The sequence below is a fragment of the Schistocerca americana genome, chromosome 7 (genome assembly GCF_021461395.2).
Source record: "Schistocerca americana isolate TAMUIC-IGC-003095 chromosome 7, iqSchAmer2.1, whole genome shotgun sequence".
Taxonomy (NCBI): domain Eukaryota; kingdom Metazoa; phylum Arthropoda; class Insecta; order Orthoptera; family Acrididae; genus Schistocerca; species Schistocerca americana.
This window is the reverse complement of record NC_060125.1, coordinates 627,688,046-627,760,134: the sequence shown is the minus strand read 5'-3', so window position 1 is coordinate 627,760,134 and position 72,089 is coordinate 627,688,046. Positions and strand designations below refer to the sequence as shown.

The following is a 72,089-nucleotide window of genomic DNA, read 5'->3' as shown; positions in this document are numbered from 1 at the left end:
GATTACTCAGCAATTCACATTTAAGTGCTTGGCAGATGGTTCATTGAACCACAATCATACTATCTCTCTACCATTCCACTCCCGAACAGCGCGTGGCATAAACGAATACCTAAACCTTTCTGTTCGAGCTCTGATTTCTCTTATTTTATTTTGATGATCATCCCTACCTATGTAGGTTGGGCTCAACAAAATAATTTCGCATTTGGAAGGGAAAGTTGGTGACTGAAATTTCGTAAATAGATCTCGCCCCGTCGAAAAAGTCTTTGCCTTAATGACTTCCATCCCAACTCGCGTATCATATCTGCCACACTCTCTCCCCTATTACGTGATAATACAAAACGAGCTGCCCTTTTTTGCAACTTTTCGATGTCCTCCGTCAATCCCACCTGGTAAGGATCCCAAACCGCGCAGCAATATTCCAACAGAGGACGAACGAGTGTAGTGTAAGCTGTCTCTTTAGTGGACTTGTTGCATCTTCTAAGTGTCCTGCCAATTAAACGCAATCTTTGGCTCGCCTTCCCCACAATATTATCTGTGTGGCCCTTCCAACTGAAGTTGTTCGTAATTTTTACACCCAGGTGCTCAGTTGAATTGACAGCCTTGAGGATTGTACTATTTATCGAGTAATCGAATTCCAACGGATTTCTTTTTGGAACTCATGTGGATCACCTCACACTTTTCGTTATTTAGCGTCAACTGCCACCTGCCACACCATACAGCAATCTTTTCTAAATCGCTTTGCAACTGATACTGGTTTCGGATGACCTTACTAGACGGTAAATTACAGCATCAGCTGCGAACAACCAAAGAGAACTGCTCAGATTGTCACCCAGGTCATTTACATAGATCAGGAACAGCAGAGGTCCCAGGAGGCTTCCCTGGGCAACACCTAATATCAGTTCAGTTTTAATCGATGATTTGCCGTCTGTTACTACGAACTGCGACCTTCCTGACAGGAATCACGAATCCAGTCGCACAACTGAGACGATACCCCATAGGCCCGCAGCTTGATTAGAAGTCGCTTGTGAGGAACGGCGTCAAAAGCCTTCCGGAAATCTAGAAACACGGAATCAACCTGAGATCCCCTGTCGATAGCGGCCGTTACTTCGTGCGAATAAAGAGCTAGCTGCGTTGCACAAGAGCGATGTTTTCTGAAACCATACTGATTATGTATCAATAGATCGTTCCCTTCGAGGTGCTTCATAATGTTTGAATACAGTATATGCTCCAAAATCCTACTGCAAACCGACGTCAATGATATAGATCTGTAGTTCGATGGATTACTCCTACTACCCTTCTTAAACACTGGTGCGACCTGCGCAATTTTCCAATCTGTACGTACAGATCTATCGGTGAGCGAGCGGTTGTATATGATTGCTAAGTAGGGAGCTATTGTATCAGCGTAATCTGAAAGGAACCTAATCGGTATACAATCTAAACCTGAAGACTTGCCCGTATCAAGTTGCTTCGCAACCCCTAAGGTATCTACTTCTAAGAAACTCATGCTAGCAGCTGTTCGAGTTTCAAATTGTGGAATATTCCATTCGTCTTCTCTGGTGAAGGAATTTTGGAAAACTGCGTTCAATAACTCCGCTTTAGCGGCACAGCCGTCAGTAACAGTATCATCGGCACTGCGCAGCGAAGGTATTGACTGCGTCTTGCCACTTGTGTACTTTACATACGACCAGAATTTCTTCGAATTTTCTACCAAATTTCGAGACAATGTTTCGTTGTGGAACCTATTAAAGACATCTCGCATTGAAGTCCGTCTGTGATGCAGCGTCAAGGGTAACCGCAGCCACGGTCTCCGAGCTGACAGTCCATGCTGCTGCAAACGTCGTCGAACTGTTCCTGCAGATGATTGTTGTCTTGCAGACGTCCCGATCTGTTGACTACAGGAATCGAGACGTGGGTGCACGATCCGTTACAGCCATGGGGATAAGATGCCTGTCGTCTCCACTGCTAGCAATACGAGGCCGTTGGGATCCAGCAAGGCGTTCCGTATTACCCTCCTGAACACCCCGATTCCATATTCTGCTAACAGTCATTGGATATCGACCAACGCGAGCAGAAATGTCGCGATACGATAAACCGCAATCGCAGATAGGCTAGAATCCGACCTTTATCAAAGTCGGAAACATGATGGTACGCATTTCTCCTCCTTACACGAGGCATCACAACAACGTTTCACCCGGGAACGCCAGTCAACTGCTGTTTGTGTATGAGAAATGGGTTGGAAACTTTCCTCATGTCAGCACGTTGTAGGTGTCGCCACCGACGCCAACCTTGTGGGAATGCTCTGAAAAGCTAATCATTTGCATATCACAGCATCTTCTTCCTCTCGGTTAAACTTTGCGTCTGTAGAACGTCATCTTCGTGGTGTAGCAATTTTAATGTCCAGTAGTGTACTTTCACCCGGGCCAGCTGAATCAAGGTTTTTTGACGAGATGTTACGCCTCCCCCTCCTTCTTTTTCAACCGGGCTTGGCACCGGCTTTGGCGGAGATACACACGCATTATATATATATATATATATATATATATATATATATATATATATATATATATATATATACAGGGTGAGTCACCTAACGTTACCGCTGGATATATTTGGTAAACCACATCAAATACTGACGAACCGATTCCACAGACCGAACGTGAGGAGAGGGGCTAGTGTAATTGCTTAATACAAACACTTCCAAAAATGCACGGAAGTATGTTTTTTAACACAAACCTACGTTTTTTTAAATGGAACCACGTTAGTTTTGTTAGCACATCTGAACATATAAACAAATACGTAATCAGTGCCGTTTGTTTCATTGTAAAATCTTAATTACATCCAGAGATATTGTAACCTAAAGTTGACGTTTGAAACCTCCGACGTTCAGTTGCGTGTTGTAACGAACACGGGCCACGGTCGGCGAGCAGCATCTGCAGGGACATGTTTACGATGACGACCGTGTTTACGAGTGTGGCTGTAGTGCAGTGTTGTGGTTTGGTCTAGTTGTCGCAGTGTCCGCATGTAGACCAACTGTAGTACACCGTGTTACCAGACGTCTGTGATAGTGTAGTGTTGTAGGAACTGTGGCCATGGTGTATTCGAACTCTGAAAAGGCGGAGATGATACTCATCTATGGCGAGTGTCGACGAAATGCAGCTGAAGCCTGCAGGGTGTATGCAGAACGGTACCCGGACAGAGAGCATCCAACGTGCCGCACATTGCAAAACATCTACCGCCAACTGTATGCAACAGGTATGGTCGTAGCACGCAAACGGGTCCGTAACAGGCCCGTCACAGGAGAAGCGGGTGCAGTTGGTGTGTTAGCTGCTGTTGCCATAAACCCACACATGAGTACACGGGACATTGCGAGAGCCGGTGGACTGAGTCAAAGTAGTGTCATGCGCATACTGCATCGTCACCGCTTTCACCCGTTTCATGTGTCGCTACATCAGCAATTACGTGGTGATGACTTTAATCACCGAGTGCAATTCTGTCAATGGGCATTAACAGAGAATTCGTAGCAGTTCTACCTGTTTACCGATGAAGCGGGTTTCACAAACCACGGGGCAGTGAATCTACGGAACATGCATTACTGGTCCGTGGACAATTCTCGCTGGCTCAGACAGGTAGAGCGACAGCGACCGTGGACTGTAAATGTATGGTGCGGAATCATTGGCGACCACCTCATTGGTCCTCACTATATTGCAGGGGCCCAAACAGCTGCAACATACATCGCGTTTCTACAGAATGATCCGCCAACGTTGCTCGAAAATGTCCCACTGGATACGCGTCGACCAATGTGGTATGAGCATGATGGTGCACCTGCACATTCCGCAATTAACACTAGGCTGACCCTTGACAGGATGTTCGACGGGCGTTTCATAGGACGTGGAGGACGCATAAATTGGCCAGCTCGTTCTCCTGATCGTACACCTCTGGACTTCTTCCTGTGGGGTACGTTACAGGAGAATGTGTACCGTGATGTGCCTACAACCCCAGAGGATATGAAACAACGTATTGTGGCAGCCTGCGGCGACATTACACCAGATGTACTGCGGCGTGTACGACATTCATTACGCCAGAGATTGCAATTGTGTGCAGCAAATGATGGCCACCACATTGAACATCTATTGGCCTGACATGTCGGGACACACTCTATTCCACTCCATAATTGAAAACGGAAACCACGTGTGTACGTGTACCTCACCCCTCATGGTAATGTACGTGTGCGTCAGTGAAAAGGACCAATAAAAAGGTGTTAGCATGTGGACGTAATGTGCTGTTCCAGTCTCTTCTGTACCTAAGGTACATCACCGTTCCCTTTAGATCCTTACGTAATTCGGTGCTCTCCGATACAGACGATCGAACAGCGGAGGAGTGGTACTCAAGGGTCAACTTTAGGTTACAATATCTCCGGATGTAATTTAGATTTTACAATGCAACAAACGCCACTGATTACGTATTTGTTTTTATGTTCAGATGTGCTAACAAAACTAACGAGGTTCCATTTAAAAAATCGTTGGTTTGTATTAGCCAGTTACACTAGCCCCTCTCCTCACGTTCGGTCTGTGGAATCGATTCGTCAGTATTTGACGTGGTTTATGAAATACATCCAGCGGTAATGCTAGGTGACTCACCCTGTATATATAGGGCTATCCACAAAGTACATTACTTTTTGGTATTAAAAATATATAAAGTATCGGAAATTTTTTTATTATATACAGATGAAAGCCACAATTAAATACTACTTTTCCACATAGTTGCCATTTAAATTAAGGCACTTATCGTAGCGATGGACGAGCTTGGAAATTCCTTCGTCGTAAAATTCGGCCGCCTGCGCCTTCAACCACGTGGTTACCTCTTTTGGGACAGAAAAGGTGTGATTGTTGTGGATTTCCTGGAAAGAGGCACTACAATAAACCCTCAAAGGTACTGCCAAACTCTGCACAACCTCAGAAGAGCAATACAAAACAAGCGCCGGGGAAAGTTGGGCTCAAAGATCTTGCTGATTCACGAAAACGCCCGGGCCCACACGGCAAATGCCACCCGTGAAGTTCTCGAATCTGTTAAGTGGGAGTTGTTTCCTCATCCGCCGTACGGTCCCGACCTGGCACCGAGCGACTTCCACTTATTCCCAGCAATGAAGAAGTGGTTGGCTGTGCAGCGTTTTGATGACGACGCACAGCTTCAAGAAGAGGTAACCAGGTGGTTGAAGGCGCAGGCGGCCGAATTTTACGGCGAAGGAATATCGAAGCTCGTTCATCGTTACGATAAGTGCCCTAATTTAAATGGCAACTATGTAGAAAAGTAGTATTTAAGTGTGGCTTTCATTTGTATATAATAAAAAAAAATTCCAATACTTTATTTATTTTTAATTCCAAAACGTAATGTACTTTGTGGATATATATATATATATATATATATATATATATATATATATATATATGTTTCGTTACATAAACAGTTGTCAATTCTGCATTACATAGAGGTGTCCGGATATTTTTTTGTCAGGTAGAGTATCTATGACTTGTCGGGAAATAGTGTTTTCGCTTATGCTTGTGTAGTAAGCTATAAGGACAGTCCACGGTGGTTACCCTGTAACGACAGAAAACGAACGTTACCAGGACATCAGGTAGAGAATGAGTCGGCCTTTGTTCCAACAACACACTTACTTACGGAACGCCAGTGGAGAGAGTAACGGTGTTTGGCAGATCGCCGTATTAGTGGCCAGCCACATGCCGACGACGAAGTGTGTGCCATTGTCCGCCGGCATGGCAACCATTGTCACCGAAACGCGATCTCGCCTGTGGGCGGCGCCAGCGGCCGTTTGGCTCGGGTTGCGCTGCGTCACCTCACACTACTGTAGTGGCGTGAGAAGAGCGTCAAAAGCCCTCCGAGGACACACTGTTACTCTCGCGTTACTTTCGTCGACTGTTTCGTCGATCTCTTTCATGAAAAATAGTTAAGTACAACATCATCGACCGAAAATTGGAAATGATATATTATGACACAAGGTCTCTTGAACGGACTGCATACAATTCGTTCATTTATTTATTCACACAATCAGTTACTTCCCTCAGTGGCGTCAGGTTTAGAACCAAAGCAAGTCGAAATTCAAAATAAAGTATTTCGACACTAAAGTTGTGTTCGTCATTGTCTGAACTAGTGTTTGAAACATCTCTTACTGCTACCAAAAGGACTAAATTCGTGTACTGGACAGTGTGCTTCGAAGTGAGTCATCAGACTTCACAAGAGTATATCATCTAAGTGAATGTAGAGAGAAACTTGCTCTAAATTTTGAGTTGCACAACGAAACTAGAAGTTTAACTGGGCGCCACTTGTAATATATTTGTTCGTCTAGGAGCCGATAGGGATCTTCTTGCCGCAGGTACCTCTGTAGCTCGGTCGTAAGCCAATACGTGTGTCGAGTTGAGGGGGCGGTAACACAGCAACAGAAGATGTTTGGAGTTCCCCTCTTGTTTCTGAGTCCTGAAATCAACGGGTGAACGAGAAAGAGTGATCTCTATTATCTGTTAAAAATTATCAATTTTGATCACAACAATTTACAATACGCTGATTACCGGTTTCGTTGACAAACAAGCGCTTCCGGAGCTATGAAAATAAACAGAAAAATTCGTTTTAGTTAATGTAAACTTAATTTTTTAAAAAAGGGTATCATTTAAAAATATTAAACCAAGAAATAGTTAGGAAAATTTACCATGCTGTGTGAAGAATCAGTATGTTTTTATATGTATTATGTTGGCCAGAACGCCATCAGTACTTGCTGAATAGACGAAAATGATCGACAGGAGAGCAATGACACAAGTGCTTTTTCTTGAATCGTTGGTTACTAAGGTAACAAAGGCTAATTTTGTGAAACATTTTAAATTTGTATTTTTCGTATTGTTGGAATTTTAAGGGGTAAGATATATAGGTACACCGAGAAATAAATTTGAATAGAGAACATTTCCGAAATGTGATTCCTTTAGCATTTGAAATCGGCACTAATACCTGCATAGTGTTAAGATCGACTTAGAAATTTATTTGGTGAACTACCCTCTCCTGAGTTAACAGTCTACATCTGGCACAAAAAATTCAAGAGAGATCAGTTTTTATCTTACTGATGAATTTGGAGAACGTCGTCCAAGAGCTGCTGTTAGTAATTAAACTAGTGGGACTCTGTGAGCAGTGCTTGAAGAAAATCGACGGTCGTATGAATTATACCACAGTCTGACTGTTTGCACTTGTCCTGCGTTTGCGAACCGCTGCTTTCTTCTATATCTGAGGTATTAGACCCTCTTCTTTTATTATTTTTGTAGCTTTTATTGTGACTCAATAGTCACTTCATCTATTTATCCACATTTAATTTACATTTTCAGTGCCATTTGTTCAAAAATGGTTCATATGGTTCTGAGCACTATGGGACTTAACATCTGTGGTCATCAGTCCCCTAGAACTTAGAACTACTTAAACCTAACTAACCTAAGGACATCACACACATCCATGCCCGAGGCAGGATTCGAACCTGCGACCGTAGCAGCCGCGCTGTTCCGGACTGCGCGCCTAGAACCATTAGACCACCGCGGCCGGCGCCATTTGTTGCTTCCGGTTTTATTTAACACATATTTCTGTTACTTTCCTCCTTTCTGCGCACACATGTTACAAAAAAATCGACTCTATATACTAACATCTTTACATCCTAAGACTCAAGCCCTTCGTATATTTACATATTTCATATTTCCACTATTGTGCTCCATCTACCACACAAGTCACACGAAAATCTTATTTCAGTTTTTACTAATGTATCTGCTGTCATTTCACCGACGTTCTAAAGCGTTCTCACATTGTGTGTGGAACAGATGATAATTACACTCTACCACATGTATTTGTGTTTACACTGCTGGAAGCTGTGTTCCAGTATGTCACAGCTTTACATTATTAAGAGGATTACAATTAGATATCTTTCTAATTTTTCACTTTTGAACGCTTGTCAATTTTATAGTATTTGAAAATGTCCATGAGTCGAAATTTCAATCGCAACAGACTATATTTTAACAGATTAAAGTGGAATGATTTAATTTTAAAAAATCCAGTCTTTTATGTCAACAGTTAGTTGTGAGCACACTTAGATGTCGACGAATTACACATAAACTCGCTCCTGATCAAAAGCAAACAACACATTTAGCGGCGTAAAAAGATAGAGGAAAGGCTCCAGTTTGGTTTACAGTGACGTTACTTGTTATAGGTCGTGGATTTATTCTTGTGCTCCTTAAAAGAAAAGTCAATTGGCTCAATGGATGTTTCGAACCTTACAAAAGCCGCCGTCCGATGTAGCCGAGCGGTTCTAGGCGCTTCAGTCCGGAACCGCGCTGCTGGTACGGTCGCAGGTTCGAATCCTGCCTCGGGCATGGATGTGTGTGATGTCCTTAGGTTGGTTAGGTTTAAGTAGTTCTAAGTCTAGGGGACTGATGACCTAAGATGTTAAGTCCCATAGTGCTTAGAGCCATTTGAGCCATTTTTTACAAAAGCCACGAAGGTCGTACGAATTTCCAATGCATTGCAATTTCTGTGGTTCTACACCTCAATCGGTAAAAAAAAGTACGGTTAGGGTGTATTTATGCTGCCTCCTCGCTTGTTGCTGCTTACCAGCATGGCCGGGCGATGAAGAATCAAGCCCATTCAGTCTCACCAGCCCATTTAACCTTCACTGTCGCTGCTCGCTGCAATTCTCACCTGCTGATGATCTCAGGCTGGTTTTTGTTTCAAGCTGTGACCAACGCTATGTGCCCCGAAACTTGAGCCATGATTGTCTGCTTCAAGGTCACCCCAGCAGTTCCTTGTTTGAGGCTGCTGGCATTCTGCTCGATATGTGAACAGCTGCAGGCTTAAAAAAAGTGGAAATGAGCGTATGGCCGGGAGGCCCCATCGGGGAATTTCGGCCGCCAGGTGCAAGACGTATTTTATTCGACGGCACATTCGGCGACGGGGATGAAGATAACACAATGCCAAGTCCAAGAGCGGAGAAAATCTCCAACGCGGCCGGGAATCGAATCTGGGCCCGCTTGCATGAGAGGGAAGCACGGTACCACCCAGCTAAGCAGGCGGACACAGCTGCAGGATAATTACACCCGGCGAGCAGCGATCAGAGAGACTGTAGCGTAAATGCATCAAGGCACGCGATGAGCAGCGAAGTGCGATGCGCTAGCAGCGAGGAGCCAGCAATTGGGGTGCAGCATAAACGTGCCCTTACGGGATCACTTTTCTGTCCATCTCTTAATACCCCCTTTTCTCAAGAACTGGGGTTAGGTATCACGTTGAAACTTACGGCGAGTACCAAGGTCTGTGTCCCGTGGCAGTTTAAAAATTTATGCTTCTGAGTCAGTATAATCAAAAGATACGGGCATTTATGTCACATCTGCTGATTCTCGAAAATTCACCTTTTTAGAATGGACCGTACTGCTACTATCTACTACGGTATTAGGTGATAGATGCAGCATTACTGTCCAAATGAAAAATCTTTTTACATCACTATAAGGCATCATTTCTTAGAGCAAAACTAACAACCCAGTATGTGGATGTTCTTTAGAGCAGCACCGTGGACTGTCTACTTTACAGTTACCACGCACATTCTGATTTGTACTTGTTTCGAGAAATTACACATCAAATTGGTGGAATAACTTTTTCCTTATCAGTTAAAGGAGCGGAATACTGCGTATGGTCGGGTCACATAAATGTGACCACCTGTCAAAAACCTGAATAACTATCTTTTGCAGAATGGACCTGCAGGAAATGCATCGCTGAGGTTCTGGGAGACACTGACAGAGATGTGGAACAATGCCAACTCCTGTGCTGTGGTTAGCTGCGCAAGGTTTCTTGGACGAGGTTCCATGGCACAAACATCATGTTAGTGGTGGTTGCACAGCTTCTGGCCAAGATTTAAATCCAGGGATTTGGTTGCCAGGGGAAAAGAAGAATAGGCTCATTCTAATGCTGTTAGAACCACGTACGTACACTGAGAGCTGTGTGGCACATAGCATTATACTGCTGGTAGAAGCCGTTATGCTGGGGAAAAAGAAAGGACATTTGGTGGTGGACGTAGTCCCTGAGAATAGATGTATACTTGTGTTGATCGATTTTCCTTTCCTTGATGACCAGATTCCGCAGGGAATGCGACGAAAACGTTCTCCAGATCACAGCCCTCCTTCCTCCAGCCTGGATATTTCATACCTTGTCGCAGGGCGATAGACACAGTGGCCACCTGTCTGATGGAAGATGAAGCGTGATACATTCAAAATGGTCACCTGTCGCCACTCTGTGGGTGCACAGTTGCGGTACTGTGCCTTCGTCGTCGATAAGCAAGTCAGCATGGGAGCATCAACCAGACGTGTGCTATGGAGACCCATACACACCAATGATGGCAGAACAGTTGTTGAGGAAACACTGTTGGTAGCTCCTTCGTTGATTTGGATGATGAGTTTCTCAGCAGTTGCATGTCCGCAGCTCGTGGTCTCACCGTCGCGTTCTCGCTTCCCGAGCACGGGGTCCCGGGTTCGATTCATGGTTGGGTCAGGGATTTTCACTTGCCTCGAGATGACTGGACGTTTGTGTTGTCCTCATCATTTGACCATCATTTATGAAAGTGGCGAGATTGGACTGAGCAAAGGTTGGATATTTGTACAGGCACTGATAACTGGGCAGTTGAGCGCCCCAAAAACCAAACATCATCATCATCATCAGTACTTGCACATCTCTGCAGCTGACATTCATGCCTGTCATCTTTATCCCATGGTGCACCACAATTGTCTCAGGACTGGGTATTGATAGCGCCATTTTGCCATGCATGCTATACTGTAAACAAAGCGGCATGCAATCAGTTTACGAACTTAGTCATGTAGGAAGTGCTTCCATCTTTGGACTGGAAATCAGTGATCAGGTCCATTCGGGCGTCAGATAAATCACTTTGTTTCCATGATACAACAATTGCACTGCTTAATGCATTCCCACAACACACTTTATGTACTCTCCACAGCGAGTGGCGCCATCCGCCGTCCTTGAGCGTTTATGCAACTTCCTGGCAGATTAAAACTGTGTGCCGGACTGAGACTCGAACTCGGGACCTTTGCCTTTCGAGGGCAAGTGCTCTACGATCTGACATACCCAAGCACTACTCACGCCCCGTCCTCACAGCTTTACTTCTGCCAGTACCTCGTCTCCTACCTTCCAAACTTTACAGAAGCTCTCCTGCAGACCTCGCAGAACTAGCACTCCTGAAAGAAAGGATATTGCGGAGACATGGCTTATCCACAGCCTGGGGGATGTTTCCGCAATATCCTTTCTTTGGAAAGTAGGAAAAAAAAACACAACGTTGGTAAACACCGAAACCACCTCAGATAATGGTCCTTCGTCCTTCGAATGAATTATCGACGCAGGAGAAATACATACCGCCCACAATGGCAGAAATGGTCGAGATTGTATGGCTTTCTTCGAGATTTGTGATGCGACACCGCGTGCTGCAGGGATTGTGATGCAGATGATAACTTCATTTTCACTCCCGCCAGTGACTAGGATTGTCATTTACTTTATTCATGTTTAAAAGAAAAATAACAATAAGAGGGCGGCCTTTACGTTGATTTTATTGTTTCCAAATTGTTTTTGCTGTCTCGATGCTTTTCTTCTCCATTGGACAGCACAATTGTACGAATAAAGATTTTTTGTTTACCCTGCCTTCCTGTTCCACAAAAAAAGAAAAAAAATAGTGGTCGTGTTGATGGACCATAAAGCGGAGGAACAGCTTTTTTATTTTTCTTTTATTTAAAAAAAGAGGTTTATTTATTTAAATATTTAAAAAACAAAAAAGTTGGTAGAGCACTGGTCCACGAAGGCAAAGTTAAAAAAAAAAAAAAGGATGGTAAAGCAGTTGCCCGTGAAAGGCAAAGGTCCCGAGTTCGAATCTCGGTCCGGCACACAGTTTTAATCTGCCAGGAAGTTTCATATCAGCGCACACTCCGGTGCAGAGTGAAACTCTCATACCTTTTAATGCTGCTGGAATCGAACATAGGTGGTGGTCACATGTATATAATTGGACCATTTGAAAGTTGGTTCCTTAAGATCTTCAGGAAGAGTGGCATCATTGCTTTAAGGACTGGTTTCGTATAATGCAAAAAATGAACTGTTGTTAAAGAGTAATATTTTCAAGACCCTTCAAATCATTTAAATTTTTAAAAACTTGTCCATGTTTGACTTTCTACAAACTTTGACTGTCGCCCTCGTACATTACCACTTGCTATATAGCTCACCGAAGGCTGTACTAATAATTTCTTGACAGACTAATTGTCCACAGCAGTACCAGTTTGTTGGTGCATGTTATGTCCGCACTATAACACAACAAATATTCCGTGATAGCCAAATTTATTTGACCTTCTGCCCCTCAACACTTCGCTGGCTGTAGCGCCAAGGAGTAATCAGAGTCACTCAGCCAGGGAGGCCACAGTACGGTTCGGTCGTCGTGAATCCAGCAGCCGGGTAGTAACATAGTCATCGGCGAAGGTTGAACTGGTTAAACGGTTTTTTTTTTTTTTTCATTTATTGAATTTCAATTCCCCCCCGAAGGGGGCGGGCTGGCAGCAGCTTAGTACGCCGCTCTTCAGCCGACAGATTTTGTGACAAAGATCAAGAGAACAAATAATAAAAAACAGGCGATAAAATCGGAGACTTAGAAAGTAACAAGGCGAAAAGAAATCGTGGAACTTAAAACAACAACACAGGGATGATGACGCTAATAAAAATACATACGAAGTAGACAGGGAAAACAATAGACAATTAAAAAAAAAAAAAAAGAAACATGGCGACAGTCTGGATTCTGTTCGCGAAGGAAATAAAATTCACACCGAGCGACAGCATGGTTTCTGTTCGCAACACGAGAAAGACAAACAACACTGAATAGTCACTGGAACACTGCACTAAAAAGTTGGCAAATGTGACACCACAGTCGAGAGCAGGTGGGGGGAAACTGGACAGAAGATGGGAAAACAAAAAAGGGGGGGAAGGAGAGTAAAAGCGAAGGGGGGAGCCGGGAAAGGGGCTGAAGGAGGATGAGGACCCATAAGAGGGGTGGGGAACAGACGCGACAGGGAGTGGGGTAGGCAGAGGAGGGGAATACAAAAGGACTGGGGGGGAGAAGGGAGGTAGGGAGAGGTTTAGTGGGGAGAAAAACAGGACAGAAGGGGGCGGAGAGGGAGCCCAGGGAAAGGACAGAGGAAAGGAGGGGGATTGAGGATCAGAGTTGATAGGAAGGATAAATGGAGGGAGAGAGGGCATCATCCGGGAGGGGGAGGTGACGGAAGCCACCTTGGGAAAGGAGATGAAGGGTGTAGAGATGGAGGGTAGGGGGGACACAACGGTGAAGACGTGGCAGGGGGCGGGGACGGGAGAGGAGAGGAGCAACCAGGGGGTGAGGGGGTTCAAGATGGCGGGAGGTGTAGAGGATGCGGATATGTTCGAGGAATAGGAGCAGATGGGGGAAAGGAATGAGATCATAGAGGATCCGCGTGGGGGACGGGAGGCGGATACGGAAGGCGAGGCGGAGTGCATGATGCTCAAGGATCTGGAGGGACTGATAGAATTTGGGGGGGGCAGATATCCAGGCAGGACTGGCATAACAGAGGATGGGACGGATGAAGGATTTGTAGGTGTGGAGGATGGTAGAGGGGTGTAACCCCCATGTCCGGCCGTTAAACGGGTTCAGGGAGCTCGCTTAAATCCGCAGGTCCGGCCAATCAGAGTGTTGGTAGGTGGCGCCCTTATACGGTTGCTCACTCTGGTGGCGAGGGCAGCGCCGCCAGGGTAATCTTTATCGATAGTGGTGTGTACGCTACCGCTAAACCCGCGACGACGCATTCACTGGCGCCAGTTGTTGACATCGTGTGCGGCGCCAGTGGTACTCGCTGTGTGCCGCGGGTGTTGTACCACGCCGCGCCGAGTTGACGGCTGCTGTGCGGCGGCCGATACGACAGTGCACACATGAGAAACGGTGGTAGACGACGGACGGCCGTGTGTTTCAGAGTCGTCGTGCGCGACGACGACGCCGCCGGCGGTGGAGGCGGCGCCGCGCTCGGCGTCGTGCTGCACGCTGCCCCGCGCGGCCGCCGTGGGGGCGGCGGCGTCGCCGCTGCGGCGGCCGCTCAGCCAGGCGCCGCTGCACACGTCACAGGCGGGCGGCGGCGTCGGCGGCGGCGCCGGCAGCGCCAACGGCAGCGCGACGCGGATGCGCCTGCGCCGCAGCGACGCTTCGTGCATAGAGCGGGCCAGGGCGCGCACGCTGCGCATGACCATCACCATAGTGGCCGCCTTCATCTGGTGCTGGACGCCCTACGTCGTCATGACGCTCTGGTACATGTTCGACCGGGAGTCGGCGAAGAAGGTAAGCGACCACTCAGCGTACCGTCTGTGTGTGTGTGTACACGTCTGGCTGCATGTACGTTGCTGATGACAGGTGTTTGTGCCGGCGAGCTTGGCACCAACTGTACACTCCTGGAAATGGAAAAAAGAACACATTGACACCGGTGTGTCAGACCCACCATACTTGCTCCGGACACTGCGAGAGTGCTGTACTAGCAATGATCACACGCACGGCACAGCGGACACACCAGGAACCGCGGTGTTGGCCGTCGAATGGCGCTAGCTGCGCAGCATTTGTGCACCGCCGCCGTCAGTGTCAGCCAGTTTGCCGTGGCATACGGAGCTCCATCGCAGTCTTTAACACTGGTAGCATGCCGCGACAGCGTGGACGTGAACCGTATGTGCAGTTGACGGACTTTGAGCGAGGGCGTATAGTGGGCACGAGGGAGGCCGGGTGGACGTACCGCCGAATTGCTCAACACGTGGGGCGTGAGGTCTCCACAGTACATCGATGTTGTCGCCAGTGATCGGCGGAAGGTGCACGTGCCCGTCGACCTGGGACCGGACCGCAGCGACGCACGGATGCACGCCAAGACCGTAGGATCCTACGCAGTGCCGTAGGGGACCGCACCGCCACTTCCCAGCAAATTAGGGACACTGTTGCTCCTGGGGTATCGGCGAGGACCATTCGCAACGGTCTCCATGAAGCTGGGCTACGGTCCCGCACACCGTTAGGCCGTCTTCCGCTCACGCCCCAACATCGTGCAGCCCGTCTCCAGTGGAGTCGCGACAGGCGTGAATGGAGGGACGAATGGAGACGTGTCGTCTTCAGCGATGAGAGTCGCTTCTGCCTTGGCGCCAATGGTGGTCGTATGCGTGTTTGGCGCCGTGCAGGTGAGCGCCACAATCAGGACTGCATACGACCGAGGCACACAGGGCCAACACCCAGCATCATGGTGTGGGGAGCGATCTCCTACACTGGCCGTACACCACTGGTGATCGTCGAGGGGACACTGAATAATGCACGGTACATCCAAACCGTCATCGAACCCATCTTTCTACCATTGCTAGACCGGCAAGGGAACTTGCTGTTCCAACAGGACAATGCACGTCCGCATGTATCCCGTGCCACCCAACGTGCTCTAGAAGGTGTAAGTCAACTACCTTGGCCAGCAAGATCTCCGGATCTGTCCCCCATTGAGCATGTTTGGGATTGGATGAAGCGTCGTCTCACGCGGTCTGCACGTCCAGCACGAACGCTGGTCCAACTGAGGCGCCAGATGGAAATGGCATGGCAAGCCGTTCCACAGGACTACATCCAGCATCTCTACGATCGTCTCCATGGGAGAATAGCAGCCTGCATTGCTGCGAAAGGTGGATATACACTGTACTAGTGCCGACATTGTGCATGCTCTGTTGCCTGTGTCTATGTGCCTGTGGTTCTGTCAGTGTGATCATGTGATGTATCTGACCCCAGGAATGTGTCAATAAAGTTTCCCCTTCCTGGGACAATGAATTCACGGTGTTCTTATTTCAATTTCCCGGAGTGTATTTAAGTAAAGTGGCAGTGTAGCCCTTCACGTCCTGACTGCAGAATAACTCCCTAATACAGGATGAAGCGGCAGAAGTGCTGATATTTCTGTTGGTTTTTGGTGATAGTGTTTCGGACAATATTACACCAGTACTTACGTCATTTGGAGACTAATAAAAAATGTGTTCAAATGTGTGCGAAATCCTATGGGACTTAACTGCTAAGGTCATCAGCCCCTAAGCTTACACACTACTCAACCTAAATTATCCTAAGGACAAACACACATACACCCATGCCCGAGGGAGGACTCGAACCTCCGGTGGGACCAGGGAGACTAATAGTTGTAGCTATCGCAAGTCGTATGTTTTTAAGTTGGTTAGTACCTCCAAGTACACGTGACAAGAGCGAGCCTTTAATTTTATTTATTTATTTATTTATTACTTTTTTTTTACTTAGCTTCACGTTCAGAGACCGTGAATACTTACAATTGAATGAAAAACAGCCTTCGGTCACTATTTTTAACCAATTAACCAGGTTTCGACACTTCTATGAGTATCTTCCTCAGAATTTAAATCAAAGAATTGTCTATATTCTATAGCCTGGTCACAGAATTATGAATAAGAACGTATGATAGAGTATTTCACGATAATTCCGTACTTATACTCTATCATACGTTTTTAGTCATAATTCTGTGACCATGTTATAGAATATAGACCATTCTTTGATTTAAATTCTGAGGAATACATTCATAGAAGTGTCGAAACCTGGTTAATTGGTTAAAAATAGTGACCGACGGCTGTTTTTCTTTCAGTTGTCAAGCCTTTAATGCTTACTTTCGCCTGGGCAGCTGGTGAGGTGATGAAGTCTGGACAAATGGAAGTAGAGCGGTTAGTCTATACTGACCGGCGTAATCCACTCAGTTGTGCAGTACGGCTGGGCAGAAAACATCAGGTCGTAAAGTTTCTGATGCGTTTGTGTGAAGACTGTTTCACACAGAGAAAATGCAACATACACACTGATGTGTTTAGATATTGATGTACCAAATATAAAAATTTCTTCACTTACACCCTTCTCATTCTGTATGAAGGTGAATTTTTGAAATGACATCTGGCGCCAAGGACTGTGGCGAATCTGTAAGTAGGCTGTTTATGTTTTCTCTATGTAAGTAGGCTGTTTATGTTTTCTCTATGTAAGTAGGCTGTTTATGTTTTCTTATTGGCAACGTTACGTAGCGCTCAATATGAAAATCACTGGCTGTGCTGTGTGCAGTCTGTGGCTGCTTTGCATTGTTGTAATACTCGCCATTGTAGTGTTAGGCAGCTGGCTGTGAACAGCGCGTAACGTTGCGCAGTTGGAGGTGAGCCGCCAGCAGTGGTGGATGTGGGGAGAGAGATGGCGGAGTTTTGAAATTTGTCATGAATTGCTATATTTATATATGATGATATCAAGGTAAATACATTGTTTGTTCTCTATTAATATCTTTCATTTGCTAACTATCCCTATCAGTAGTTAGTGCCTTTAGTAGTTTGAATCTTTTATTTAGCTGGCAGTAGTGGCGCTCGCTGTACTGCAGTAGCTTGAGCAGCGAAGATTTTTGTGAGGTAAGTGATTTGTGAAAGGTATAGTTTAATGTTTGTCAGGGCCATTCTTTAGTAGGGAATTTTGAAAGTCAGATTGCGTTGCGCTAAAAATATTGTGTGTCAGGTTAAGCACAGTCATGTAGAATTGTTCAAAGGGGACGTTTCATATGATTCCTTTGTTATTGTAATTATGAAAAATTTTTTTCAAATCTGTATTGGCCACTGCCCAATCCAATTTGTAAAAATTTTTGTGGGGAGCATGGGGGCTATGTAAGTAGGCTGTTTATGTTTTCTCTATGTAAGTAGGCTGTTTATGTTTTCTCTATGTAAGTAGGCTGTTTATGTTTTCTTATTGGCAACGTTACGTAGCGCTCAATATGAAAATCACTGGCTGTGCTGTGTGCAGCCTGTGGCTGCTTTGCATTGTTGTAATACTCGCCATTGTAGTGTTAGGCAGCTGGCTGTGAACAGCGCGTAACGTTGCGCAGTTGGAGGTGAGCCGCCAGCAGTGGTGGATGTGGGGAGAGAGATGGCGGAGTTTTGAAATTTGTCATGAATTGCTATATTTATATATGATGATATCAAGGTAAATACATTGTTTGTTCTCTATTAATATCTTTCATTTGCTAACTATCCCTATCAGTAGTTAGTGCCTTTAGTAGTTTGAATCTTTTATTTAGCTGGCAGTAGTGGCGCTCGCTGTACTGCAGTAGCTTGAGCAGCGAAGATTTTTGTGAGGTAAGTGATTAGTGAAAGGTATAGTTTAATGTTTGTCAGGGCCATTCTTTAGTAGGGAATTTTGAAAGTCAGATTGCGTTGCGCTAAAAATATTGTGTGTCAGGTTAAGCACAGTCATGTAGAATTGTTCAAAGGGGACGTTTCAAATCTTCTGGTTAACAGGTTTTGAATGTGTTGTATGTTTCCCTTCCAACTGTCCAAAACTCCTGTTCTTGAGAGCTTCATAGCTAACAGACAGTACTGAAAAAAAAGAAGCAACACACTGAAGGACAAGGTTTTTCTATTGATAAGTTATGTGACAAATAGTACATCAGTGTACCAGTATAGCAATAGACAGTGTATCCGTGTCCAGAGGCTACGCAGGCATCTAGTCTAACATGCAAACGATCACAAAGTTCACGAATGGCGTCCTGTGATAGACTATTCCAAGCATCTACATCCATTTGTTATCATGCGATGCGGTAACCATTATGTTCTGAGGACCCAAATGTTATACGCCCTCGCTGCTAGTGATAAATGGATGGAAGGTGCCCAAAGAACCTTTTGCCGTAGGAACCTGAACAGCCAGGCAAACGATTGTTTGACACAAGTAAACTGTTGATAATATTGTTGTACTCAACTTTTGGGGGAAGAACGCTACACTGTTGACAACATGTGGATAGCCAGAAGCTGGGGCCCAACGCGGTCTTCTGTCTCAGTACACGCAATGTTTGCCTGTAGAGGTAACTATCGGCAACTCAGTGTAACTTCCGGCACCAACTAGCAACTGGAAGTAATTTTGAGCTAGCGGACAGGTGACTATCTACCCTCGACTTATAACATCTTCCTGATGGTCTTCATTGTTCGGCGGCCTGGACGTTCTTCATTGCTGGCGATGTTCAAAGGGCCAGTTGCGGCGCCCGCAGGAATTGTCGAGGCGCAGCCTCCGGGCAGTATCGATATGCTACGATGCACACCAGCTAGGGGAGAACGAGTAAGTTTCCGCCCCATCATTTCCCGTACATGTTAAATGGTTCCAGTAGTAGCTGGCCAGTTGCTGCACACCACAAAGTAGACGTTGCGTTAGAGCAGCCGTATAACGAGGTGGGTTGTCTTGCTGTGGAAGCTCATCACTTTGCTGTTAAAGAGATGCCAGTACGGAAGGGACAACATCCTTTTTTTTAAATTTTTCACTGCACCTGTGAAGGAGACCGTGGGCTATAGGAGAGCATAACCATTTTCAACAGAGAGTTAAAGTTTGTGTTCTTGTGGCATTTGGGTGCTTATTTAGTTTTGTAGAATTTTTGATTGCATGTAGGTGGGTAGTTGAGAGGAAGGTGTTGCTCATTAAATTTCCCTCGTTCCAAATCCCGTTATTTGCCTTACGGCCGAGGTAGAAACCTCTCGGTCGAAGAAAACCCCAGCCGGGATTGGTTGTCTGTTGTTCGGGTCATGTATCTTCATGTTATCTCAGTGGTCCGATCTAGGAATTTTGTTGATGTAGAAACTTTCCGTTGAATCCCGTGGCAGATGAAAAAACGTCACTCTTCAGTCGATGTAGAGAATATTGTCTTGTTCTGTAGCAGTTTACAACATCCTCAGTGGCATTGTAGCGAGAAGAAATTACTTCTCTGAACGGTATCACTAACCTGGTGTCTCGGTAAGTCCCTCGTAGCACAGTAGTAGCGCTTAGTCTCCTGATTCCATGTAGCTGGTGAACCTGCTGAAGTGGAGTGTTTAGGGATTCCAGTTGTTAATTGTCAACAACGTTTGTACTATACTTGTTTAAATACAGAAATTGCTTTGTCACACACGTCACAGAATCAGAATTTGCAATATGGCGGCTCTGGGCTACGCCGTTATATTCGACCCTTTACAACACATTAACACAGTTTTCCGACTTGACATAATGATAGATCCTGCCCACGACACGTGGCGTTCTGATAACTAATAACGTCACTTTATATCTTGTATCACGGCTGAAATGTGTTCTCGCGACCATTCTTTTGGCGCCGCCCCGGTTACTCGACCGTGTGGTTTGAGTGGCGACTCCCTACTAACTTGCCCTGTCTTCCCGAAGGAGAAGAGAGACCGTTTCTCCCTCAGCCAATAAGGACACTTCTCTCGTCTTCTACGCACACACACACACACACACACACACACACACAGCCAATGGGCGTTCAGATCGCAGTTGCTTGGCGGATCTGACGTCACGTTAGCGGGCATTGCGACGGAAGTTTGTCTCGGGACACTGTCTCAGATTGTAAGATCCTACTCCCGAATAGTCGGATCTTGTCCCTGCTAAGGTTGCACAACATTGCCTCCTATGATTCAGTCGTGTTTTCCTGCGAATTTAAGAATTCGATTAGAGGGATTGCAAGATACTTGACGTTTGGTTGGGGGGGCAATTTTTTGTCGCCGAAGTCGAATGCTGAATTCTTGGGTGCCTTTTGGTGGCGATTAGTAAGATTTCTACACTGAAGAGCCAAAGCAACTGCTACATGTGCCTAATATCGTGTAGGGCCCCCGCGAGCACACAGAGGTGCCGCAACATGACTTGGCATGGGCTCGACTCATGTCTGAAGTAGTGCTGAGGGGAATTGACACCATGAATCCTCCAGGGCTGTCCTTAAATCCGTAAGAGTACGAAGAGGTGCAGATCACTTCTGAACAACACGTTGCAAGGCATCGCAGATATGCTCAATAATGTTAATGTCTGGGGAATTTGGCGGCCAGCGGAAGTGTTTATACTCAGAAGAGTGACATGCAGGGTCCATGGACTCATGAGGTTGTCTCCATACCCCTACACGTCCACCCAGTCGATACAACTCGAAACGAGACTCGTACGACCAGGCCACATGCTTTGAGCCATCGAAGGTCCACTGTCGGTGCTGACGTGGCCAGGCAAGCTTTAAGCTTTGTGTCGTGCAGTCATCAAGGGTACACGTGCGGGCCTTCGCCTCTGAAAGCCCACATCGATGACATTTCGTTGAATGGTTAGCACGCTGACATTTGTTGATGGACCAGCACTGAAATCTGCAGCAGGTTGCGGAAGGGATGCACTTCTGTCACGTTGAACGACTATCTTCAGTCGTCGTTGGCCCCATTCTTGCCGGATCTTTTTCCGGCCGCAGCGAAGTTGGAGATTTGATGTTTTACTGGATTCCTGATATTCACGGTACACTCGTGAAACGGTCGTACGGGAAAATTCCCACTTCATCGCTACCTCGAAGATGCATCGCTCGTGCGCCGTCTATAACACCACGTTCAAACTCACTTAAATCTTGATAACTTGCCATTGTAGCAGCAGTAACCGATCTAACAACATCGCCAGTCACTTGTTATATAGGCGTTGCCGACCGCAGCGCCGTATTCTGCATGTTTACATATCGCTGTATTTGAATACGCATGCCTAGACTAGTTTCTTTGGCACTTCAGTATATATTGAAAAACAAATTCACACAATAAGCTTCGTAATCCCTACCTATCATTTAATAAACTGACAAGGGGCCCATTAGATATGTTAATGATGAATTCTGGTAAGTCTTAGGTGTGAAAGCCTCTGGTGTCCGAGCAAATCGAGGCTGAAGTTTTATGCGTGTCTCCTCTACCCGTAAGGTTAATCACGATTCGACCAAGTGAGCGAAGTGCAGTGGGTAAAGTACCCAGTTACCCCGCCGGCGGTACGTGTTCCAATCCTGCCTACGTACTTTTTCTTTTGTTTTTCAATTTTATCGTACAGAGTATCGTTAAATATTACATGGCATGAAAAATTACTCAAAAAGAGACGTTTCCCCGTGGTAATTTCATTCATTTATCAATCGTTACAGCTCACTCTTGAAATTGCAGAATCGTCTTGCTTGTTATCGCTTCCGGATGGTATTTTTCGTAGAAGCAACCGAAATACAAATTTGTAGAGCACCAAGCACATTTAATGAAAGCTTGTGTGTTGCTAGCACACGTATTTTTGAGAAGCGAGAACTACATTCGTTTAATTTGTGAATGTCCATCTCATTGCATGGGCGAGGGAATTCAGCTGGTGATACATACGACATACAGTACCATCACAGCAATATCTTGAGAATGTTATTACCTATCACATTTCTAGTTTCGGCGGCATATTATCGCCATCTTCAAGTCCCGCATCTGTAAAAAGAGTATTGGGTTTCCTTGGCTCATTTACAGTGGCATTTTTGTTATTAGCACATGTCCACTAGCTTTCATCAGGGGTCTATACTCGACACCATGTTGTTGCAATGCAGTGAGTATAGACTCCCGACGAAAACTAGCCCACGTGTGCTAGTAACAAGGATCCCATAGTACGAGTAAATGCGCCAGGGATATCAAATACTCTTTTGGTATTGGTTGGGCGTGAGGACGGGCGCAATGTCCTGCCGAAATTAGGTGTGTGACAGAATAAAGACGTTCTCAAGATACAGCGTGTTGGTTCTTTTTCACACATATATATATATATATATATATATATATATATATATATATATATATATATATATATTCGTTTAATTTCGAAAAAATTTTTGTTTCTTCAATTGACGTAGTGGGAACCACATGTATTTGATCATTCCAGTGAAAGCAGGTGAACAAAACTGATGCAGAATTAAGCAATGAATTTTGTGGGATCTTGCCATGAAGCTATTTCTCCATTAATCTTGGGAATTATGAATATTTTTCGTGAAAATTTTAGTGAGTCTGTAAAAATAAAAATCACAGAAATGGCTAAGTGCAGTGAATTTTGGTGGGATAATTTTCATGCTGCAGCTGCTTGCATTTCTTTGCGAGCTAACATCCCAAACATGTTCTGGCTCACATGCGTTTCCCCTTCATCGAAATGTCTTGACTCAGACCCGTCTAAATTAGACACTTGTGACCCTTGGTTAAATTGTCTGTGTGATGGCAAGTTTGCGAAATTCAAAGTTAATACAACATATAATAACAGTAATAATAATATCGGGAACTAAATTAACGATCCATAAATGACTTAGGCCACTCAGTTGCGATTTGGCTAGAATAATGTTTATTAAGAAAGAAAACTAATAGCGAAAGTGGTCGTATTTAGAGTTACTGTTACACTCGAGCGCATATCCATTTGACACAGTTAGATCATTCACAATCTCGTCGCGAATTAGAAGTCCAATATTCCGCCTCGTTAACTACGGGAAAAGTTAGAGTTCACACCAGGCGCACGGCTGCTCACCGCTCAGAAACTTAGTCCCGCGATACCACACAACGCGAAACTTTCTATGTCGTTTCACTTGCTGGCTGCCTAAAGACCGACTGTCCACTTTCGCGTCTCAGTCCAAACTGTTCATCTCTGGCCGTTCCCGGCCATGCTCTCCCGCGCGCCGAACATCTTCGCTCAACTGACTGGGGCTGTTGCCTTCCTTGAGTTCGTCCATCCGATTGGCTACAGCTTATTCTACATTATTTTACATTTTAACATATTTCAATAATCAAAGCTTGACCACTTTCACGTTCTAAATAAAACAACAATAATATCCATTACATAATAAACGTTAAATTCTTTTACATAAAACCAATACAATTTCCTTCTTAACTTTGAATGTCACGGTCAGTAGCCTTGCACCAATGTGCTTTCTGATAAATAAATAAAGGACAAAAGTGACTATTCTGCATTAAACTTTACAAGAAATATCATATTACCTAATGATTCAATAAGGTGTCATGCTGTCATCGTTCAATGTGTTTTGTGTGGAGGAAATGAAGATCTAATGTTTAACTGAAAATACTGATAATTTTTTAAACAACTACAGTTACAGATAGAGATGGGTCGAACTCGTTGATTCCCGTGAACTACTTCATTCATTTCACTCTTTGCCGTGAAGCGTTCAAATGAAGTAGTTCATTCACGAAGTACGGAAGCCTGGCAAAGTTGCCCAGTTCGCCGCTCAGCCGCGGCTACGCTCGCTTCGCCTCGCTTGTACAATAAAGGTTCCTAATACTTCATAATTTTACCAACAGATGGCCAAGTGTGCAGTAACGTGCACGCAACGTTTTACGCTCTTACAGCGTCTGAGTTAACATAAATAGAGCATGGTCGAAGGGGACAAAGGAAACATAAACAGAGAATCCTGTCACATATAAAAAAGGTATTACATTTAATCTTGCTCGACATTTTCTCATGAAACGCCCAAAAAAGTCTTTATCAGCCAAGTGAAACATTATTTGTTGTATTCATGGACTAAAAAACTAGGGCTACCAACAAAATGCAGTCCAATTTCATGTTCCTTTTAAAATTTAATTCAAAATAGAGTGAGTATGTTTACCACTGTCACAAAGTCTATATATCTACGTTAAGTAATTATTCAGAAGTTTTCCTGTAGATTTTATTTTGTTGAGAACAATATAACCCTCCAAATTCAAAACGTAAACTGTCACCTGTAGTAATTGATATGATTTCAGGTAAAATCCCTCTTTCAGTGTTATTAACAAAACTTTTATTTTCATGTTGGCTGTGCGTGCTTACACAGCCAGCCTCTTCGTTTGTATCTGTAACATTAATTTGTCCGAAAGCGCTGCCAACGGTGGGGTACCGGTAGACGCGAAGTATAACTGAACTGCACAAATAGTCACGGGTAATGATGTCAGCACTGCAGGAAGCAGCTGACGCTGCCTTCCCATCGCCCCTCACCTCCCCAACCCATCGCAAACCTATAGTTTCCCACAAACGCCGCTCGATTCGTCGACAGGCAGTAAGGGGGGACTGAAGTGAAGGGAGAATGAGTGATGTAACGCCGATGTAATGGGATGAGGGAGAGGGGAAGAGAGTGAGTGAACTTGAAGGAAGTGTGGAGTGTGTTATCTGTGAAGAGTTTGAAGTACCAGTTCATAGAAATTGAGTGGTTAGTTCACACTTCACTGGAGTGAAGCGTTCATTTGAACGACTCATTCACGAGCTCCCCATCACTAGTTACAGAGTTGTTATTTACAACATTTGTCATTTTAATGATGCTCTTCTATATGAAGTACCGATCGTTAAGGTCGATCAAAGGGTTCAGATTTTAGCATTAACGTCTTTGTTACAAAACTTGTTAATTTCACTTTAACAGAAAATCCTAAGCTATCATAGATATGAACAATATTGAAGTTTTATTGGGATTACCATGAAATTTTATGGAGGATGGTAGATTAAAATTACTGTGGCTTCATTCCCTCAACTGCTACAGAATAAAGTGGTTTCCATAAATGTTTCCTATTATGGCCGATCTTAGGTCTGCCATATTTAACACTGCTACGTCTCCGTGGCCACAAACGCCTTCTACTGGGTTTCCCTATGACGTAGTTTCTCGTCTGTCTCACTCGCACACTACAGCGCTTAGGCCTCAATAGACAACAGATGCCTGTAAGTTTCTCCATCTAATGGAGAATCTGCGCCCTTTGTGGCACGCGGTCCTGGACGACAAGGTTTGTTTCACAATTCCTGTAGGCTGAATCTTTCGGCCATATATTTAAATGAGAGTACAATGTTCGTTAACTCACATCTTGCATCTGCAAAGGTTTCATCGCCGAGTGTCTTATCAGTCTCCCTCCGCTTGTGTATAAAATGAAAAGTAATTTCCCTTGTCCTGCGTAAGGAAGAATGACAGATTTAAAGACTCTTCGTACGGCATTTTTGTCAACTTCCCTGATTTCGTGCAGGCCACAATTTCATTTCCTTAATTTATGAATCACCTCATCAACTCTTTTTTGATGAATCCAACCAAATTTCCAGTGTGGTCCTTGTATACATCAGAGAACGTAAGGGAACATCTTTCCCCTGGCAGTTGTGCTTTGAAGGGATGACCAATCTTCATCAAATCTCTACTTTAGATAGGGGCGATTTTCGCTCCTCGTTCTGCAGGGCATCTATGGTACATCTATTTATTTTGGTAGGCTTCTCGTCGTTATTAATTGCATAATTTAGATCAAAATTACGGATGAGTACTTTAGACCGTCGTCTTGCAGGTGAACTGCTCCTAGGCACCTGTACTGCGGGACGGAGGCAAGATGGCGGGGGCTCCATTATGCTCCGGGAAACATTCACGTGAGCATTCATGGGTCCAGTGTGTCTCGTGCAAGGCACGATGACCACCAAGGGGTATCGTACACTGGTTGCAGACCACGTACACCGCGTAACAACGATCTTGTTTCTCAACGACAGTGGCATTTTTCTAGAACGCAATGCATCGCGTCACAACGGCAGAAGTGTGATGGAATGGTTCGAGGAACACAGTGGCTAGTTTTGATTGACGTGCTGGTCCCCCAGTTTGCCAGATCTGAACCGCTTCGAACACATCTGAGGTGTCATTGAACGTAGCGTCAGATGTAATCGCAGTCTCCCCGGAATTTACGGGAAACAGTTCACTTGTATGTGCAGATGTGGTGCATCCTAGCAACGCCTTATTGCTTCCATGCGACGACGCATCGCCGCTGTTATCCGTGCCAAAGGTGGACATACCAGCTGTTAGGTAGGTGGTCATAATTTTCTGGCTGATCCGTGTATGTTGAAAGAGGACTGGGATTCCTGAGAAGACGGCAACACAATATTCCAGTAAAATATTTAATTAAATGCCGCCTAAATTATAAAGCTAGAGCTAATTAGTAGTTACATTCGCACTGTATTAAACAGAGGACCAAGTGAAACGCTCTCCAGACAACTAATTTTTTCGTCTCGGGCTCATTTCTGTGTAATATTATATTACTCCAGTTTCATAATTAAATTCCGAAAGTCTCCGCTGTTCTAAACCAGATTAGATTCAGATCCCTGCAAATCGCTGGACAGCCTAATTAGTTTTAATGGCATCTAATGTACAGAAGAGAAAAAGTTCTTAGCGCTGAGTCGCTCGCTGTTTGAATCGTGAGCAGAAGACGAAACGGACTGGAATTTCAGATATGGATTTGAAGATCTTATATCAATTAGACGCCATTGGAAGCTCTTGTTCCGAAGTGACAATGATAATTGAAGAAGCGGACTGTTCTAAATTGTCCGTTATCGAAATACACTGACAGAAAAAAAAAATAGCGACAGCAAGAAGAAGTTTCGCAACGTATACGAAATTTATTAGTCATATTTTACATATAAAAGACTATTTCTGTTCAAATTTCGCTCCAGTCCCATAAGACTGGCGCTAGTATCCCGTAATGAAGATGCAAATCAGGTTTGCTGTAAGCACACGCTGTAACGGTCCTGAGCGTTTTTCTACTTTGACTTTGGACGTTCTGAGTTGATGTTAGTGAAGAATGCCTTTAAGACGACAAAGACTGAATTATCAACACCTCACTGAGTTTGACCAAGGTGGTGCTATGGGGCAACGAGAAGCTGGATGTTTCTTCTGAGATTTTGGCGAAATACTTGACAGGAATGTAGCCTCTGTAGATGACTGCTGTTAGCGGTGGTCATGGGAATGTACTGACAGAAGATGACTGGGCTTCAGACAGCCTAGTGGTACTTATTTATTTATTTAGCGTATGGCTAATACAGACATATCATGAAATTGCATATACATATGTACATATTGACACACAAGAAACTTAAGTTTGTCTTTACAACTTAATATCCAGTCCTTCAATCCAGCGCACTGCATCTGGAGTTGCTAGCAGGAAGTCCTCTTTGGCGCCGTGATAGGCTCGAATCCTGCATTCACTGACAATGTGGTGAACAGTCTGGTATGGAGCCCCGCAGTCACAAGCTGGATCAGGCAGCTTCTTCCACTTAAAGACAGCATCCCTGCATCGTCCATGGCTGGCACGGATTCTGTTGAGAGTAGTCCAGGTCTTGCGTGGTATGTCGAATCTACTTGGAAGTTTAGCACCTGAGAAGAAGTTATGCAGGTGCACATCTGTCACTGCTTCCCACCGACCTTTCCATTCTTCAAGAGATTTGAAATTCTTAGCAACCATGTCAGCAGCATCGCACAGAGTTGGATGGCGTGATTTCAGTCTCTTGCGATTTAAAAGTGGTAGGTCGCTATGCACGGGTAGGTTAGAATTCCTGGAGGTCTTGTAGAATTCTCTCAGAAGGGCAGTACATCTGCGTAGATCAGGAGGCATTATACCGGTTAACAGTGGAAGCCAATAAACTGGAGTAGATCTGATTGTGCCAGATATTATGCGCATTGTCGTATTCAGCTGGGTATCAACAAGCCTTATATGATGACTATTCATCCAAACAGGTGCACAATACTCAGCACTTGAGTATACCAAGCCCAGAGCTGAAGTTTGCAGGGTGGTTGCTGAAGATCCCCAGGTAGTTCCGCATAGCTTATGGAGGATGTTGTTTCGAGTCCGAAGCATAGTGTACGATCCATGATGACACCAAGATATTTTGGGTTCCAGTTGTGACGAAGAATTCTGTCTCTGAAACTTACCTCCAGTTTTACGTTCGCCAACTGGTTATTTAGATGGAAGCAACACACTTCTGTTTTACTCACACTGGTTGGAGTCTCCAGATTTTGAAGTAATTGTCTAATGCAGACAGGTCATTGGCTAAAATCTCTTCTGTTGTCTTCATTTCCTGGTGTTTGACGGCTAGAGCCAGGTCATCGGCATAGCAGTATTTTCTGGACGAAGTGTCAGGTAGATCAGATAGATATAGGTTGAACAGTAAGGGTGAGAGAACTGATCCTTGAGGCAATCCGTTGTTCAGCTTCCTCTCCTTACTTATGTTGCTTCCAGTGATTACCTGGAACTTCCGATCACTTAATCAGTCGAGCCATTGTTCTGCGGGGTACGATGCGGAGAAATTTGTAGATAAGGCCTTCCCTCCACACAGTGTCGAAGGCGGCAGATAGATCAACAAATGCCACAGATGTTTTCTGCTTCATTTGGTATCCTGACTCTATGAAGGATGTGAGAGACAATTCTTGGTCGCAGCAGCTACGCCCTGGTATGAAGCCTGCCTGATCAACTGGAACGTTCTCTAAGATAGCGCTACTTATTCTGTTATATATTAGCCTTTCAAAAAGCTTGTAGCAGCAGCTGAGTAGGGAAATGGGGCTATAGTTTTCTACCCTGTTGCTGGGTTTGCCAGGTTTCAGAACAGATATTATCTTCCCCCTTTTTAAACTCAGATGGAAGTTGACCAATCAGCAGGATGTCAGTGAAGAATTCCGCCAGCCATTTCTTAGCTTTTCCTCCCATATGGATCAGGAATTCTGGGTTGATACTATCGAATCCAGGTGCCTTAAGATGTTTGAGGCCCTTCAGTCCAGAGTCAATGTCTGAAACTGTGAAGGGATGGGTATAGTCAGATGAGGGAGACGCCTTCTTTCTCAGGTCACGAAGCTGTCGTCTGATATGTCTTGTATGTTTCTTGTCAGGAGGTACTCTTGAGGTGGTAATGATGTGGGAAGCAATTTGGTCTGGTGTTACATCGGAATTTTTTCTGCATGCTGGTGCACTTCCTCCCAGTTTTCTCAGAAGACTCCATGCTTTCCTGCTCGAGTGGGTAAAGTCCATAGTTTTGACTGTTTCTGCCCATTTCTGCCTCCGAGACATGTCCAAGCTGGACAATAGTTCCGTAGCTATCTCTGGGTCACCACTTTGCTGGAAGTATTGGTACAGTGTTTCACTTTCCTCATTCCATCCTGGAACATATTCTTTTCGGTATCCTCTTGGCATACACTTTTTAGCTGTTGCTGTTACTGTACCAATGAAGCGTTGATAGTTATTATGTGATGGAGGTATCCATCGAATGGTCTTATCTAGTTCCGTTGAAAACTTCATCCAGTCGGCTTTCTGGAAATTCCATCGAGCATGCGGAGGTGATCGTATGACAGGAACAGTGCAGCCAATTTGTATTATTACAGGTCTGTGTTGGCTGTGAGGAAAGGCATCTATCACTTTCCTTGTGGTGTTGATGGGAAAGCCAGTTTCGTTGCAGCTAACAAAGCATAAGTCAGGATCTGAATCCTTGTCCCAAGCAGCTGACCTGAAAGTGCCTTGATCTTTGGCATCAAACACTAGATGAAGACTATTCTCTTCGATCCATTCTGCAAGGATGCTCCCATTTCCATCATTTTGAGAGTACTTCCAAAGTTCATGGTGACTATTGAAGTCTCCTATGTAAATTGCAGGATGTTCTGCTGTGTGTAGGACAAAATCGGGCCATGTTGTTTTGGGTGGTTTGTAAACATTTGTAATAGTAATGCCGTGCAATTGTATGACAACTGTATGTATATCTGCCTCCACACTAACAGAAATCAGCGAAGCTTCGTTTATGTTGTTACGGACATACGTAGCAGTTCCATACACCTCGTGGTAAGTTACACCAAGTGCAGAATATCCAGGAATTCGACCTCGGCTTCGGAATATTTCTTAGCTGGAAACACGAGTTTCTTGAATGGCGACGACATCGATATCGTTGTCCAGCAAAAATTTTGACAGGTAGTCACACTTTGCCCTGCTAATGCTTTCGATATTCAGTTGAAGGAGTCTGATAGTTGGTCCAATGTTTCTTGTTAATGAGTTCTAAAAAGAACTATTTCTGCTATTTAGTTGATATGTCATTGCCAGGAGATCCTATGGATAGTCTGGCTGCCTGTAATCATTGTTGTTCAATTAGCACCACCCAGGAGGCACGTGTAGGGTATTTTAAGGTTAAACCTACGGACGTGAGCAACGCTACCTCCCCCAGTGGCACTACCGAGAGGGAACACAATCGTGTTCGGCCTATGGCTCTGTCGTATCGTACTGCACTTGCGGCGGCAGTTTGAGCAGGTATTGGCGCAACAGTGACACAACGAACTGTTATAATCGGTTACTTCAAGGACAGCCATGAACCAAGTGTCCTGTAACGTGCATTCCACTGACCCCACACCACGGCCATTTGCGTCTTCAGTGGTGTCAAAATAGGTCTCATTGCACGGTAGGGTGGAGGTCTGTTGTGTTTTCTAATCAAAGCTGGTTCTACCTCGGTGTCCGTGATGGCCGTGTATTGGTTAGAAGTCGGCTAGTTGAGCGCCTCGAAGCAGCTTGTCTGCCTACTGGACTCAGCCGACCTTCGACTGAAGTTGTGGTCTGGGGTGGGATTTCGTGAGACAGCAGGAACACTCTTGTGGTTCTCCTATGTACCTTGACTCCAAATTTTCGACGGCAGTCTGGTGATTCGACTTGTTGTGCTGCCATTCATGAACAGCATTCCAGGAGATTTTTTCCAACAGGATAACGCTCGTCCACGCACACTGTTGTAACCCAACATGCTCTACAGAGAGTTGTCATGACGCTTTGACCTGCTCGATGACTAGATCTGCAGCTAAGGAATATCATCGGACAAGTCCAGCGTTATCTACGACCAGCATTATCCGTCCCTTAATTGACCTACCAAGTGCATCAGTCACGGTTCTCCATCCCCCAAACTGACATCCAGCATTTGTAAAATACAATCGGTGCGCGTTTTCATGCATGCATCCAACATTTTGGCAATTACACCGGTTATTGATGTACCAGCATTTCACATTTGCAGTGGCGTATCTCACGCTTATACACTCCTGGAAATGGAAAAAAGAACACATTGACACCGGTGTGTCAGACCCACCATACTTGCTCCGGACACTGCGAGAGGGCTGTACAAGCAATGATCACACGCACGGCACAGCGGACACACCAGGAACCGTGGTGTTGGCCGTCGAATGGCGCTAGCTGCGCAGCATTTGTGCACCGCCGCCGTCAGTGTCAGCCAGTTTGCCGTGGCATATGGAGCTCCATCGCAGTCTTTAACACTGGTAGCATGCCGCGACAGCGTGGACGTGAACCGTATGTGCAATTGACGGACTTTGGGCGAGGGCGTATAGTGGGCATGCGGGAGGCCGGGTGGACGTACCGCCGAATTGCTCAACACGTGGGGCGTGAGGTCTCCACAGTACATCGATGTTGTCGCCAGTGGTCGGCGGAAGGTGCACGTGCCCGTCGACCTGGGACCGGACCGCAGCGACGCACGGATGCACGCCAAGACCGTAGGATCCTACGCAGTGCCGTAGGGGACCGCACCGCCACTTCCCAGCAAATTAGGGACACTGTTGCTCCTGGGGTATCAGCGAGGACCATTCGCAACCGTCTCCATGAAGCTGGGCTACGGTCCCGCACACCGTTAGGCCGTCTTCTGCTCACGCCCCAACATCGTGCAGCCCGCCTCCAGTGGTGTCGCGACAGGCGTGAATGGAGGGACGAATGGAGACGTGTCGTCTTCAGCGATGAGAGTCGCTTCTGCCTTGGTGCCAATGATGGTCGTATGCGTGTTTGGCGCCGTGCAGGTGAGCGCCACAATCAGGACTGCATACGACCGAGGCACACAGGGCCAACACCCGGCATCATGGTGTGGGGAGCGATCTCCTACACTGGCCGTACACCACTGGTGATCGTCGAGGGGACACTGAATAGTGCACGGTACATCCAAACCGTCATCGAACCCATCGTTCTACCATTGCTAGACTGGCAAGGGAACTTGCTGTTCCAACAGGACAATGCACGTCCGCATGTATCCCGTGCCACCCAACGTGCTCTAGAAGGTGTAAGTCAACTACCCTGGCCAGCAAGATCTCCGGATCTGTCCCCCATTGAGCATGTTTGGGACTGGATGAAGCGTCGTCTCACGCGGTCTGCACGTCCAGCACGAACGCTGGTCCAACTGAGGCGCCAGGTGGAAATGGCATGGCAAGCCGTTCCACAGGACTACATCCAGCATCTCTACGATCGTCTCCATGGGAGAATAGCAGCCTGCATTGCTGCGAAAGGTGGATATACACTGTACTAGTGCCGACATTGTGCATGCTCTGTTGCCTGTGTCTATGTGCCTGTGGTTCTGTCAGTGTGATCATGTGATGTATCTGACCCCAGGAATGTGTCAATAAAGTTTCCCCTTCCTGGGACAATGAATTCACGGTGTTCTTATTTCAATTTCCAGGAGTGTATTAACTTGTGATCCTACAATCATTTAAATCTGTTACCTAGACAAGTGTTGTCCAGAAATGTCATTTCTATGCATGAAATATTATCTGGTATTGCGATTTTCTCCATTAGTGTATTTTCAGTGATATCATTCGGAGACCTAACAAAAGATCCTATTGTATTGTGATTGGCAAGTAATAACACTACGACAGATGGAATTGCGAATGTAACAACAGGCGCTTCACTTCCTGTAAAATATTCGTATGTTGAGTTGGTAGAGACTAAGTCTCTCGCCGGCCGAAGTGGCCGTGCGGTTAAAGGCGCTGCAGTCTGGAGCCGCAAGACCGCTACGGTCGCAGGTTCGAATCCTGCCTCGGGCATGGATGTTTGTGACGTCCTTAGGTTAGTTAGGTTTAACTAGTTCTAAGTTCTAGGGGACTAATGACCTCAGCAGTTGAGTCCCATAGTGCTCAGAGCCATTTGAACCATTTTTTGAACTAAGTCTCTCGTTGTACAGGTTTAACGGAAGACATTGAAATATCTCGAAAACTACACGTCTGAGCAGAAAAAGTTATGATTCCAATTTGTTTGTCTCGGAGGGGTACATCCAACAATACCACATTCGACCTCCTCCCCCCTCCCTCTCCGGAGGGGTTGGCGGGAGGCAACTTTGAGATCTTGAATGGGAACACGTGTTTATTTATAGCAGATTACGATTCTACGGCAGAACCTACATATGTTTTGTCCGAAGCATTTTCCTTGTTTCACCACTGATGGCACTGTGATCGGAGCACTATAAATGGATATACAATCCTAATTTACGACTTGCTACTAAATGGCCCTTGAATATCCAATGGCACATGGGCCACCACCCCCATGCTGCGAGGATAGGACAGGGCAGTATTTTGTAACTTCTAATTGGAAACCCCATTTCCAACGTTGTATTCTTCGACGCGCAACTGTCTCAGTGGCCCGATACGAGAGCTCCTCAACTTTTCCAACTCTTCCGAGGAAGTGTTCACACGCTGTACCACTTCAATACAGCTGGTGATCCGAGTTCTAATTACCGTACTCAGGACTGAAGGATATCTGCAGGAATGTCAGCACAGGCGCTTGTGATGCGGTCGACCATGTGTTCACGGCCTGGTTGCACTTACTGGTACACTTTATCTTTAAAATATCACCACAGAAAGAAATCCGGGACGTAAAATCCTGCTACCTAGCGGGCCAGTAATAGGGCCACATCTGTCGATCCACCGACCAATGTAAAACGCGGTCTGATAACTCCATTGCTTACATAACGTAATGCGCTGGGCAAGCGTCTTGCTGAAACCACATACAATGTCGAACATCCAGGGCAACATCCTGCAGTAGTACCGGTAGTTTCTGTTCTAAAAACATTTCATTCCATTCAACGTACCGTCCATAAAATACAGCCCTAAGAGTTTGTCCCCCATCATGCCACGCCATACATTAACCGACCAAGGACATGTCCGAAAGAACAGACACCATGTCCATATAAGTATATAGTTCTTGAAATACCGACCACGACCTTTTTCTTCTGTGAGGATGCACACATATTGCCCGAACTCTTACGGTACTTGGTAAGAATGTCTTCCACGAGTAATGAGTGTGTTAGGGTGTGACACTACGAATGTAGTGTGTGGACATGCAAGGTGAGAATGTGGGTTTAGCGGGAAGCGTGCGCGAGATGGTCCCTGCAGTCGCGCCATCCTCTGTGCCCTATGTGGCTCAGATGGACAGAGCGTCTGCCATGTAAGCAGGAGATCCCGGGTTTGAGTCCTGGTCGGGGCACACATTTTCACCTGTCCTCGCTAGTATATATCAACGCCCATCAGCAACTGAAGGTGTTCAATTAATTCTTATAAGGTCATTGATGGTCAACTTGCCGTAACCAGCGGGAATTTTCTACACTCCAGTAATGCATGCGTGCTATGTTGGTTGACGCTACCACGGTCAGTAGCTTCTCCTGTGATATGTATTCTTTGTTTGCCTTTGCCGGTCTGTACGTCACCATCAGAGATGTAGTTGTTCGTAGTCTTGCGAAAGAACGATCGAGAGCTAGCTTTCTATGGAAAGCGCTCGGCATACAAGACAACAGGAACTTAAATTATTCTCCTATATTCTTCGCAAATCAGAACCATTTCAGTTGTTTCTTCAATGCTTGCAGCGTTCATCGTCGACTTGGGCGTCTGTTCCCGAAAAGATAGGTAGGTATGCGAGCAATAAACACTGTGCAACTATTGTAACGTTTAGCGGTGCTATCTGTTGTACGTCTGCACGATACGTGAGCTCTGGCCGCAGTGTAGTGACTGTTATGGTACGCCGCAGTTCGCTGCACGGCAATGGTGGTGCATCGAGTAATACCCTGTTCGATATGTCGGAGGAATACAACGTTGCGAATGGGCTCCAATTAGAAGTTATGAAATACTGTCCTGTCCTACTCTCAAAGCATAGAGATCGGGTCACACGTGTCATAGGACAGTCAAAGGCCATTTAGTTGCGTGTCGTAAATTACGATTGTGTACCCTTTTCTATTCATCCGATTACGGCGCAATCTGTGGCGAAATGAAGAAAATGCTTCAGACGAAACGTATATAGATCTTTCTTTAAAGTCAGTACCGGCATTATACTTTTTTATTTGCAGTGTTACATTTACACGATCATGATTTCGGCTTCAAAGTGCCATTATGAAGTTTTTTATGTGTTATACAGGCCTAAAATGGCAAACTGACGTATTTAAAATACACTATTAGACACGTTGTATTAGACAATGTGTAATTGAAATACGACAGTATGCCATCTTAGGCACTGTGTAACACTTGCTAATGGCACTTTGAAAATGCCGCAATATACGCCGCTTTGCGCTGCATGTGTTCGTCTCCACCGCCTTGGATGCAACCGACGATCGTTAGCTCACTTTTGAGCCTGTCATTCACGGTAGAATGTTGATAGCAAAGCTGGGTGTGTTTCAAATGTAAATATTCGGTTTGAACCATGAGAGAGCACCCTCCCAGGTTGATCATTGTTACTTCGGCTATGTTCGCCCTGATGCCACCATTAGTGTGCTCGCAAAGTGTTTCCACTCTTAGCTCTGTACCATAACTTGTGATTTGGATCCTGGAGCTCATCTTTGTTAAGCTGCTTCAAAACTTTATCTAGACACTGGAGTAGTTCTCGTTATGTTGGTCCATACGTCGTGTCTTTCCATGTTGTTGTGACCTGGCCCACAGCAAGCTGGCCGATCGCCTGTGGAGTCCGAAATCGTGTACTGGCTGGTTATCAGTTACTCGTATTGAGACTGGCTTTTCATTGCAATGTGTTTACGAGAACATATCTGTTTTTTTTTTTCTTTTGCTGTCTGTTACTAATCTTTAGTCCACACTTTCGTGTTCTCTTCATTATATAATTAATTTCAGTCAGCAATCGATATCCCTGAAGTACCGGGTGATCAAAAAGTCAGTATAAATTTGAAAACTTAATAAACCGCGGAATAATGTAGATAGAGAGGTAAAAATTGACACACATGCTTGGAATGACATGGGGTTTTATTAGAACCAAAAAAATAAAAAAAAAACAAAGTTCACAAAATGTCCGACAGATCTCTTGCGCGCGTCGTTTGGTGATGATCGTGTGCTCAGCCGCCACTTTCATCATGCTTGGCCTCTCAGGTCCCCAGACCTCAGTCCGTGCGATCATTGGCTTTGGGGTTACCTGAAGTCGCAAGTGTATCTTGATCGACCGACATCTCTAGAGATGCTGAAAGACAACGTCCGACGCCAATGCCTCACCATAACTGCGGACATGCTTTACAGTACTGTTCACAACATTATTCCTCGACTACAGCTGTTGCTGAGGAATGATGGTGGACATATTGAGCATTTCCTGTAAACAACATCATCTTTGCTTTGTCTTACTTTGTTATGCTAATTATTGCTATTCTGATCAGATGAAGCGCCATCTGTCGGACATTTTTTGAACTTTTGTATTTTCTTGGTTCTGGTAGAACCACATCTCATTCCAAACATGTGTGTCAATTTGTACCTGTCTATCTACTTTATTCCGTGATTTATTCAGTTTTCAAATTTATCCTGACTTTTTGATCACCTGGTACTTGAAGAAAAATCCTACGACATCACCGTCCGGTGATCAATAGCTCATCAGTTGAGGTGCTTCTAACCTGATGGTAGGTAGGGCGGTGACAGGCAGAACTTAAGTATTTCATTTCGATCCCTCCGAAGCAAAAAATAAACGAGCTAGCTACAATGCGTGTGATAAATTTTTCAAACGATCTCTGTAAGTGTGTTGCAACGAGCAGGAGTGGTCGTGCTACTATTTGAAAAGAGTCATCAGTTTTCATGCATCAGTACTTTGCTTGATGCAATCGGGATGCTGTCTACTTTATGGTACAGCTCAGAAGCCGAGTAAAGGTGGAGAACGGTCCACCGAAATTTGCTGACGTGACTACCGTACGCCCTCGTGCTGGCTCGCGCATTCAGAATATCGCCGGGAGACACTTTCTCCAGGCTGCTCGGAATTGGAAGCACGCCACGCCGCCGACGTACTCTCCTGAGAATCCTAAAACCTATTACCGTGGCACGTGACCGGAACTCATTTCACCCTCAGCTGCGCTGTAACCACTTCGACACATTCCGTAACTTTTCTGTCTAGTTTTTGCATCGTTTCTGTGGACTCTTGTCATGCGAAGCGTATTTGTAGTAATCGGTAAATTTAAAAAGATGTTTTAATGAAAAATAGACCCATTGATGTAATTTTCAGTGGATTGATCTTCAAGCATCAGCAAGAATCAGAATCGATATTCAGTGATACGTAAATCGCGTCCTGAAATTTCATACGAAGGTTTTGCAAGGGTGTTGTATTCGTCTCACCACCTATTCACTTGCAAAGACAGTTTAATACTGAATATATTCTTCAGTTACTGTTAAAATTTAATTTAAACGAGGTATACGGCAAGAGTATTACGCTGGAATAGTTAATATTACTGCCGAGTACACTGAACATTTGCTTCCTGACTTGGTTGTGGGAGCTATTTTTGTAACAAACAGGGAATTGTTTTCTTGTGCATAATAACGAATAAGGTAGTAATAGTAGGTAATAGGTTTTCTGGTACATGGCGCATTGGGCCGTCAGGAAGTAAGTTAAAAGTGTCGTCGGAAGTGCGCCATCTCTCTGGGATCGGTCGTCACTGAGGACACCTCACGTGCTCCACCGCTGAGCGGGCCATCGTTCGTGTGTTCTGCTCTGTGACGCCGTGCCCACGGCTCAGCGCAATCCGCAGATCCTGAGCTGGTGCACATCTCGTGCTCACCCACGTTTCCACTTCCATATAGACGTCAAGGTATTGGTGAGCGTATCGCGCAGTGGCTGCTCGTTAGGCGGGAGTTTGCCACTTTATAACGGTACACCGTCGCCACAGTGCCGCTGGATTCCAGTTATAAGGATAGGTTCTTTCCATGTTGGTTCGGACAACCAACCAGTGAATAGTAAAATTCAGGTCCGTGGCGTTTATTCATGTAGTTGAGAAATGTACTGCCTGAATCCGCTACCATTCCGAGAGCACCATAAAGGCGCTGATCACGAGTCCGTCATGTTAGATTCGTATTGTCAATCTGTTGACTTTCGTGTCTACCAAGTCGAACTTTTGGTCGAACTTTTGTAATAAACCACGAGTTTATTTTGATTCGAATTTCCTGAAAAGTAGGTAGCGTTTAACTAATCCTTCATTTCCAACTGATTTTAAAATATTGTTATTAATTGATTTTGTAGCAATTCTCTAGCTGGGGATCTCATGTTCGTATCAAATTTCAGATAGCGCATTTCCATTAAGTACATCAATATTGGGTGTTCGTGGTGTATCGGAGTCTAGATAGTAAAGATCCCTAAGCTCACCCAATTGCAAATTCATTGGCCACTTTTCTCCTTCAGTCTTTCCCAAGTCTTACCCCCGATCGCGTCCGTATCTGATCTAACAATGAATCAAGAGTGTCTCTATTTAAGTAGCTGAATCCAATATTTGGGCAACGGCCTTGCCGCAGTGGATACGCCGGTTCCCGTGAGATCACCGAAGTTAAGCGCTGTCGGGTGTGGCCGGCACTTGGATGGGTGACCATCCGGCCGCCATGCGCTGTTGCCATTTTTCGGGGTGCACTCAGCCTCCTGATGCCAATTGAGGAACTACTCGACCGGATAGTAGCGTCTTCGGTCAAGAATACAATCGTAACGGCCGGGAGAGCGGTGTGCTGACCCCACGCCCCTCCTATCTGCATCCTCTTGTGAGGATAACACGGCCGTCGGATGGTCCCGGCAGGCCACTCGTGGCCTGAAGACGGAGTGCTTTATATCCAATATTTATTTTTCAATGTGGTAATCGTTCTTGTTATTGTTCTTGTTCTATTCTTGTTATTGTAGCCACTTCCCTTGTCATACAATAATTCTGCACAGATGTAAGGTAGTAATTCTACACAGAGTCTATGTTTGTACATTATTACGCTTCACTTATTTCTCAACATATAAATAAGAGAACCACTTGCATTAATATCAAGAGCTCTGATGGAAACCCACTTCTAAGCAAAGAAGGAAAAGCAAAATGGTGGAAGGAGTATATAGAGGGTCTGTAGAAGGGCGATGTTCTTGAGGACAATATTATGGAAATGGAAGAGGATGTAGATGAAGATGAAATGGGAGATACGATACTGCGTGAAGAGTTTGACAGAGCACTGAAAGACCTGAGTCGAAACAAGGCCCCGGGAGTAGACAACATTCCATTTGAACTACTGACGGCCTTGGGAGAGCCAGTCCTGACAAAACTCTACCATCTGGTGAGCAAGATGTATGAGACAGGACTTCAAGAAGAATATAATAATAACAATCCCAAAGAAAGCAGGTGTATACAGATGTGAAAATTATGGAACTATCAGTTTAATAAGCCACGGCTGCAAAATACTAACACGAATTCTTTACAGACGAATGAAAAAGTGGTAGAAGCCGACCTCGGGGAAGATCAGTTGGGATTCCGTAGAAATGTTGGAACACGTGAGGCAATACTGACCCTACGACTTTTGTCGTGGCCTTAGAGCCTTAGAGAAAGCTTTCGACGATGTTGAGTGGAATATTCTCTTTCAAATTCTGAAGGTGGCTACGGTAAAATACAGGGAGCGAAAGGATATTTACAATTTGTACAGAAACCAGATGGCAGTTATAAGAGTCGAGGGGCATGAAAGGGAAGCAGTGGTTGGGAAAGGAATGAGACAGGGTTGTAGCCTATCCCCGATGTTATTCAATCTGTGTATTGAGCAAGCAGTAAAGGATACGTAAGAAAAATTCGGAGTAGGAATTAAAACTCATGGAGAAGAAATAAGAATTCTGAGATTCGCTGATGACATTGTAATACTATCAGAGATAGCAGAGGACCTGGAAGAGCAGCTGAACGGAATGGACAGTGTCTTGAAAGGAGGATATAAGATAAACATGTAGTCGACATAAATCGGCGGATGCTGAGGGAATTAGATTAGGAAATAAGACGCTTAAAGTAGTAAATGAGTTTTGCTATTTGGGGAGCAAAATAACTCATGATGGTCGAAGTAGAGAGGTTATAAAATGTAGATTGGCAATGGGAAGGAAAGCGTTTCTGAAGAAGAGAACTTTGTTAACATCGAGTATCGATTTAAGTGTCAGGAAGTAGTTTCCGAAAGTATTTGTATGAAGTGTAGCCATGTATGGAAGTGAAGCATGAACGATAAATAGTTTAGACAAGAAGAGAATAGATGCTTTCGAAATGTGGTTCTCCAGAGGAATGCTGAAGATTAGATGGGTAGATCACATAACTAATGAGGAGGTATTGAATAGAATTGGGGAGAAGAGAAATTTGTGGCACAACATATCTAGAAGCTTTGTAGGACATATTCTGGGGCATCAAGGGATCACCAGTTTACTATTGGAGGTCAGCGTGGAGGGTAAAAATCGCAGAGGGAGACCAAGAGATGAATACACTAAACAGATTCAGAAGGATGTAGGTTGCAGTAGGTACTAGGAGAAGAAGCTTGCACAGGATAGAGTAGCGTGGAGAGCTGCATCTAACCAGTCTCTGGACCGAAGACCACAACAACAACAACAAATAATTTTATTTCATCTTAATACTTCGTCTTCAGAATCTTGAACATTATGATGTTTGTGTGCCTCATTTTTCTGGATCTGCGGTAGAAGCAACTGTGCAGCTTGGTTCTTCTGTATCGGAAATTTCTATTATGACGGATGTGTTGTTGTTTAAATACGCAGTACTATGACGAGACACTTAAAGTGACTGATTCATGTCGCCCATGCCTTCTGCATTTATATTCGGTACAGTAACTTGTTTTATAGTACCCGTAACTGATAAGCTTCACGTGTGCGTGAGTTTTCTCTACAGGGACAGTTTTGCTGGCATATTTCGTAATGTAAATAGTGTAGGTACTGCATTCCATACCAGTTTTCCGCGGACTGAAACTGGTTGGTTGGCTGATTTGGGGGAGGGACCAAACAGCGAGGTCATCGGTCCCATCGGATTAGGGAAGGAGGGGAAGGAAGTCGGCTGTGGCCTTTCATAGGAACCATTACGGCAATTGCCTGAAGCGATTTTGGAAAAGCATGGAAAACCCGTATCAGGATTTCCAGACGCGGGTTTGAACCGTCGTCCTCCCGAATGCGAGTACGGTGTGCTAACCACTCCGCCACATCACTCGGTCAAAACATGGTTCTTTGAACTTATGCCCCATCTTTTTTTCCATTTATTAGCCTTTTCTTGTTCCTAAAAAGAAACATTAATCTTCGATTGACATCTGTAGGTTACATCAGAACCATTAGTAAACAGCTGTATAATGTTATGTGTCATGCCTTTGAGTGCCCTAAAGATACGTAAGGAATGACAAGCGTGGTTTCTCGTATTTGTTATTGCTGCAACTTACTGTATTACATAAGCTCTCTTTTCTAAAAATCGTGTTACAAATCAACCTAAACAATACTATTCGCCTGTTTGTGATATGTCATTCAGCTTATTGATCACTTGGCCCTCTGCAATCGCAGTGTGTCAGACGTATGACCAGGTGTGTCACGACATGGGCTCTTAGACTGTTTTACAAATGTCAGTATTCTGCCAGCGATGACATAATACAGTCTCGATTTTCTATATAATGCTACAAATACCCGTGGATTCCGCAGTTTTGATTCTATACGCAAGGAGGTGTGAGCTACTAGCACGACCTAATATTCATCCGAAACAGCTGTCAGTAATATGGATCCTGTACCGTTACTTATTCCTGTTATTGAAGTTCTTATACACTGAAGACCCAAAGAAACTGGTATAGGCATGCGTATTCAAATACAGAGGTATGTTAACAGGCAGAATATGGAGCTCCGATTGGCAACGCCTGTATAACAAATGCCTGGCGCAGTTGTTAGGTCGGTTACTGCTGCTACAATGTCAGGATATCAAGATTTAAGTGAGTTTGAACTTGGTGTTATCGCCGGAGCACGAGCGATGGGACACAGTATCTCCGAGGTAACGATGAAGTGGGGATTTTCTTGTACGACCATTTAGCGAATGTACCGTGGGTATCAGGAAACCTGTAAAACATCAAATTGCTAACATCGCTGCGGCACGAAAAGATCCTGCAAGAACGGGACCAAAGACGACCGAAGACAGTCATTCAACGTGATGGAAGAGCAACCTTTCCGCAAATTGCTGCATATTTCCATACTGGGCCATCAACAAGTGTCAGCGTGCGAACCATTCAACGAAACGTCATAGATATGGGCTTTGGGAGTCGAAGGCGCACTCCTGTACCCTTGGTGACTGCACGACACAAAGCTTTATGCCTCGCCTGGGCACGCCAACACTATTGGAGTGTTGATGTCTGGAAACATGTTGTCTGGTCGGACGAGTCTCATTCAAAATTTACCGAGCGGAGGGACGTGTACGAATATGGAGATAATCTCATGAATCCACGGACCCTGGATGTCAGCAGGGGACTGTTCACGCTAGTGGAGGCTCTGTAATGGTGTGTGGAGTGTGCAGTTGGAGTGATATGGGAGCCCTGATACATCTAGATACGGTTCTGACAGGTGACACATACGTAAGCATCCTTTCTGATCACCTCCATTCTTTCATGTCCATTGTGCATTCCGACAGACTTGGCAAAAAGACAATGCGACATCCTACACGCCCAGAATTGCTACAGAGTGGCTCCAGGAACACTATTCGAAGTTTATACACATCCGCTGGCCACCATTCTCCCCATACACGAACATTATTGAGCACATCTGGGATGCCTTGCAACGTTCTGTTCAGAGGAGATCTGCATCCCCTTCGTACTCCTACGGATTTATGTACAGTGCTGCAGAATTCATGATGTCAATTTCCTCCAGCACTTCTTCGGACATTAGTCGAGTCTATGTCTGTCACGTCGTATTGCGGCTCGTACGTGCTTGGGGGGGGGGGGGGGGAGTACACTATATTAGGCAGCTGTACCAGTTTCTTTGGCTCTTCAGGGTATAATTCTCGTAAGCCTTTTAAAGCAGATACTGGAGTGAGTCGTGATCCGGTCATTCTGGATACTGTGGTGTCGTTTGGTATGGATTTCTAATTTCTTAAGCAAGTGTTAACTCTTTCCTTCAGTTACTTTATACTGCAACTCGAAATCTGTTTTCAGTTCCATGAGACGGCGTGTTGTCTAACGAATACGGTTCAGTACTGTAGATCTGTCGAAATTATATGACAGAGTTCATATTTGTTCTCATTGTTCCTTATTTTAAAGGCCCTCTCTGTTTATTCAGTGTACTCCCTGTCACATGATGCAACACTTTACTACGTTTTCACCCGATTTATTATAGATATAGCAGTCTTCCTTCATTACTCATTGGTGATTTAGGTGCTGTATGAGCTGCATGCCTAGAGGCTGCTTCCTCGTGGACGTTAGAGTTGCATAAACCTGTGTGTTTCGCCGAATGAGTTGCTGTAGCACAATGAAGGTATACGCTCCATCTCGTTTCTTGGAGCTTCTCTTAAGTCACTGACAGCTAATTTCATAACCCAGTGTAAATGTTTTACTATCTACTATTTATTAACTTGGTTGACACTGCGCTCTCCCGCAGTTTCCCTTCAACATGCTCGATGAATATGTTCGCAGCAGTTTCAGATAACTAGATGGGATTGCTAAAGCCGGCCAGAATGGCCGAGCGGTTCTAGGCGCCTATGTCCGGAACCGCGTTGCTGCTACAGTCGCAGGTTCGAATCCTGCCTCGGGCATAGATGTGTGTGATGTCCTTAGAGTTGGTTAGGTTTAAGTAGTTCTAAGTTCTAGGGGACTGATGACCTCAGATGTTAAGTCCCATAATGCTCAGAGCAATTTGAACCGTTTGAATTTGAGCATTGCTAAACCATTGTACTGCATATAAAAGTTATTAGCAAATGGGAAATGGCCGAGTGCTTCTAGGCGCTTCAGTCCGGAACCGCGCTGCTGCTACAGTCACAGGTTCGAATCCTGCCGCGGGCATGGATGTGCGTGATGTCCTTAGGTTAGTTAGGTTGAAGTAGTTCTAAGTCTAGGGAACTGATGACCACAGATCTTAAGTCCCATAGTGCTTAGAGCCATTTTTTGAGCAAATGAGAACATATGTATTAAAATCAATTCTAGCCCCTCCTATAAATTCGATCTTTTCTTTTGCTGAAACCGGTATTTCGGCATATTATGACTTTGATGGCTTTGACACATTCGTGAACAGGCACATGTACGCAGCAGTTGTTTATATCCGGAGCTAGAAACTACTATTCGTCCTCTATGTGTTTCGCTTTAAGTTCATTAAGGATTGCCGTTGTGTTGCAAGCCAAACTATGATATCGGAAAACTAATTTAGCTCTCAATATTTCATTTCATACTGTTATTAATTTGTAAGCTGGACTGTTCTTTTAATTGTCAACAGGGCTGATCGGTTGCACTTCTCTGTAAATTATTAGCTGTGCCGTGAGTCGTAGAGTTGTGAGGTTTATCAGAATAGGCTCTCTCTTTCCTTTCCAGTTAGCAACACAGAATTAATTTTTATATTATTTTCTAAGTCTGTTTGAAATTTACAGTATTTCATTTTCCACAGAAGATTTGATGTTCGATTGGCTGTTACAAGTTAACAACAAGTATCGTATTTCCTTTGTCTACTAAAGCAATGCCACCCTTCCCTTTAGCCAACCTCACATTCTTCCATTCTTCTTCGCAGTACACTGGAACAGTATGAGTTGGTGCTCGAAACTTTCTGAAATAGAAGGTTTAAAAAACAGACGTGGCGAAATATTCAGTTCACTTTCCTCGTGCGTATGCGAAAAAAATCTTGTACGTACATGGACCCAGAAGTGCTTTATTTCGATGCAAGAATCTTTTCTACAACTCTTCATGGTATATTAAACATAGAAGAACCTCAGGAACAGAACTTTCTAGTTCGTTGTCTTACTTTAACTGTTCAAATGCAATATATTAGAAACAAGATCTTTCGAATATCCCACAAATAAAAATCAAGCACTGCTTCTTATGGAGAACGTGGAGGACAAAGGATTGTTCCTCATCTTCCTATCCATCAGTCATGGAATATCTTACTTAGAAATAGAGTGGTGTCAACTGCAATACAAGGAGGAATACTATCGTGCACGAAGTTAATGTCTCGTTGCAATGGTAAAGGCACTTCTTCGAGCAGATAGGGAAGAAATTTCTCTTAGAGAATACTGCAAATTTGCCCCTACTGTTAAGCAGGAATACGAAACGATCAACAAAGAAAATTGCAACTTCACCACCCATAAAAATAAAAAACATTTTATGCGGCAAACATTATATGTAACAAAGACGTTAACGTGAAATTCTGTTACCTTTTATTCCTATACTTCCCGTGATTTAACACAGTGTGAGGTGACGTAAACATGAATTTTAACACTCATCTTACCATATAGGTCCGTATTACACAAGGAGATCCAAAAAAAAAAGAAGAGACTCCAGTTCTTTATTGCACAGAAGCTATAAAAGATAGAAACACATTCCATATGTCACTGGACTGATAAAGTTTCGAAGTTTTATGTTCACACAGTCCTATAGCATACACCCAGCACGAACCGCGAAAAACATTGAAACTGTAGTGCTTTTCGTTTCACATACGAATAAACGGGTCCCTGTTTATTGAATCGACAGCTTTAGCTGTTCGATTTCTCAGTTCTTAGAGAGTACCTGCCATAGGTGGGACAAAGAATTTGTATTTTATGTTGCCGCGCAGTAGTAAATCGCACGGTGTGAGGTTTGGTGATCTGGTAGGCCAAAAATACTGAACAAGGTCTTGTCTACCACTTCTAATATAAGGCTGTGTGGCTGTGTTGTTAAGGTAACGCCGCACCACAAAATGAAAATAAGGCGTGGCGGCGTCATGCATAAAAATGAAAACCACTGCGAGTCCCAAGTTACAAGATAATTACAATGAGAGCATTAACAAGAATTTCCTCATCCTCGATTTCACTTATCATAGTAATCACACCATTTTTGGATGATCAGTTAAATACTCACACAATATTTGTACCTTTAGGTAAGGCCGTACGTACATAACATACAGTATTAAGTGAAACCCCTCGGATGCTAGTAGCAGTCCTTTACAAATTTCTGTGTCATTAAACTATCAAGTAGTACACGTTTTCGGACTCACAACACTTTTCCCACGCACTGTAGCATATGCCGCATTAGACCAACGAATGTAGGAAATAGTATGACATTCACAAAGACTCTGGCAAGACAAGATCAGTATTTGGCGCACAGAATAACATCCCACACTGTCAATTAGTCGATACCGTTACGTACACCGGCGTTAAGATTCACGGAGCAAAAAATCTGTGCTCTTCTAATATACCAGTAATATTGTTGTTGTTGTGGTCTTCAGCCCAGAGACTGGTTTGATGCGGCTCTCCATGCTACTCTATCCTGTGCAAGCTTCTTCATCTGCCAGAACCCACTGCAACCTCCATCCTTCTGAATCTGTTTAGGGTATTCATCTCTTGGTCTCCCTCTACGATTTTTACCGTCTACGTTGCCCTCCAATACTAAATTGGTGATCCCTTGATGCCTGAGAGCATGTCCTACCAACCGATTCCTTTTTCTCGTCTCCTTTACTACTTTAAGTTTCTCATTTCCTAATCTAATTCCCTCAGCATCACCCGACTTAATTCGACTACATTCCGTTATCCTCGTTTTGCTTTTGTTGATGTTTATCTTATATCCTCCTTTCAAGACACTATTCATTCCGTTCAACTTCTCTTCCAAGTCCTTTGCTGTCTCTGACAGAATTACAATGTCATCGGCGAACCTCAACGTTTTTATTTCTTCTCCATGGATTTTAATACCTACTCCGAATTTTTCTTTTGTTTCCTTCACTGCTTGCTCAGTATACAGATTGAATAACATCGGGGGAGAGGCTACAACCCCATCTCAGTCCCTTCCCAACCGCTGCTTCCCTTTGATGCCCCTCGACTCTTATAACTGCCATCTGGTTTCTGTACAAATTGTAAATAGCCTTTCGCTCCCCACCTTCAGAATTTGAAAGAGAGTATTCCAATCAACATTGTCAAAAGCTTTCTCTAAGTCTACAAACCCTAGAAACGTAGGTTTGCCTTTTCTTAATCTAGTTTCTAAAACACGTCGTAGGGTCAGTATTGCCTCACGTGTTCCAATATTTCTACGGAATCCAAACTGACCTTCCCCGAGGTCGGTTTCTACTAGTTTTTCCATTCGTCTGTAAAGAATTCGCGTTAGTATTTTGCAGCCGCGACTTATTAAACTGATAGTTCGGTAATTTTCACATCTGTCAATACCTGCTTTCTTTGGGATTGGAATTATTATATTCTTCTTGATGTCTGAGGGTATTTCGCCTGTCTCATATATCTTGCTCACCAGATGGTAGAGTTTTGTCATGACTGGCTCTCCCAAGGCTGTCAGTAGTTGTAATGGAATGTTGTCTACTCCTGGGGCCTTGTTTCGACTCAGGTCTTTCAGTACTCTGTCAAACTCTTCACGTAGTATCATATCTCCCATTTCATCTTCATCTACATCCTTTTCCATATCCATAATATTGTCCTCAAGTACATCACCCATGTATAGACCCTCTATATACTCCTTCCACCTTTCTGGTTTCCCTTCTTTGCTTAGAACTGGATTTCCATCTGAGCTCTTGATATTCGTACAGGTGGTTCTCTTTTCTCCAAAGGTCTCTTTAATTTTCCTGTAGGCAGTATCTATCTTACCCCTGGTGAGATAAGCCTCTACATCCTTACATTTGTCCTCTAGCCATCCCTGCTTAGCCATTTTGCACCACCTGTCGATCTCATTTTTGAGACGTTTGTATTCCTCTTTGCCCGCTTCATTTACTGCATTTTTATATTTCTCCTCTCATGAATTAAGTTAAATATTTCCTCTGTTACCCAAGGTTTCTAGTAGCCCTCGTCTTTTTACCTAATGTATCCTCTGCTGCCTTCACTACTTCAACCCTCAATGCTACCCATTCTTCTTGTACTGTATTTCTTTCCCCCCATTCCTGTCAATTGTTCCCTTATGCTCTCCCTGAAACTCTGTAGAATCTCTGGTTTAGTCAGTTTATCCAGGTCCCATCTCCTGAAATACCCACCATTTTGCAGTTTCTTCAGATTTTATCTACAGTTCATAACCAATAGATTGTGGTCAGAGTCCACATCTACCACTGGAAATGTCTTACAATTTAAAACCTGGTTCCTAAATCTCTGTCTTACCATTATATAATCTATCTGAAACCTGTCAGTATCTCCAGGCTTCTTCCACGTATACAACCTTCTTTTACGATTCCTGGACCAAGTGTTAGCTATGATTAAGCTGTGCTCTGTGCAAAATTCTACGAGGAGACTTCCTGTTTCATTTCTTCCCCAATCCATATTCGCCTACTACGTTTCCTTCTCTCCCTTTTCCTACTACCGAATTACAGTCACCCATGACTATTAAATTTTCGTCTCCCTTCACTACCTGATTAATTTCTTTTATGTCGTCATACATTTATTCAATTTCTTCGTCATCTGCAGAGCTAGTTGGCATATAAACTTGGTACCGTAGTAGGCATGGGCTTTCTGTCTATCTTGGCCACAATAATACGTTCACTATGCTGTTTGTTGTAGCATACCCTCACTCCTATTTTTTTATTCATTATTAAACCTACTCCTGCATTACCCCTATTTTATTTTGTATTTATAACCTTGTATTCGCCTGACCAAAAGTCTTTTTCCTGCTGCCACCGAACTTCACTAATTCCCACTACATCTAACTTTAACTTATCCATTTCCCTTTTTAAATTTTCTAACCTACCTGTCCGATTAAGGGATCTGACATTCCACGCTCCGATCCGTAGAACGCCAGTTTTTTTTCTCTTGATAACGACGTGCTCTTGAGTAGTCCCCGGCCGGAGATCCGAACGGGGGACTATTTTACCTCCGGAATATTTTACCCAAGAGGACGCCATCATCATTTAACCATACAGTAAAGCTGCATGCCCACGGGAAAAATTACGGCTGTAGTTTCCCCTTGCTTTCAGCCGTTCGCAGTACCAGCACAGCAAGGCCGTTATGGTTAATGTTACAAGGCTAGATTAGTCAATCATCCAAAATATATCTATTTAAAGAAGCAGAGAAACTCGCGTCTGGCCTTCCTGAGAGGCGGTCTCCACTCCTTCCTATCTGAATATGGAAGCATAGGCTAGATGTGGTTTAAGTTCAAAGAAATACACTGATCATGCAGACGATCATGACCATCTACCTAACCTGCCAGTATTTTCTCCTTTAGCACGGATTAGAGACAGTGCATCTTGGCTTGGAAACAATGAAGCCTTGATACATCGCAGGAGGGAAATGGCAGTACATCTACATACACAAGTCACCAAATTTACGTAAACTCAGGTGGAGGGGGGGGGGGGGGCGTGAGCTCTGACGGAACTTTCAATGACATCCCACATGTGTTCGATAGTGTCGAGACCTTGCGAATTTGGCGACCAGAACATCAATTGAAACTCGCCACTCTGTTCCTCGAACCACTCGGTCACGCTCCTGGTGTTGTGAAATGACGCATTGCCTTTCTGAAAAATTCCACAGTCGTTGGGAAACATGACCTTCGTGAGGGGGCGTACGTGCTCCGCAACCAGTGTACGATACTGCTTAGCTATCATGGTTCTTTGGACGAGCTCCACTGGAACCATGGATGCTCACGTGAATGTTCTACAAAGCATAATGGAGCTGCCGCCAGCTTTTCTCCGTCCTACCGTACAGGTGTCAAGCAAAGACGGATTCGCGTCCTTCCATCGCCATGACGAGGAAGGTATCGGGATTCATCAGACCATGCAGTGCTCTGCCACTGCGCCAAAGTCCAATGCCGACGGTCACGTGTTCATTTCAGTCGTAGTTGTCAATGTTGTGGTGTCAACGTTGATACATGCACGCGTCGTCAGATGCGGAGGCTCACCGTTATAAGTATTGGGTGCACTATGTGTGTTCAACACACTTATTTTCTGCCTTGCATTAAATTCTGATGTTAGTTCCTTCGTCTACCTGGCGCGGCAGATAGACAACCAGCTACACTTGTGAGACTAGATTTTCGCCGATATGAACAAATATTAATGAGCATTTAGCATCAGGTGGAGTGATAAGGTAAGGAAAGAGTAGGTTCTACGTAGAATCGGAGAGGAAAGGAATATGTGGAAAACGCTGATAAGGAGAAGGGACAGGATGACCGGACATCTGCTAAGACCTGAGCGAATGACTTCCATGGTACTAGAGGGAGCTGTAGAGGGCAAAAACTGTAGAGGAAGACAGAGATTGGAATACGTCAAGCAAATAATTGAGGACGTAGGTTGCAAGTGCTAGTCTGAGATGAAGAAGTTAGCACAGGAAAGAATTCGTGGCGGGCCGCATCAAACCAGTCAGTAGACTGATGACCAAAAAAAAAAAAAAAGCATTCCAGGGCGCCCCAGAGAGCATCCCAGGGTGTCCCAGAGAGGTACAATACCAAGAAGAATCGCTTCTCGGGTTTTGGCAAGATCAATGTGTAGTTTTTTTAATAGATAAGGATTAAGGATAAGGAATGGAACTTTATTTCATTTCTATAATAGTGAGTCAGATCACCAACGAGTGCGATCTTTTTGTAGTTGTGAATACCTTTCACCCACACTGAAACAGATTTCGACTCATTTATTTTACGATGATTCCTGGTCCTGAGCCGGCCGAAGTGGCCGTGCGGTTAAAGGCGCTGCAGTCTGGAACCGCAAGACCGCTACGGTCGCAGGTTCGAATCCTGCCTCGGGCATGGATGTTTGTGATGTCCTTAGGTTAGTTAGGTTTAACTAGTTCTAAGTTCTAGGGGACTAATGACCTCAGCAGTTGAGTCCCATAGTGCTCAGAGCCATTCCTGGTCCTGAGAACCAAAGGCACAGTCGACATGTAATACGATGTTTTACCAGTCTGCTCAGCCTATGATGTCCGACGTCTGTAATGGGGGATGGCAACCCGACCACAAGACGTCGGGACGTGGTTTCACCTCGGTTTTGCCACATGTGCAAGGCATTCACCACAGCGCTCTTCGAACACCTGGCCAGTCCTGCAGTGCCATCACAGTCTGCCCTCGGTCAAACTCAGATAGAACGGGCGCCTGCCCCATTCTACAAACGGACAGCACGCTCACTGATACTACACGCACCATGCATGGATCTAACTAGCAGTCATTCCTCGCCCTGTACGCTGCTGTCGCCTGGGCGGGCTTATATCGACAGTAGGTCGATGGTCACAATGTTCTAGCTGATCAGTGTAGTATCGACGGCGACTGAGAGTCGTACACCAGATAAATCAATAACAGGTGGTACTAATATCCCATTGTACAGTAAATAACTCGGAACACTGTTGCAGAAGCAAAGAAAAAAGCATGCCAAATTTAGTAGGACGGAAACCCCAAGGACTGGATAATTTTTTAAAGGAAGTAGAAATGTAGCGCGAACTTTAATGCGAGATGCTTTTAATACTATATCACCTCGAAACTCTGTCTCGACATTTGGCAGAAAATCCAAAGAGATTGTGGTCATATGTAAAGCACACCAGTGGACAGACACAGCCAGTACCTCCAGTACACTGGACTCGCATTCGGGAGGACGACGGTTAAATCCCGCTTCCGGCCATCCTGATTTAGATTTTCCGTGATTTCCCTAAATCGCTCCAGGCAAATGCCGGGATGGTTCCTTTCGATGGGCACGGCCGACTTCCTTGCCCGTCCTTCCCTAATCCGATGAGACCGATGACCTCGCTGTCAGGTCTACTTCCCCAAATAACCCAACCCCAACCGCCAGTGCGCGATAACAATGCCGATGTTACTGATGAAAATGCCGCTAATGGCGAGTTACTAGAAACGGTTTTCCAAAAATGCTTCACTGAAGAGGGCGAAGTAAATATTCCAGAATTAGAACCAAGAACAGCTGCCAACATGAGTAACGCATCTTAAGTCACTTAATTAAGGCAAGGCCTCCGGTAACTGAATACCAGTCAGATTCCTGTCACAGTATGCTTATTAAATACTGGTAGTTCCATATTTAGCAGCCATATACTCGTTGAAAGACTCGTACTTAAAGACTGGGAAGTTGCGCGGGAATGAAAATAGACGTAACTCGCTAAATTACAGACCCGTATCGCTAACGTCAATTTGAAAGAGGATTTGGGAACATTTTTAAACGGAACTTGTTGTCCCGTTACATATTTTTTCTCATTAAATTCCGTACCGGAGAATTATAGCGAGAGTGTTTCTACTCTGCAGGAGAGGATCAGTTGGTAACAAGCAGGAGAGAATAGACAAGCGGTTTTATTCATTTATTGATTGATTTTATTAGCCGGCCGGAGTGGCTGAGCGGTTCTAGGCGCTACAGTCTGGAACCGTGCGACCGCTACGGTCGCAGGTTCGAATCCTGCCTCTGGTATGGATGTGTGTGATGTTCTTAGGTTAGTTAGGTTTAAGTAGTTCTAAGTTCTAGGGGACTGATCACCTCAGAAGTTAAGTCCCATAGTGCTCAGAGCCATTAGAACCATTTTCTTTGATTTTATTGTGTGCAACATTTCCCTGCATCCTTTCCCCTGTGCGACCTGGACTTTATGAATGTTATGTGACGTAGCATAAAGCTTTGGTCAGAGGTTGTAGTACTGCATGAGTAGAGTGGCTCTGTGGTTGGGTAGTACCAGACCCCTAAACATGAACAGGTTTGGCAAAGAACGTGAGCAAGTCAGACCAGAGAGGTCGCGAAAGCACGAGTATTGGCTCTGTCAGGTTGGCGAACCGTCCCCTCCACCACCTTTTGAACGAAAATCGGTTAGGCGACGTGGCCGTAAGTCCACTTGTTCCTGATTTGCGGAGCTGGAAAGCTCTCGATTTTGGTAATGTTAACAAAGGTATTACCATGTTTCAAATCTGCTCGTTAAGAAGGTCCAGATGTTGAAATCAGGCGTGAGATTACCACCAAACCCTCATAAGGGAGTTTATTCTCATAATTTAGTCAAATTTCATTAATAACTTTGCGTTTGTGCCTTGCTCAGGCCACGCACCGTGGGCCTTAAGCTGAAGGTCGTATTATTGCTCTGTGCTTAACGGAAGTTAACCGGTTAATGTACTTTAATATCGTCTTTCTTTCACAGTAATATTTTAGGGATTTTTTTTTATTTTTCATATGGTTTCTTTGTGTACTTGCTTTCCCTCCAGGTGATCGGCTGGAGCAACCACCACATTCGTAAAGTGCAGTTTCGCTCTGAAAATCTATCGTAGACGAGTGAATGACCATGTGGTAGTGGGTGAGTCTATACGGAAAGAATAATCTTGTGTGTCCGTATTTTTTGCATTTCTGTTGGCTACCGCAACTTGGTCACGTGTGTGAAATATTATTAACATGATATTTAATGCAAAACTTTGAACATAGCTGCTAAGGTTCAGTGAGGGTGTCAGAATTATATTGTAACAAATAAGCCCTCGGTCACAAATATTAATATATTTGTGCCCGAGGGCTTATTTGTTACAATATAATGATAGTTAATGTTTATTGTGCCCCACATAACTATTTGATTTGCTAGCAATATTGCACGTTACATAAAATATACGGATTAAACTTTTGTATGAAAGAAAATTCAGATTTTAATGCCAATTGATGGGATAAGGACTTGCAAAATTTTCCCGCGATATGATTGTAAATGTTCTTCCCCCCAGCTCAGTAACGTGGTGTTCGTTTCTGAACGTAAGATTAAATCAAAATTGGCAGTCATAGTCAAGTTCACCACTTGGTACCCCCTCTTCAGCTTACGTTTTAATGAACTATTTAGGCTGATACTATTCCGCCCTGGCCGAGTTCGCTTTTAGTGTATTTGCTGATTTGATGAAGTTGTTCTGCGTGACCTCTAGCAATTAAATGTAATAAGCATGGGTTTAGGTATAATTGTGTGCATGCATAAAATTACATTGAAGCCAGGTCTGCGCTCCCCACTCCCTTTCCATAATTACGTGGCGAAAGTGAATCATGTTAACTAGAGAGACCAGTTGTGATGAGGTATATTCCAACAGACACACGGTTAGTTGTTGAAATGTCATCGGTATTGAATAAATATCAATGAATCTCTAGCCTCGACTGATTATTTCCTCCCTTCGTCATAAAGAATAGGTGAAACTTAGTCACTACCACAGTCGAATGCTGGGTCGCCAAATGAAAGAAAATAAAAGCTCTAAAATTTCCAATTTTCTTGTGCACATGGGCATTTCCGTTTATGTAGCGCTGAAATATGACTGTTAAGTCTTATAAATAAGCACAATATAAAGGAAAATTCGCAGTAGCATATCTCTTCCCGTCGGCTTTCTCGATTGATCTCGTCGTCTTACTTCCACCTCCATTCAGGGTAGTGAAACAAATACACTGCTCAGCACAATTGAACAATCACTTTTTCGAAACCCGTTAATCGTCTGCCGAATATCAATGAATCTCTAGCCTCGACTGATTATTCTCTCCCTTCATCATAACGAATAGGTGAAAGTTAGTCACTACCACAGTCGAATGCTGGGTCGACAAATGAAAGAAAATAAAAGCTCTATGCTGCCTATTAAAACCTGCATAGGTGCCTTCTGTAGTGGTCCTAAAATATTGCGTTATCCGTTGCGTTCAAATTTTTACTGGTTGGTTAAACCCATCCGCTAGAAATTATTCATACTACAGCTTTAACACGCAGGGGACTGTAAGTTCGTGGACCACACGAATTTGTTAAACCATTATTACAGAAGGTAGCTTGCAGGGGCTGTAGGACATAAGCGACAGTAATATCCCTACTAGGTCGTGTTGTAACTATTACTACCGGTAGTAGAAGGTTACGTTTCTATATATAGTGTTTGACCATTGTGAGTTATCACGGAGAAAACGATTTATTGACAAACAGCCAACACGTATTCATAAAATATCGTTCTTGTAAAACACAACTAGCTCTTTACTCTCACGAAGTAATGAGTGCTATTGACAAGGCATGTAAAATTGATTCCATATTTTTAGATTTCCAGATGGCTTTTGACGCCGTACCTCACATGCGACTTCTAATCAAATTTCGTGCCTATGGACTATCGTCCCAGTTGTGCGACCGCAATCGTGATTTCATGTGGAAAGTCATCGAGTAAAACGAAAATATTTGTCGTACCTCAAACGTTATAGGCCCTTTGCTGTTCCTGATCTACATAAACGGCTTACGAGACAATCTGAATACCACTCTTACATTGTTTGCAAATGATGAAGTCATTTACCGTCCTATAAAGTCATCAAAACACCAGAACGAATTGCAAAACGATTTAGAAAAAATATCTGTATAGTGCGAAAATTGCCAACTGGCTCTAAGTAATGAAACGTGTGTAGTCATCCACATGAGTACCAAAACGAACCCGCTATATTTCGGTTACTCTACAAATCACAAAATATAAAGGCTCTAAATTCAACTAAATTCTTAAGGACGACAGTTACGAATAACTCAAGTTGGAAAGACCACATATATAATAGCCGGCCGTGGTGGCCGAGTGGTTCTAGGCGCTTCAGTCTGGAATCGCGCAACCGCTACGGTCGCAGGTTCGAATCCTGCCTCGGGCATGGATGTGTGTGATGTCCTTAGGTTAGTTAGGTTTAAGTAGTTCCAAGTTCTAGGGGACTGATGACCTCAGATGTTAAGTCCCATAGTGTTCAGAGCCATTTGAACCATATATAATATTGCAGGTGTATCAAATCAGAGACTACAATTTACTGGTAAAAGACGAAGAAAATGCAACATGTCTGTTAGAGACTGCCTACACTACGCTAGTACGTTCTGTTATGGAGCAATGCTGTGTAGTGTGGGATCCGCAGCATATAGGATCGACGGACGACTTCGGAAAAGTTCGAAGAAAGTCAGTTTGTTTTGTACTACCCCGAAGTTGGGGAGAGCGCCACAGACATGATACGTGAATTTGGGTGGCAGTCATTAAAACAGAATTTTTGTTGTAGCAAGACCTTCTCATGAAATTTCATTTACCAAATTTCTCCTCAAGTCTGAAAATATTTTGTTGTCTCTCACCGACATATGGAGAAACGGTCATCATAATAAAAAAGAGAAATGAGAACTCACACAGGAAGGTGTTCGTTTTTTCCGAACGCTGTTCCAGATTGGAAAAACAGAGAATTATTCTGAAGGTCGTTCAAAAATGGCTCTGAGCACTATGAGACTTAACATCTGTGGTCATCAGTCCCCTAGAACTTAGAACTACTTAAACCTAACTAACCTAAGGACATCACACACATCCATGCCCGAGGCAGGATTCGAACCTGCGACCGTAGCAGTCGTGCGGTTCCCGACTGAGCGCCTAGAACCGCTAGACCACCGCGGCCGGCAAGAAGGTCGTTCGATAAAGCCTCTGCCATGCCCTTAAGTGTGTTTTGCAGAGTATTCGTGGAGATGTAGATGAAAAGTTTGTCAGAAGTAAAACTTTTACAATCAAAAAGTACCTTGTGCACTACCGCGCGGGATAGCCACGCGGTCTCAGGCGTCGTGCCACGGTCCCTGCGGCTCCCCCCGTCGGAGGTTCCAGTCCCCCAACAGGTGTGTGTGTTGTCCATAGTGGAAGTTAAAGTTAGTTTAAGTAGTGTGTAGGCTTAGGGACCGATGACCTAAGTACTTTGGTCCCATAAGGTCTTACCACAAATTTACAATTTTCTTGTGCACATGGCCATTTCCGTTTATGTAGCGCTCACAGATGACTGTTAAGTCTTATTAGCAGAATATAAAGGAAAATATACAGTAGCATATCTCTTCCCGTCGGCTTTCTCGATTGACCTCGTCGTCTTACTTCCGTCTTCATTCAGGGCACTGAAACAAATACACTGCGCAACACAATTGAACAATAACTTTTTCGAAACCCCTTAATCGTTTGCCGTTGCCACGCATAAATTTCAAATTTGCATGAAACGTGTCTACAATCTTCAGCTGGAAAAACCTTTAGCCCTGTGACTCCACTCTCCGGGTCGCCGACGCTTCAAACAGTGATGTCGGCTCATGCGAAAGAAACGCCAGTGCTCGGAAGTTCACGGAACGTGTTGAATCAAATTGGGGTCAAAGAACGTCGGAAATGGGCCAAGTGGAACATGGGAGCTAAAGAGTACGTCTCTAGGACTACGTGCATGAGCTAACACTGCTGGAAATATTAAGTAACATTGAACGACACTTTGGCAGTTGATTCAAACCTAAAAAAAAAAAAAAATACCAAGAGAAAAACATGACAAAATATAACATAGCAACATACTGTAACTACCACATAATTCGTTTATTACACATATAAAAATAAACATGTATTATAGACCACTGAAGATACTTCACAAATAAAAGAAGCGAAACACGTAAGGCAATAAACAATTAGTTGCACAGACGAAACATACCTTCACGAATTATTGTATGTTATTCATATGTTTAGTCCTTTTCCTCAGTTGCAAAGTATTTGTCTTTAACATGTGACATGTTGATGGTGAACTATGCTAGACAGCTTTCCTGTTTTCGTTTTTACTTCATTACCTTGCTATGTGTATAGTTTAAAATTTACTGCTAGTTACGTACAAGCATTTTAGTCTGCAGTTATCTCGGCAGGTTTACAATGTGACTCACTCCAGGTGGCTGACTGGTCGTTGGCCCATAATACGTATGCTTATCTTTGTGTGACTTTTCGTAATGGTGATGTTTTTCAATGCATATTCCTCTCGTTTTTCGCAGTTTGAATGGTTAAGTCGTCTTAAAACCCAGCAACATAATACTTATTCAATACTGTTAAGTGGTCGAGTTCTTTGACATTGTCAGGAGATACGTGATCTGTTGTGAATTTTTATTTAGTTTGCGTGAATATCAAGAGCTCAGATGGAAACCCAGTTCTAAGCAAAGAATTGAAAGCAGAAAGGTGCAAGAAGTATATGGAGAGTCTATAAAAGGGCGATGTTCTTGAGGACAATATTATAGAAATGGAAGAGAATGTAGATGAAGATGAAATAGGAGATACGATACTGCGTGAAGAGTTTGACAGAGCTTTGAAAGACATAAGCCGAAACAAGGCCCCGGGAGTAGACAACATTCCATTAGAACTACTCATAGCCTTGGGAGAGCCAGTCCTGACAAAACTCTACCATCTGATGAGCAAGATGTATGAGACAGGCAAAATAACCTCAGACTTCAAGAAGAATATAATAATTCCCATCCCAAAGAAAGGAGGTGTTGACAGATGTGGAAATTATGGAACTATCAGTTTAATAAGCGACGGCTGCAAAATACTAACACGAATTCTTTACAGACGAATGGAAAAACTGGTAGAAGTTGACCTCGGAGAGGATCAGTTTGGATTCCGTAGAAAAGTTTGAACACGTGTGGCAATACTGACCCTACGACTTGCCTTAGAACATAGATTAAGGGAAGGCAAACCTACGTTTCTAGCATTTGTAGACTTAGAGAAAGCTTTTGACAATGTTAACTGGAATACTCTCTTTCACATTCTAAAGGTGGCAGGGGTAAAATACAGGGAGCGAAAGGCTATTTACAATTTGTACAGAAACCAGATGGCAGTTATAAGAGGTCAGGGGCATGGAAGAGAAGCAGTGGTTGGGAGGGAGTGAGACAGGGTTGTAGCCTCTCCCCGATGTTATTCAATCTGTATATTGAGCAAGCAGTAAAGGAAATAAAAGATAAATTCGGAGTAGGTATTAAAATCCATGGAGAAGAAATAAAAAACTTTGAGGTTCGCCGAAGACATCGTAATTCTGTCAGAGACAGCAAAGGACCTGGAAGAGCAGCTGAACGGAATGGACAGTGTCTTGAAAGGAAGATATAAGATGAATATCAACAAAAGCAAATGGAATGTAGTCGAATTAAATCGGGTGATGCTGCGGGAATTAGATTAGGAAATGAAACGCTTAAAATAGTAAATGAGTTTTGCTATTTGGGGAGCAAAATAACTGATGATGGCCGAAGTAGAGAGGATATAAAATGTAGACTGGCAATGGGAAGGAAAGCGTTTCTGAAGAAGAGAAATTTGTTAACATCGAGTATAGATTTAAGGGTCAGGAAGCCGTTTCTGAAAGTATTTGTATGGAGTATAGCCATGTCTGGAAGTGAAAATAGACGATAAATAGTTTAGACAAGAAGAGAAAGAAGCTTCCGAAATGTGGTGCTACAGCAGAATGCTGAAGATTAGATGGATAGATCACATAACTAATGAGGAGGTATTGAATAGAATTGGAGAAGGAGAAATTTGTGGCACAACTTGTCCAGAAGAAAGGATCGGTTGGTAGGACATATTTTCTGAGGGATCACCAATTTAGTATTGGAGGGCAACGTGGAAGGTAAAAATTGTAGAGGGGACCATGTGATGATTACACTGAATGGATTCAGAAGGATGTAGGTTGCAGTAGGTAAAGGGAGATGAAGAAGCTTGCACAGGATAGAGTAACACGGAGAGCTGCATCAAACCAGTCTCAGGACTGAAGACCACAACAACAACAACATCTATATTCTTTATTTATATTAGGGACTGAAAACCAATGAAGTCAAGATCACACATGAGACCTTCTTTCTTTGGATTGATTACTAGTTTCGGCAAACAATCGAGACGTCTCCAGGTCTGAATTATAAAAAAAAGACTTTTGCTCAAATTAGCAACGTACAACAGCATATAGAACTGCACGTAATATTCTAGTAGGGCTCAAGAGTATATACACGAATTAATTTCTGAATAGGTACCATGAAACATTCTTTATTAGTGTTAGTGCTATTACAAATGTTCAGATGTCTGTGAATTCCTAAGTGACCAAATTGTTGATGTCATCGGTCCCTAGATTTACACCCTACGTAAAGTATCTGACACTAACTTGTGCTAAGAGCAACACACACACTCATGGCGGAGGGAGGACTCGGACCTCCCGGCCTCTAACCGCGCGACTACTCCGCGCGGCGAGCTCTATTACAACTTCACGCATCGTTAAAATCTGTCTTAAAATGACAACATCCATACACGACGCAATTAAAAACAGATTTTCATCGTTCGTGGCCAGTACGTAACTACAGAGAAAAGGTAGTGAAAAAGTATTCAATATTTGCATAAGGAACTATCGACTGCAATGAATAAATGTAAAAGGTACTGATTCTGCAAGTTACTAAGTTGTAACGGTGTAACGCATTTGTTAAGACGATATCTTTTACATTTACTTATTATAGTCGAAAGTTCCTGATGCAAATAGTGTTCTATTTTCACTACCTGGTCTCTCTATTAATGTACTGGCCACGAACGGTGAAAAGCTGTTTTTAATTATGTCGTGCATGGTTGTTATTATTTTAAGAAAGATTTTAGTGACTTGCGACGCCGTAATGGCACCAACACTAATAAAGAACGTTTCATGGTACCTGCTCTGCAACTAATTCGTGTATACACTCTTGAAGCCTGCTGCAATATAATGTGAAATTCTATAAGCTGTTGTACTTGTGTTTCACATGAGAAAAAGTCTGTTTTATGTCTTAGATCTTAAGATGGCTAGATTGTTACCAAAAAGTAGTAAGGTGTCCAAATAAAGGAGATTTGATGTGTGATGTGTGACTTCGTGGGTTTTTAATCTGTAGCATAAATAAAGAAAATCTGTAATGTGGATTTGATTACGTTCATTTTTACTTTTGGAATCAGCTCTCGTAATAAACTAGGTTGCTGCGTAAGTTCGTAGCGTTATTCCGTAGCCGGCCGAAGTGGCCGTGCGGTTAAAGGCGCTGCAGTCTGGAACCGCAAGACCGCTACGGTCGCAGGTTCGAATCCTGCCTCGGGCATGGATGTTTGTGATGTCCTTAGGTTAGTTAGGTTTAACTAGTTCTAAGTTCTAGGGAACTAATGACCTCAGCAGTTGAGTCCCATAGTGCTCAGAGCCATTTGAACCATCGTTATTCCATAAGTTTAATAAACAAAACAGATACACATTACTGGGTCTTTAGTCGTCAGTCATATATTATCGTCGACTATTTACAAGAGTCTCCCAGAGCTGGGGTAACTTTCAGATTGTACATAGAAATCTCGTGATTTTGAGGCGAAGAGCGCGTCGAGCCATCATTGAATAAAACTTCCTGGCTAAGAGGTCGTGCTCGAACACTAGAAATTCTTCTTTCTGATGTTTCGTTTGCAACCGCGGGCAACATCTTCCGAAATGTGTCAACGACTGGCTGCTGGGCTGTGGGGGAACCTTTTGTACAGAGCGCAGGAGGAAGAATTTCTAGCGTTCGATCGCGGCCTCCTTAGCGCGGAAGTTTTAATTAATGGAGACGCCGGCCGTGAAAGCCTGCGCCGAGCCGCGTTCGGAGCGCATTTTCATCCGGAATGGAAGATCGCGAAAGTTGAAAATCTGATGGCAGAAGATCAGGTGAATTCAGTGATTGCGGAATGACTTCCCAACCCCTGTATACCGTTTCTTGCTAGAATTGCAGAGAGCGGGCTGCAGTTACGGTGGTGTAGCATCACTTCACGCTGTCTTCCTGGTCGGTGTTCTTGGACTACGTCTGCAAGACATCTCAGTTAATGACAATAAAGGTCAGCAGTGGTGGTTACACCTAGGGAAAGCAATTCGTAGTACACCACTTCGCCGCTGCACCGCCAGATGCCTAACATTTTCTGAATACGCAGCTGCTTTGTTTGGGCTCAAACATTCCTTTCTTTTCCTTGTGTCAGAATAAAGCAAAATTGCCGCACGATGGTGTAACGCACACCGTTCATCACATTTGCCAGTTGTCGAGTACACTTACGTAGTAATGCGCTTAAACGACCTTCATCAAACCGCGAAGGTCTTCCTCAAGATGGAGAGTGTCACTAAAGTCAAACCGATGCTGCCTGGAACGCGAAAATCATTTTGCTGTGTGCTCTGTCTAATGACAATGTCCCCACACACGGTACGAATGTTTCTGGCTACTTACGCTGTTGTCACCCCTCTACTGAACTCAAACAGAAGAATATCTCCGAAGTGTTTCGATTTGTCTCCTTGGTACTCTATTTTCTATTGTCCACAGCTCCGCTCAGTACCTCCAAATGACAATACGTCAACATGTAAACTGGAATAGCAACAGTGAACTACAAATAAAAAAGGAGAATCGATAAATATACGTATAGGAATCGGAACAGGAGCATGCGAAACAAAAATGTTAGGAGCTTATGGATCCTCGTAATATTTTGTTCAGATTTTGTACATGTTTTATATTATACTTTGCTGTACAAAATTTTCTTACGCTACTTTTTTTCTCCTGTGCTTGTTTACAGATCTGAAGATGGTTGTTGTACACAACTAAATGTAGCGGTCGTTTTTTAATTGTATATGTGAATTACGGTATCCGCGGTTGAAGTTTTTCATATAAAAACTAGCGAACACGGGTGTGCTTCGCAGTTGCTAAGTATGTATAGGACTGGAATTTTTTTTTTTTTTTTGGTCAGCAGTCTACTTACTGGTTTGATGTGGCCCGCCACGAATTCCTTTCCTGTGCTAACCTCTTCTTCTCAGAGTAGCTCTTGCAACCTACGTCCTCAATTATTTGCCTGACGTATTCCAATCTCTGTCTTCCTCTACAGCTTTTGCCCTCTACAGCTCCCTCTAGTACCATGGAAGTCATTCCCTCGTGTCTTAGCAGATGTCCTATCATCCTGTCCCTTCTCCTTATCAGGGGGGGGGGGGGAGGGGGTGGAATACACATTCGAAATTCCTTGCACCTCCTACCCCTCTCCATACCAATCTTCTGATCCGAACTCCCTCTCTCTCTACACCCCCTCCTCGCCCCATCTTTCTGTGCATAGCCTCGACGCCACCTCTATCTCCTCCCTCAGCCCCCCCTCTTTATGTCCATTTGTCTCTGTCTCCAATAAAGTGTCGTCTATAACTCTGAAGTGAATCCATCGCAATCTTTCCGAGATATCTGGTAACAATACATACCTGTATATAACATTACATACTTGTTTATAGATTTAATATATTACAAAAAATACGTAGCCCATATCTGTCCGAGTATTCATTACAGTACCTTGTAAAAATTGGAAGCCTGTCGGTCAAGAACTTTGCTAGATTTGTGGTAACTGCGCTTTCCCTTTATATATCACACACACACACACACACACACACACACACATATATATATACATATATATATATATATATATATATATATATATATGTACTGTGTATTACAAAAATTTATACCCTATACCCGCCCGTCCATTTGTTAGAGCGCGGTGTAAAAGTTTATAGTAAATCGGTCAAGAACTTTTCGATATTTTTCGGTAAATAGGTTTCTATTTATATATATATATATATATATATATATATATATATATATATATATATATATATATATATATATACTCCTGGAAATTGAAATAAGAACACCGTGAATTCATTGTCCCAGGAAGGGGAAACTTTATTGACACATTCCTGGGGTCAGATACATCACATGATCACACTGACAGAACCACAGGCACATAGACACAGGCAACAGAGCATGCACAATGTCGGCACTAGTACAGTGTATATCCACCTTTCGCAGCAATGCAGGTTGCTATTCTCCCATGGAGACGATCGTAGAGATGCTGGATGTAGTCCTGTGGAACGGCTTGCCATGCCATTTCCACCTGGCGCCTCAGTTGGACCAGCGTTCGTGCTGGACGTGCAGACCGCGTGAGACGACGCTTCATCCAGTCCCAAACATGCTCAATGGGGGACAGATCCGGAGATCTTGCTGGCCAGGGTAGTTGACTTACACCTTCTAGAGCACGTTGGGTGGCACGGGATACATGCGGACGTGGATTGTCCTGTTGGAACAGCAAGTTCCCTTGCCGGTCTATGAATGGTAGAACGATGGGTTCGATGACGGTTTGAATGTACCGTGCACTATTCAGTGTCCCCTCGACGATCACCAGTGGTGTACGGCCAGTGTAGGAGATCGCTCCCCACACCATGATGCCGGGTGTTGGCCCTGTGTGCCTCGGTCGTATGCAGTCCTGATTGTGGCGCTCACCTGCACGGCGCCAAACACGCATACGACCATCATTGGCACCAAGGCAGAAGCGACTCTCATCGCTTAAGACGACACGTCTCCATTCGTCCCTCCATTCACGCCTGTCGCGACACCACTGGAGGCGGACTGCACGATGTTGGGGCGTGAGCGGAAGACGGCCTAACGGTGTGCGGGACCGTAGCCCAGCTTCATGGAGACGGTTGCGAATGGTCCTCGCCGATACCCCAGGAGCAACAATGTCCCTAATTTGCTGGGAAGTGGCGGTGCGGTCCCCTACGGCACTGCGTAGGATCCTACGGTCTTGGCGTGCATCCGTGCGTCGCTGCGGTCCGGTCCCAGGTCGACGGGCACGTGCACCTTCCGCCGACCACTGGCGACAACATCGATGTACTGTGGAGACCTCACGCCGCACGTGTTGAGCAATTCGGCGGTACGTCCACCCGGCCTCCCGCATGCCCACTATACGCCCTCGCTCAAAGTCCGTCAACTGCACATACGGTTCACGTCCACGCTGTCGCGGCATGCTACCAGTGTTAAAGACTGCGGTGGAGCTCCGTATGCCACGGCAAACTGGCTGACACTGACGGCGGCGGTGCACAAATGCTGCGCAGCTAGCGCCATTCGACGGCCAACACCGCGGTTCCTGGTGTGTCCGCTGTGCCGTGCGTGTGATCATTGCTTGTACAGCCCTCTCGCAGTGTCCGGAGCAAGTATGGTGGGTCTGACACGCCGGTGTCAATGTGTTCTTTTTTCCATTTCCAGGAGTGTATGTGTGTGTGTGTGTGTCAAACTATTTTTTTATGAAAACTTGTGACACCAGAACTGTGAAACTAAACGGATTTTCTTAATTTTCATTCCAAAAATGCCGTCACCATCCACGATTCCGAACACACAAAATCAGCCAATCGGTCAATACATTCTTAGTGATTTTATGTTCTGGCCTTTCTGATGGATTTTCCAAAAAAATTCTTTCATGCGTCCTTGGTGCTGACAATTAAAAACACATCAAAGACAAAAATCAGTCAAATCTGTCGAGCTATTCTTAGTTGATGATATTACATACATGCGGAAATAATGTTAATCTCAGACTTTTCCGTTGCATTTTCCAAAAAGTTTCTTTCAAATAACCTTGTCTGAATAATAAGGAAGAAAAATGAAACAAAACTGTCACGCTATTCGCAGGTGATGATCTCTCGTACATGCGGCATTGAGTTTTATTTATGCAGTTCTTTTTATTGAGTAAAACGTGCAGTGTCTGTTGAGGTGGGTCGAGGTCGCTGACCGGGACGCCCCGTCTGCCGGCAGGTGGACCAGCGGCTGCAGGACGCGCTCTTCATCATGGCGGTGTCCAACTCGTGCGTGAACCCGCTGGTGTACGGCTCGTACGCGATGCGCTCCTGCCCGCTGCTGCACCGCCGCCGCGACCGCGAGCGCGCCGCCGTGGCGCAGCCGCTGCTGATGGCGACGCGCCCGCCCCCGCGCCGCCGCCACGTGGGGGCGCTGCCACCCACCGCCATCAGCTGGCGCGCCACCGCCGACGCCGCCTCCAGGACGTCCTCGTCCGCGTCCAGCTCGCACCACCGGCCCGCCACGCGCTGACCGCCCACCGTAGCTGCTGCTGCTGGCCCCTCGCCAGTGGCGTCGGCGCCGCCGTGGTGACGTGTGGTGGGGGTTCCGACCCAGCAGTCCACACACCCACTGCGCCAACCGCGGACCGGCGTCCCGTAGTCGTCACCCGTCGGCCTCGTTTGTGACCGGGTCACGGTGGACGGACATTCTCTGTTCAGCCTCCTCTCCTTTTCGACTGTATCCGTCAGTCAGATAGTGAGACTGGAGTCTGTATACAGTTTCTCTGCCATCTGTTAGGACATTCGCAGTGATCCAGTGCTCTTCTGAGATTGCAATGAGCTGTTGATAATATTTCCAATCACTTCAGTAATTGAGAGATTCCCAGATTGGTTTGGGTACACGATATTTGTTACTGTATGTGGACTGTCAATTATCTATCACCTGTAGTCACTAGCAAGTGAAATGCTCCGAGTGCTATACATAAGCTATCAAAAGTGACCCCCAGTTCATAGTTAGAGCTCTGTGCACAAAAGAAAAACGCCATCATCATACGTTACTGTACCCGCATCTGCAGATACTAAAGTTCCGTACAGCAGTCCAACCCACTATACACCGAGATTCCGTAGTGGTGTTACAAATGAACAAGGATGTTCGAGGACAGTAAATGTCTGAATCTGAACTAAGGAGCCCGGTTGTCGGTACGGCCTAGTCGAAAGCTGTTAGCGAAAATAGTTCTGATACTGTGGTACACGTGTACTGCTACTGTCGTTGCTACAGCTGTGGGATAGACAATCCAGACGATCACTTATATGTAGAGGTTCAGATGATAACTAACCCAAAGCAGATATGTAGTGACATGAGCAAACTGATTTCGCATCTAAAGCATACGTGGTCCTACTTGACAGCTTTTTATGAATGAGACAGCTCTTTTCTTGACTTGGAAGTCATTAATACGCCAAAAAAATTGTAGTAAACTTCTAAAACTCACACCTTAAGCGCTATGAGCACTTGTTCATCTTCGATACTGTGAAGCAATTACCTTCTACTGCAATCTCTTGGCTTTTCATATTTTGGGGAGAGATAGTATGGACCAAAACTAGAAAAAAAAAATGCCGAGAAAAAATGGGTACTAAATACTTAAGAGCCATCAACATCTTTTCAGTAACAGAGGTGTGTTTCACAGTAACAAAGATGAACAAGCGCTAATTGTTTTTCAGGTATGCAGGCTAGACCCCATAAGTACTGGATAGTTTTTTCTTATTTTGGTCCACATTACTTCCTCCGAAAACATTAAATCGTAGAACAGGTAGTAGAGGAGTTGTGTACCGCAGAACAAGTGCTAATAGCTCTTAAGTATGCATATTGGAGACCATGCTTACAAAAATTTTTCCTCTTGTTTTGGATCACACTTCTACCTCTGAAAGTTACCTGCCGTATAATCGTAGCAACACATCAGTACCGGTACATGTATCCCAGGGTCAAAACGATTTTTGTTCACAAATTTCTACTTGTTCGTTTCCGAACTGGGGTCCGTCATTTCAAATTGATATATTTACCGTTCTCTATCATACCTATAAATTTGTATCATCGTCACGAAATCACCCTGTATTTTGTGAAAGTTGTACCCCACATCTAGTAGCGTAAAAAAATGTCGAATTGCGAAGAGTAGAAGCTGCTGACAAAATAGTTCTTTATTCACAAGACACTCGATCTTCACATATCGTCATCAGGCCTCCTAAAGTCACTGAAAGCGGTGTAGTTGCGAGTATTAAAAACCTTGGCGTCAAATAACATAAAATCCATCCCATGTCACAGCGCTTTCAACCTCCGTCTGCATATTGCTGTCGGGCTCCAACTTCTTGCATAGAAGCACTCAGCGCAATCATCGGAATATAAAAACCTGTCCTGAAAAGTAAATGTAAAGTCGTATGGTATTCTTTACTGTAAGGCTGGCTGCAGCCATGTAATTGGAAAGCTTTTTCCTATCCTTGGCGCACAATACCACCTGCCCTTCACGAAGTGTGTCATGTTTTTAAGCGTGTCTGATAAGTGTGGGTGACTGTAATGGGTTTTCGTAGTATGGTGTCGTGTTTGTTTTTGGTATCGATGAGAGAAGTTAGAGTGTGAAATCCGGTTCCCGCACATAGCCTACTCCTCACGAATAACACCATGGGGTCCACCGAGCTTAAAAGTACCATTCGAAGGCCGGATCGCTGTTAAAATTGCCACATGCGCTCAGTTCGTGAGACAGGGTAGAGAGGTTCTGAATTGAATCCTGGATATGGACGCAAAGTGTAATGATCAGGAACTTTCTGCCACCACTACTCCTCCGCTTTGCCGTAAAGGCAAAGTAAAGCAGCCAATAGCACGTTATGCGCCCACGTCGCTGCGCATGCAATTACCGGCCACACCTGACGTTGCTTAACTTCGTTGGTCTGACGAGAACTGGCGTATTCGAGGCAAGGCCACTGGCTCTCTTTGAATAAATAATTATTTATCAGCAGCTCTTAGGGGACTTGTTCGGTACGCACGTTCTCTGATGGTAGATTAGTGTGCGGCCTGAATTTTCGTGTGCTGAATCCCGCACTCGGCTTTGAAGCCTTGCTGCGAATTAATGCCAGAATATATTACAACGTCACTCACGCCAAATTTACACCTATGTCTTTCTGCGCCTGGGACTACTACAAAAATTTTGATTCCTTATTTGTGTTTAATGCACATTATTGATGAGTAACTTAGTACGCATTTTTCAACATTTTTCCGGAAATTTATCTTTTGTAATTTACCTTTTGTAGGAAAAGAAAGTCGAGAGCAATCATCTTAATACAACATAGCCTGCCACACTCCTGGTAATTTCTGTAGTTTGTAACATTATCTCGTAATGACTGAAGAAGGCTTGAGTGAAATTGACTGTGGAGTATCTTCGAGACACTGGAAAGTCAAATAAAGACGGGATACAAAATGTCATATGTAGCATACTGTTAAATGATACGTCCTTTATCGTAACTACGTTCGTTCGCCACAAATTATTGCGAATCTTTGCAGATAAAGCCGCGGATATTCTTATCCACGCACAATAACTATTACTGGTGATATGAGTGAGCATGAAGATATCTTTACATAGACCTTTAGTGGCAGCACTACACCCAGAAATTATGGAGCTGTGGTACGTCTAGACTCACCTGTCCTGCGCTCACCTACCTAGGCTTAAAAGCTGTCGGTGCTTCGTGACCAGCAAGGTCCGTGGTCTCTGATTTTTAGGTAATAATCTGCGACTGTGATGGGTGATGTGGCCAATATTACTGACAGAGATTGATGAAGTATGAGCAGGAAAAAGAATTTCTCAGGCATCAGAGTCTCCATAACATAAGACGGACACAGTATGCAAGAGAACATAGCGGAAGTCGCTGTTGTATACCAGTGCTCAAGGCGTCCTACAGAACAGGGAACTCAGCGAACGTCCTTTTCTTAGTACTGATTATGTTTATTGCCTTATCGACAATACAAGTGAGCGCCTACGGCTAAGCTTATATGGCGTTATTCGTACGGTGCCACACGCACTTTGTTGCTACAGTAAGTGACACATCAGAGACTGAAGATATGTGTCGTATTACAAAGGGAAATATGTGAGGAAACTCGCCATCCAACTTCGAAGAAGTAGATCAAGATAGCTGTATGACGAGACGATTTTGTTAACTTACGGATAACTTAACTATCTGTTAAACTACCCGTCATTTCAGACAATTTACAAACGAATGACAGCCCACGCTAGAAAATACATCAGTGAATTGTTGCAGAAGAACGTAACATACGAATCGCCATAGTTAAGAAGGAAAGTTCCAAAAACTGAAAATAAGTATCAATTGCGTCAACACACTAGCGCATCGCTCATGTGGAAGTGAAGTAATAAATTATATCTTTGACGGAATCTCTGTTAACAGAGCCACTAAAAATGCCACTGTATGTAGTAGCGAAATGCCGTAATGCCGAAAGAAGAGTCAGTACTGGATTGTTATCGACACGTACCAGAAGTTGGGCTGTACAACGGATTAATACAACCAACTTACAGTTGTACTAAATGTACCAGAGATGTCACTGACCATTCTTAGGACGACCGCTGCGCTTAAGATCATTATACAAACACATACTGATAAAGCTACTAAAAGCTATTAATCCAACATTTACGCATGGTTATCAAAGAAATGACTGATGGCTCATTCCATTTCCTTTTAGCCCAGTCTTGGCTTGTCACATGAATCATATAGTGTTTTACTATACAACAGTTAGCAGAAGGTCGAATTTTACGGAACAAGTTAAAATGCAACTTGTTTCTCGGTGTTATATTTAAAGAAAATGAAAGTAATCTTGGGAGATGACAGAAACGCATTGAAACGGATCGATGAACCATATTTTTCTTGGTGATTGGTAGAAAGTTTTTGGAAGTGTACTTATAACTGTTGTAAATATATTTCATCTACAAAATTAATCCTTTGAAAGGGTAACATGTAATTGTTAATAATTTGTGACAATAGTTCTAGAGTATACGCGTGTGATGCCTACTATAAAATTAAGTGTACTGAATGTCACGTTTCGAGGAAAGAGTGTCCTTCCTATAAAATATTTTAAGTACACACAGAATGTTTCTTAAGATACCCAATCGCTTGTATCAGACAGTTCTTATTTATGGCTTACCTCACGAAAGAGAGAACTCCAAGTGACTTAGTGTTTCAGAATTTTTACCGAAATCAGTCATTTTGTGTGATGAACGATATCACATGACAGTGAAAAGCGGTCTAGAGGTTACTTTTATTCGTCTGTCCTCTGCATTTATCTGTAACAAATGCAGCTCTTCGGAGTATCCACGAACAGAAGGAAACATTTGAAATGACGAAGCTTTAACTAAAAAAAGAAAAAAGTAAAAAAAGAAATGGATAACGTCCGTCTCTGTTGACTACTGTTACATTCTCACTGGACCAGTTATTCAGATCAAGAAACGTTCATCGTTTTCGTCCCCAATGCCACAGCAAACCTCGTATCGAAATGCTACCATAAAAGAACGACACAGTGTTCAGTGAAGCGGTCTGTTAAAGACGGCTTATCATTCATAATACTACGAAATAAATAATAGAAACCAAGTACGTGGTCATTCAAGCCAACTGTTTGCTGTCCTGCAAGACACTTCCTTAATGAAAGAGGACTTACAATATTTTAATTTGCTCTTCCTAGTTGTCATTAAGAACAATGAGTCGTATCGTAGCTTGTGATGGAATACGTACCTAACTTTTTTTTTCTGTGCCAGACCTTGTTTGTTTCTATCTTTTTATCCACGCCAGTTTTAGATCTGCCTGTGAAACAGTGTTCACACAGGTTTGTAAGCGATTCATGCCATCGAGGACGGCACGGATATGTTTGTAGAAGTGCCAGTACGTACCTTTCACTTCGTACTCTGTACTAGTGTTTTCAGAGAGCGCGTTACCACCATTTCCTTGCTGTTTTACCCGACAATGTCTTTCGATGGTACCGTTTTGCTGTAATATAGAGCTATATGGAACCGACTACATGTATTTTTCAAGAAATTTATTGTATATTATTCAGACTTAATAAATGTTTGTGAAATAATTGGTCCACCTGATATTTCCATATTAAAACCCAATCGCTGTAATATGTACTTGTTTCTGTCCATTCAAAGGGACTGACATCCTTTACAATCGGCTAATTGAACACACAAATGCAA

The 72,089-nt window shown here is 44.1% G+C and overlaps 1 protein-coding gene across 1 annotated transcript; it reads left to right on the top strand.

The window, feature by feature from the left end:
• Positions 1-14,323: 14,323 nt before the first annotated feature.
• Positions 14,324-66,385, top strand: LOC124623153 (vasopressin V2 receptor-like). The gene is made up of 2 exons (XM_047148943.1): positions 14,324-14,419; positions 66,092-66,385. The coding sequence occupies exons 1-2, from the start codon at positions 14,324-14,326 to the stop codon at positions 66,383-66,385; spliced, it is 390 nt and encodes a 129-aa protein (XP_047004899.1).
• Positions 66,386-72,089: the final 5,704 nt, after the last annotated feature.

What these genes read in the sequence shown, in the direction of transcription:
- LOC124623153 (XM_047148943.1), top strand. Translation starts at nt 14,324, where the DNA reads ATGACCATCACCATAGTGGCCGCCTTCATCTGGTGCTGGACGCCCTAC. An exon ending in ACCGGGAGTCGGCGAAGAAG is followed by an intron (nt 14,420 to 66,091) that starts GTAAGCGACCAC and finishes GTCTGCCGGCAG; the next exon opens with GTGGACCAGCGGCTGCAGGA.